Genomic DNA, 72089 nt, shown 5'->3' with positions numbered 1-72089 from the left:
CATCATTTGAAAACAGCTGAGTTATTCTATCTACGCTCAGTCTTCCAAAACTGTCATGCATTCTGCAAGGAGCACGGGGAGGGGAGGGGAGGGAGGCGGGGGGAGGACATATTTAAAAGAAAGAACTGGTATTTATATAGCGCCTTTCACAACTTCCAGATGTCCCAAAGTGTTTTACAGCCAATGAAGTACTTTTGAAATGTAGTCACTGCTGTAATGTAGGAAACATGGCAGCCAATTTACACACAGCAAGGCCCCACAAACAGCAAAGTGATAATGACCAGATCATCTGATTTAGTGATGTTGGTTGAGGGATAAATATTGTCCAGGGCACCAGGGAGATCTCCCCTGCTCTTCTTTGAAATAGTGTCATGGGATCTGTCAACCTGAGAGGGCAGACAGGGCCATGGTTTAATGTCGCACCGCCGACCGAACATATTGGGACTAATGTTTCCTTCTATAAGCCTATAAAGCCTATAATCAGAGAAGCCACCTCAATGGGGCTCCAAAGGGCCGCTCGGTTCGGCGATACACCCAACTTGCTGGACAGCTGTCAGGCAGTGGTTAGATAAGAGTCACTCGAGCAAAACCAGGGTAGAATTTCCTCTTGGGTGGCAACGCAATGCGGGCAGAATCGCTGGGCCACCTCTTCTGCTCCCCGCCCGATATTCAGTTCCATCGAAGTCATCAGTGTTGTGTATGTAACCTGTTCCACCTTAAGAGAGCTTAAGCCTGTTCCACCTTAAGAGATGTACTACTTTCTCAGGCTGCTGTAGACATAATACCGGGGGTGAACACACCGGTATATAAGCACTGTGCAGTAATCTTGTATTCAGTATAGTCCCTACCTCCAACCAGTAAAGACCTGTTTGAGTTATACGTTTAAGTCTTTGTGTTAATTGTTCAATACAATACACATACTTAACACTGGCGACGAGTCAGGTTCTTACCCTGCGGCAGTTATTCCACGGCGGTTGAAGAGAGGTTTCAAACCACACCACCCCACTGGAAGCGACAGGCATTAGGACCCTGAAGCCTCCATCAGCTTGTGAACCGGAGTAGAAGACAGGGCTGGGGAAGACAGGTACAGGGCGATAGCGATCGGCAGATAAGGGCCGGGCCGCTTTGAAGTGGGGCGCAGCCGGGCCATCGATCGCAACCACCGATAAGGGCCGCACTCGGGCTGAAAGGGCAGCGGCTGCAGAAATTGAAGGCGCGAGAGCCACGGTGAAAAGCGCGGGCGATCGGGAGATAAGGGCTTTGGAGTGCGAGGCGCAGCCGGGCCATCGATCGCAAGCACTGATAAGGGCCGGGCCGCTTTCAAGTGCGAGGCGCAGCCGGGCAATCGATCGCATCCGCTGATAAGGGCCGCACTCGGGCGATCGCGGCGAAGATAAGGGCCGCACTCGGGGGCTGAAGGGAGACGGCGTCGGGGGACGAGTGAAGACCGCCAAGCGCGGGAAAACCGCCATTTTGTGGGCGGAGGACGACGGCAAGAGCGGGAAGCCGCCATCTTTGATAACAAGTAAAGAAAAGAAAATCTGAGAAATTGCAAATCTACAATGCCTAAACACGGGAATATTAGCACCTTTGATAGTGACCTCGAAGATTGGACCATATATGTTGAAAGAGTAAAAAATTATTGTAAGGCCAATAAAATTCGTGACCAAGATAAAGCTCTAACATTATTAAATTTAATGGGTGCGAAGACATACGGGCAATTGAAACACCTGTTATCACCAGATGAACCGGCGGATAAGACGTTCGATGAGATTGTTACTGTCCTGAAAGATCATCTAAACCCCACGCCGCTGATGCTAGCGGAACGATTTAAATTTTATGACAGAAGGCAGCTACAGCATGAAAGCAATGCTGAATATTTGCTGGAATTGCGTAAATTAGCGAAATATTGCCAGTTTGGAACGGGACTGACAGATGCACTACGAGACAAATTTGTGTGTGGTTTATTTAAACAGGATACACAAAAGCGACTGCTCGAGGAGAATGAGCTGACGCTTGAGAAGGCGGTCACTATGGCAGCAGCACACGAAGCCGCAGCGAGAGGCACGGCAGTAATGCAGCTACGGTCACCGGAGCTCAGTGCACACAAATTGGGTGTGAGTTCTGGCAAATGTTATCGTTGTGGAAAGACAACGCATGATCAGAACCAGTGTTGGTTTAAAAACCAAGAATGTAGAACTTGTGGTAGGCTTGGACACATAGCTAGAGTATGCAGGTCAGGGAAGAAGACCAGCAACAAGAAGTCACCGCAAGGAAAATACGCAAAAGTACACAAGGTGGCCGAACAGGAGTCCGATTCAGATGCTAGCAGTAATGAACTGGCTGGCTTAAGCAGTATTGAACTGGCTAGCTTAAGGGTACTCAACGTTGGTAAGGGTGCAGACCTCCAGACAATTTGGGTTACTCTTCAGATAGAAGGAGTCCAAGTAAAAATGGAATTGGACACTGGATCGGCATTGTCGGTCATGAATAAGAAAGATTACAGAAGGTTATTCCAACATATTCCCCTACAGGATACGGGGATTATATTGACAACCTACACGGGGCAGAGAGTGTACCCCATCGGGACAATAAAGGTTGCAGTGGCCAACAAGGGCGAAGGAAGTCAAATAATGGACTTATATGTGCTACCGGAGGGAGGTCCACCACTACTAGGCCGGGAGTGGTTTAGAAACATAAATATGGACTGGCATTCGCTAAAAGCCATAAAGAGTGAGAACTCGGTGCAGATAATCAGCCCAGACTCTGGAACTGATGATGGTAAGACCAACCCATGTGCAAAAGACAAAGTTTCAGCACAGAATTCCACTGAGCAACAACAACATAGTTTAACAGAGAATTCTGAGTCTGTCAAGTCTACTGATATGCACATTTTTGAGGGACACTGGGCTCGAACTCAACTCCATTTCAAACTACAACAGCAATTAGAACAAATGATTCGCCGTTTTGAGCAAGAGATGAATGAAATAAAAAAGTTCTTTGTTACAGAGTGGGAGAATCTGGAAAGGCAACAGAAGCAACTGATGGAGAAAATGGAGCAGGAGCACACCAACCATCTGCGCGAGGAGGCCGAACGAATCAAAGCTGATTCAGGTTCTGAAGGTGCGTGCCATAATCTGGTGTCAGAAGAGTTAACGGTCAGCCAACTCCTTCATATGCTGAGGGACAAGACTCTGAAATGGGAAAAACTTGAACACGAGCTGCGATCTTCAAAGGAAAAGGGTTCGGAGCTCTCAAAAGTCATTGAGATGGCTGATGTGACGACACAGACTGAAACGACTGCAACAGAGCAGCCATTGGATGCCAAAAGTACGCTGACTCACGTCAATGTAGAACAACAGACCGCTGAAACAGCTGCTCCGGTAGAGGGATTGCATAGTCCGATCAATCAATCTCCAAAGGAAGTTGAAGTATTAAAATCACAAATGAGGTCACTAGTAAACGACTTGCTGAAAGCCCAGAAAAAGCTGGATGCAGAGGTACACATGAAGAAGTCTCTTCAGGAAAGATGTCTGGATTTGGAACAAGAGCTGGCTAACGTCCAGCTGGGTATGGAGGAAATAGACGACCCTCTCACTGGTCTAGCTCAGGACGACACCGAATATTACCATGACCTGGTGGACGACACCGAATATTACGATGTCCTGTCCTGCCCAGCTTGTAACTTCGACTCCCAAAGTGCAGAAATCATGGAGGAGCACCAAAAGTCTACGGAACATCGGGAGAAGCTGGCTCTACGACGGAAACAGGAGGAAGAGAAGGAGGAACTGCGCATGCAGCTGGCAGCTGTGGCAGCTGACAATGGAGCCCAGAGAGTCTCCAAGAAGCAGAAAAGGAAAAGTAAAAACAGAAGATGACCCATCTGAACCATTATCACCTCTACCAGATCACACACGTGGTCCCTCCGAACGGAGCCAAATCAGTTCGGAAGTTCAAGCTGTTAAATCCATGAAAGGACTATTGAATGAGTAACGTGAACCGACTACACCACAGAGATTGAATCTGTGAAGTGTTTTCCGCAGAGACTGAATCTGTGATATGTTACGTTAAACATGAAGTTATATATGTATATATGTTATTACGTTATGTTAAATGGGGGGGATGACTATAAAGCTAAGAAGGGAGGAGTGTTGTGTATGTAACCTGTTCCACCTTAAGAGAGCTTAAGCCTGTTCCACCTTAAGAGATGTACTACTTTCTCAGGCTGCTGTAGACGTAATACCGGGGGTGAACACACCGGTATATAAGCACTGTGCAGTAATCTTGTATTCAGTATAGTCCCTACCTCCAACCAGTAAAGACCTGTTTGAGTTATACGTTTAAGTCTTTGTGTTAATTGTTCAATACAATACACATACTTAACAATCAGGAGAGGCTTACAAGGGGCGACCCATACCGTACCGCCCATCTTCCACTACCGCCCAAGACGAATTTCAGCCACCAACATGGGAAAACAAGCATCCCTGGTCAAACAAGCTACTGTCCAGACCAGGGAGCCAGCATTTCAGAGAGGGTGCAGTAGTCAGACCAGCAGTCAAGTCTGGACTGCACCTTATTTAATAGGCCTGATATAAAGGATATAGACAAAAATGATATCGAGGCACTGGAGAAAGTGCAAAAATGGTGAATGCATTTCAGTATAGGTAGGTGTGGAGAAACTTGTATAGAACCTTGGTTAGATGTCTCCATATCACAAAAAGGTTAACGAGGCACTGGAGAAGGCACACAAAAGATTTACAAAGATGATACCAGAACTGAGAGGTTATAACTATCAGGAAAGGATGAACAGGCTGCGGCTCTTTTCTCTAGAAAAGAGAAGGCTGGAAGGTGACCTAATAGAGAGCTTTAAAATGATGCGATTTAATAGGGTAGACATAGGGAAGATGTTTCCACTTATGGGGAGTCCAAAACTAGGGGTCATAAATATAAGATAGTCAATAATAAATCCAGTAAGGAATTCAGGAGAAACTACTTTACTCAGAGAATGACGAGAATGTGGAGCTCTCTACCGTATAGGGTGGGTGAGACGAACAGCATCGACGCATTTAAGGGGAAGTTAGATAAGTACATGAGAGAGAAAGGAATAGAAGGATATGCTGATAGAGTGAGATGAAGCAGAGTGAGAGGAGGCTTGTGTGGAGCATAAACACCAGCATAGACCTGTTGGGCCAAATGGCCTGTCTCTGTGCTGTAATATTCTGTGATATAGCAGGGGTTAGGCCAGTAACCTAGTTAAAGCAGCTGTTCCCGACTGCTTGTTGTTTCATCTACATAGAATCCAGTAGAGATGCCTACTTGTGCTATGGAATGCATGTGACCTTCCAGGGTTCTGACAGCCGCCCCAATTCAATTCTTGCATGGGCTGATATTAAATTGCCAGCTTGACGCATGCAATGTTTGGCCTTCACCACCAAAAAGTGCAAAGGAATTCGTATTGGCTATTTATAGAACTTGACTGGCAATATCCTGATCTGCAGGCCAGGTGGGGTCTGATGTTGAGACTCCCACAGTATCTATTCCAAACTAAGGATGTTGGAACTAGTCTCAGTTCATCTGTTTGCACTGGCTTGATTTGAACCTCTTGCCATTTGACCAAGCTGTCTTCTCTTACCATAAAAGGTCATCAATATTATCAGGAAACACCAACTGTGCCATTTTGAAGTCTCTTATTTACAATGTCATTAATGCCACCCAAAAAAATTCCCAAAATGGATGTCACCCCTTAGAGGATTAAATTATGAGGACAGGTTGCATAAACATGGCTTGTACTCCCTTGAGTTTAAAAGATTGAGCGGGGATTTTTTTTTATTTGTTCACGGGCTGTGGGTGTCGCTGGCAAGCCAAGCATTTATCACCCACCCCTAATTACCCTCTTAAATACTTGCCCCCCCCCTCCTCCCTTCTGATCGTGTAGTTTAAAATGTTATAAGGATTCGATAGGGTAGATACAGGGAAACTATTTCCTCCGGTGGGAGAATCCAGAACAAGGGAACATAATAAGATTAGAGCTAGGCTGTTCAGGAGCGAAGTCAGGAAGCACTTTTTCTCACAAAGGGTAGTAGAAATCTGGAACTCTCTCCCCCAAAAGGCTGAGACAATTGGAGCTTTCAAGACCAAGATCGATAGATTTTTATTAGGAAAGGGTATCAAGGGATATGGAGCAAAGATGGGTAAATGGAGTTGAGGTACAGATCAGCCATGATCTAATTGGATGGCGGAACAGGCTCGAGGGGCCAAATGGCCTACTCCTGCTCCTCTATGTTCCTGTGTTCCCTGCCCCCTCCCCCGGTAGCAGAAATCAACAGAGAGAAAGAAGCATCTGAGTTTACCCAGCATTTAGCTATTATTGCTCCACGACAACCTGCTCTTAAGTTCCATAAAATGGCAGCTAGGCCCAGGGGGTCTCTGAGAAGCTGAGCGACCCTGTCTCATAGCTCTCTGCTCTGAATGAGCTGCACCTGCAGGGAGCCCTATCTGTCAGGAAGAGATAGAGATTGACTTGAGCACTAATAGGATACTGTCAAAAGCTACATTGATACCAATGAGAGATCGCAATATTGCCATTAAGGCTTAAAAAAGCCAGTTTTACAGCTGTTTCAGGTCCATTGGATAAATGAATTTAAAAACATGTCCAGTTGTATGGATGCCCATAAGTGATTCTCCATCTCCAACCATGTTTGAAGGTTGTAAAATAGGTGTTGCTCGCGCCCCCTCGTACCTCAATATTTGTTCCACCTCGACAGCAAACTCGCTGTGAGTGGGTATTCGGTGAAGTGCAAACCTCTTGGTCATTCCAACTCTTGGGAAGTTTCCTCACGGGTAGAGGGATTTATGCTAAAGGTGTCGGTGGGAGACGGAGTTCATTTGCGATGCTAAATTGTGGTTCGGGATAGGTGTTCAGGTTCACTTGGCTTTTAGCTTCAGAGGGTCTATAATTCAGATCTTTGTGAAGCTCAAAGCCAAGGCCCACATTGCCTGGTGTTGTGTGTCTGCTACACATTATCATTAGATTAGATGCACACTCAGTACTAAACTGTTACTGTAACACATAATTAGATGATCAGTGATTAGATATAATCTTCACCCCTCCCAAACACATACACACCGTGAATGGAGACATGAAAGAGAATCAAATTCGCACTTATCCAATGGGAATTAATATATCATTATTAATTACATTTATTAATACATTGATTATATCAGAACTGCTTCTGGCAATTGACCAATTCAGAGTTACAGATTGTGCGTGCAGACAGGCATAATTAAGGGCAATGTGCAGAGGCCAGAGACTGGAGGAGTGTAGGTTTGACCTCTCACTCTTCTGAGATCCTAATATCAGCCACTCTGAGAGGGGAGGGTAAATGTGATGCAGAGGCAGGTGTCAAAAACGGCATGGAGCAGCCCTAGTGCCTGCTCCATTCAGCACTGGCGTATTTCCAGGAGAGGTCCTGAAACAGGTGGTAAGATCCTCATGAACATATGCAAGGGGCCTGAAGCAAGTTTTAGACGGCTGCCAGGGACGCCTGAATATCGTCTGACCCTAACGCATCAGGTGTACTCCAGGCGCTCTTGGGGCCTGGGAGACAGCATTGGGAAATTGGCACTTTACGACCCCTGTTCTGGAACGGTTTCATTCCCTGTAGGGATTCTTTGCCCAGAGTTTGGTAGGTGTTTGAACCCTCTGGGATCCCCCTGAGGTTCAATTTCTAAACCATTTACTTTCCTTTTTACAGTGCGATGTCTGTCTGTGTTTGGGTCGATAGTTCTCCTTATAAATCAAGTTACAGCCTACAAGAGCCGATAGATTCCAGCCCTGCCCAACCCACCCCTCCCCGAGGAGAGCAGGAGCTGGTGTAGTTGTGGAAAAGGAGTCACGATTTGGGGCGGAGCCTGTCCACATCTGCTGTGGGCTGATACAAAGTGCAAAGGTAATTGATCCGGGGGGTTCCCAGAGGGATCAATTGCCTTCCAAATTCTGAGCAAAGAGTCCCTGCAGAGAATGAAACAAAATGAGTTACCTCAATCTTCGGCCCGAAAAGGGCTCAGGGCTCCTCTCTTGGAGTGGCCAGGTGCCGCGCCAAGATTCAGGTGACACATCGGCAAGGAGCCACTTTCTAGATTATTCCAATGCACCTTTATCATCATTAACTGCCACTTTCTAGATTATTCCAATGCACCTTTATCCTCGACCACTCACTACTGTACAGTATGCAGATAGAAATGAATTTGCCATGTGTACGTAATTTAAGAATACAGCTGGATAGAGTGGAATTTCCAAACGTGTCGTGCTTGTACAGTATAAACGCAGTAATGCAATCATCGTAAGTAACCGTTAAATGTTGTCTATTGTTTTCGAACCCCAGTGTGATAATCAATGATAATGAATTAAGTAATGTTTTAATTACTGTGGACTAATCCATTGCATCTGAGCTTAATATAATATTACATTACAACAGTGACTACACTTCAAAAGGATTATGGAACCAAGGCGGGTAGATGGAGTTAAGATACAGATCAGCCATGATCTAATTGAATGGCGGAACAGGCTCGAGGGGCTGAATGGCTTATTCCTGTTCCTATGTCCCTAAGTCTTTCCTTTTCTTTTTACTAATCGATTTCCTGTGAGGTTGCGCAATTTCTATTGCCTGGGGTCAACGAGGCAGTAACAGCCTCCAAATAGGGTTAACACCAATGAAGAGTCCGGTGACATTTTGAAAGGGGCCAATCGGCGGGAGTCCAAAGCGCCCAACTGTTCAGGCGGTAGTCCCCTTGGATGTCATTCAGTCCCCATTTTAAAGTCATACATTCCGTCCTCATTTTCACATTGCTGTTATAAATTCCTATGTCCACATTTATAATGCCCAGTTCTGACGAAGGGTCATCGACCTGAAACGTTAACTCTGTTTCTCGCTCCACAGATGCTGCCTGACCTGCTGAGTATTTCCAGCATTTTCTGTTTTTATTTATAATGCAAACTGCCTACGTAAACTTGTCACGCTGTAATTACACTTTCCCGTCAGTGGTGGCACAACAGCACCTCCACGTGGAGGAGGGTGCAAGTGAGAGGAAACCTTACTGCGCAAAGAATGAACAAAGCCAGGGGACATTGGCGAGTTGTTAGTCTGTAGTATTCCGATCAGATAGAGGAACTCCCAGCATTCAGTGAGAACTTTTGGACAGGCTCAATCATCAGAATGTTTGTTCTGCAGCTGAACGATATTTACAGCCACAATATTTGTGTCATTACCGTCTTATTTGTTGCAGAGCTTGGTTCATTTATATCCGCAGGGCAATTGATTTCTGCAGCCAAAAGATCTCGCCAGCAAAGTATGACAACTCAAAAGTGTGTACAATGAGAAAACAGCTTATCGATCAGCCTAGCGAGCTGTTATGATCGGGAATGCTCTGCCTGAAAGGATGGTGGAAGCATCTTCAGTAGTAACTTCCAAAAGGGAATTGGATAAATACTTGGAAAGGAAACATTTGCAGAACAATGGGGAAAAGAGCGAGAGAGTGGGACTAATTGTACAGCTTGTTGCGGTTGCAAAAGATAGCGAGAAGAAAGGATGGGGGGAAAGAGTAGAGGGAGAGAATCAACAGATACACCAATCACAGAGAGGGAGTTCAAGAGTTCAATGATCTGGCAACTGCTCAATAGAAGGCTGTTAGATGATATAGACGATCATCAGCGTGATGACAGGGAGATATAAAAAGGGCACAGGAATGTCCAAATAGTGGTAGGGCAGTGAAAGACACAAGAAAGATCCAAACAAACAACAATGCAAGAAAGTAAGGAAAATCACAGAGAATTCTGATACAGAGTGCACACCCGAAACTTCATAACTCATCTCTTTCCTTTACAGATGCTGACTGAGCTGCATTTTGTTTTTAATTTCAGATTTCCACCATTGCAGTTTTTCCTCAGACATTTATCCTTGTTACAGTCTTACCTGGCCGCATGCATTTACAGTTATTGCATTGCTACTGGTCTCCATATCACAAATAGGTTATCGAGGCATGGGAGAAGGTGCAATAAAAGATTTACAAGGATAATGCCAGAACTGAGAGGTTATAACTGTCAGGAAAGACTGAACAGAGAACTAGAAAAGAGAAGGCTGAGGAGTGACCTACTAGAGATCTTTAAAATTATGAAGGTTTTTGATAAGGTCGACGTAGAGAAGATGTTTCCACTTGTGGGGGAGTCCAAAACTAGGGGTCTTCAATATAAGATAGTCACTAAAAAATCCAATAGGGAATTCAGGAGAAACTTCTTTACCCAGAGAGTGGTTGGAATGTGGAACTCGCTACCACAGGGAATAGTTGAGGCGAATGCCACAGGTGCATTTAAGTGGAAGCTAGATAAACACATGAGGGAGAAGGAAATAGAAGGATATGCTGATACGATTAGATGAAGTAGGGTGGGAGGAGGCTCATGTGGAGCATAAACATCAGCATAGACCTGTTGGGCTGAATGGCCTGTTTCTGTGCTGTGAAATCTATATAATTCTATGTAATACACATTTAAACAGTGTTACTGCAGTATGTACTAAACCGACCATGAGCCAGAAGGAACTTTTCCAATCAGGGACAGACTGCAATTTCTATTAGCTAAGTGGCATAGGAACAAAGTCAATCAGCTAGTCAGTCAGTGAGCCCAAGAAAGGGACAGGATCTCATATGATCCATGTGAATTTATTATTCTACAGTAGCGTTGCCAACTCTGGTTGGACATATTCCTCCAACCCTACAAGCCTTCGAGATATCTGCGTTATTCCAATTCTGGCCTCTTGTGCATCCCCAATTTTAATCGCTCCACTACTGGCAGCCGTGCCTTCAGCTGCTAATGCTCTAAGCTCTGGAATTCCCTCCCTAAACCTCTCTGCCTCTCCACCTCTCTCTCCTCCTTTAAGACGCTCCTTAAAACCTTCCTCTTTGTCCAAACTTTTGGTCAACTGTCCTAATATCTCCTTATATGGCTTGGTGTCAAATAATGATAATAATGTTTTGTCTGATAATCGCTCCTGTGAAGCGGCTTGGGACACTTTACTACATTAAAGGCATTATATAAATGCAAGTTGTGTTTGTTGTGTCGGGCGAGCAATGGCAGGAGCGTGGGGGCAGGAATGTTGAAGGCGGGTGGAGGATGTTGTGTTTACGGATGATGTTGCCGAGGGGCAGCATGTAGATAAGAAATAGGAGGGGGCCAAGGATAGGTTCTTGGGGGACTCCAGAGGTAATAGTGCGGGAGCAGGAAGAGAAGCCATTGCAAGTGATTCCCTGGCTTCACGACTGGATAGATAAGCAAGGAACATGGCGAGTTCAGTCCCACCTAGCTGGATGATGGAGGAGTGACGTTGGAAGAGGTTGGTGTAGTCAACCATGTCAAAGGCTGCAGACAGATCGAAAAGGATGAGGAGGGATAGTTTACCACAGTCACAGTCACATAGGCTGTAATTTGTGACTTTGATGAGAGCTGTTTCAGTACTGTGGTGAGGCGGAAAGCCGATTAGAGTGATTCATACATGGAGTTGCGGGAAAGATGGGCACAAATTTGGGTGGCAACAACATGTTCAAGGACTTTGGAGAGGAAAGGGAGGTTGGAGATGGGGCGGTAGATTGCAAGGACAGAGAGGTCAAGGGTGGGTTGAGGAGAGGGGTCATGATGGCAGATTTGAAGGGGTGGGAACTGTTAACAATATCAGCTAACATGGGGCGAGGAAAGGAAGTTGGGTAGTCAGCAGTTTGGTGGGAATAGGGTCGAGGGAGTAGGAAGTGGATCTCATGGACAGAGAGGGCATGAGAGGAGATGGGAGAGAAACTAGAGAAAGATGTGAGTTAAGGGCTAGTGCAGTTGGGAGCCTTAGGGGGAGTTTGGCTCGGTGGGCTAGGGCGGGAGAGAAACATCAGAGGCAGCTGAATGGATGGCCTCAATCTTAGTAACAAAGAAGTCCATGAGCTCCTCGCACTTGTTGTTGGAGGTGAGGGTGGAGGAGGCAGGGGAGAGGGGTTTAAGAAGATGGTTTGTAGTGAAGAGAAGCCGGTGGTTATCTTTGCATTCCTGGAGTAGTGAGCAGTTTTGGCAGAGGAGATCAGGACCCGATAGTGCTTTATGTGGTCCAGCCAGATCTGGTGATGAATGGTTAAAGCAGTTGTTCACCATAGACATTCAAGTCTGCATCCCTTGGACTTAAGGGAGCGGAGATGGGGTCCATACCAAGGGGAATGACCAGGGTGAGAGAGAGTAATGGTTTTAATGGGGACAAGGGCATCAAAGGTGGAGGTGAGGGTGTGATTGAGCAAATTGGTAGCTGCAGAAATGTTGTGGTGAATGGAAGAAGAGTTTAGACGGTCGGTGTTAAGTCTGTGGGTTGTATTATAAATAATCACAGACTCCACTGTTAACAAAATAAAACACGTCTTTACTATTCAGAGGCTCGGGCGATTCTGCCCTAGTTAACGTATCACAACCCTTATATACTGGTGTGGTCACTATCGGTATTACAGTATACATGAGCCAATAGATAGTGCCACCCTAAAGTAGTGCTCTTAAAGGCGAACGGTTACATTCTATAGTTCCCTTAAAGGTAAACGGTTACATACACAACAGTCGGGAATTTGGAAGTGCAGTTGTAAGTGACTTGAGGGAGCGCTTTTTTCCACGGGCGGACACGGAATGTAGTGGGCTTGGGAGAGAGAAGGGGGATGTGAGTGGGGAAGGATACAAGGAAGTGATCAGAGATGGCCTTATCTGTGATTGGCACGATGGGAGTAGGGAGGCCACGTGAGATGGTGAGGTTGAGGGGGTGGCCATGAATATGGGTCGGGGAGTTTACATGGAGGGAGAGATTGAGGGGGGATAGGAGGGCAGTGAACTCCGAGCAGAGAGAGCTTGCTGAGTTGAGGTGAAGGTTGAAATCATCGATTATTACGGTGCACACTGCCTTCCCACGCCAAATGGAAAGTGAACAGACTCTTCACTACCCCAATGGATGATTCTTGACTGTCAGTCAAACAGCCTTTTCCCCCATCTGCAATATTTTTTAGAACTAATAAACAAAAGTGTTCAAAGTAACTGGAAGAAAACCCACATTTTTTTTAATGCCCCTATAACTTTTCTCCAGAGTTGCTAGAAGCAGTGGCCCAGAAATTCATCTTAAATTCCCGGAGACTCCAGGGCAATCCTGGAGGGTTGGCAACAGGACTCTAAACGGGTACGTGAATGTCTATGGCGCAGTTGTACTCTGGCCTAGTGGTTTATTCTGAATGGGCAATTAACATCAGTCAATAGATTATGGCATTTTGCCGAATGCGGTTGAATGTTTGTTCACAAAGTGACAGATCGGCAGCTCAAAGTTGCCAATATGTCCCAGTGTCGGGCAACACTTCATGCCTTCATTAAGCTGCACAGTTTCCAGTCCTTTTGCCCTGGGGACTCCATTAAAGCGATATGAAGGTTTTTAATTCCGAGAAGCCTCCTCCCTACGCTTTGGCTATATTAATTTTAATACAATTTATTAGCAGAGTCGAGTGATTAAACTTGAAAATCAATTTTAAAAATGTTAAGGGTGAACGTATAATAACAATGAATGCTTCAGCTTCACAAATTTGTAGGAGCTGAACTCTGAACAGCTTCGTTGATGGCTATCTTTCAACGAGCGAGCTTCAAGATATAATTACCATCCCTGATTCATATTCACTCAAGTTATTTTAGACCATTTGGCTTTTCTTAACAATGCTTAGCACTTTCCTTATTTAAAGTTATAATCTGGAGATCTGAGGGTTTATGCATACAGTTAAAGGGAGATTTAATAGATGTGTTCAAAATTATGAGGGGTTTTGATTAAGGAGAAGTTGTTTCCACTGGCAGGAGGGTTGGTAACCAGAGGACACAGATTTAAGATAATTGGCAAAAGAACCAGGGAGGAGATGAGAAGAATTTTTTTTACGCAGCAAATTATTATGATCCAGAATGCACTGCCTGAAAGGATGGTGGAAGCAGATTCAATAGTAACTTTCAAAAGAGAGTTGGATATACACTTGAAAAGGAAAAAAATTGCAGGGCTATGGGGAATGAGCAGGTAAGTAGGGCTAATTAGAAAGCTCTTTCAAAGAGGTGGCACAGCCACGATGGGCCAAATGGCCTCCTTCTTCTGTGCTGTATGATACTATGAGAGTAATTTTGACTTTGTCTGCTGGTGTAAAATGGGCAATATCAATTCAGTTGCCTGTTATACGCCTCTCCTGGTTGGGAGAGATGTAGAACAGGCAGGTGAATCACTCAAAGTCAAAATTACCCCCTATGATTGATAGTGTGTGTGTTGTGTCATGTTTCTTCAATCCATTCCTTTCTCCTTTATGACATTCCTTAGGCCTTTACTAATCATTAGCAAAAACTACTTTCAGGATAAGTTGTAGCGTCTATTGTCCTGTGGCTTTTAAGTCCGGTCTTGTTATCTGCGAATTATGACAGTGACCCAGTGCCTGAGATGGAAGGAGAGAAATGAATTCAAAGTAGGAGGCCAGCAACCTGTTTGAAGAGCGGTTGTGATATTCTGCTTCTATGAAAGCAAGGCAGAATTCCTGTAGCCTTTCATAAAAGCCAATATAGCAATAGCAATTAAGAGAGCCCTAGAGCCCATACATTTGTGGGAAAGAAATATAGTGCAATCCATTTTCCTCCATATTAAAAATATATCAAGAAATATTACAGCAAATTGGTTTTCCTTCTGGGCTGCTCCCTTTCCAAGCTTTAGATTTCCCAGGCCTGCATGTTCAGGAAATAGAGATTTGAACCAGAAAACCTTTCCAGTAATCTCTCCTCCCAAGTAGCAACAGAAACAGAGATAATCTTTTTTGGTTTTGTTCTGCTTCTTGTTTGTCACACTTACAACATCGATGGCGGCAGTTACTGCTGAGCAGAACTTATCTATGCTGACCAGCATTTTCTGGGTGGTATCTTAAAGCCTGATGTTGTAAAGGTAAATAGTGTATTGCAAGACTTGGCTCCTTTTGAAAGTTTTGCAAGTTGTGATCAGACATCTCGCACCCACTCCTAATGTAAAAGATTTTCGATCGCTTCTAATACAAACTAAAGTTTAAAGAAACTACATTGGGAAAACTCCCAGTGCAGGAAACATTGGTCAACAAGAGAAGTGAGAAAAGTAAGGGCTTATATGAATGCAAAGAATAGTAGAGATCCCGTGTACTGGGAGAGATATAAAGGACAGCAGAGGGATACAATGAAAGTAGTAAGAGCTGAAAAAAGGGATACAAGAAAAAGCTTGCAAGGGATAACAAGGACAACATTAAAGGTTTTTCAAAGTATATTAAGAAAAAGAGGGTGGTTAAGAGCAATGTGGGCTCCTTAAAGACGGAAGGATTGGTCGTTATGTGAGGCAAGCTTGGATTTTAAAAGCCTGAGGATTGTAGCAGGAAGGAAAGACTGGGGAGAGTTGAAGACTTCCACAATTCAGTTGGGAAACAAAGACTACAAGTAGCATTTTTTTAACCTCTGGTTTATGTAATCTACAGAATAAGTTGCTCGCTATGTATTCTCATGTCAGTCATTTCTTGGCATGCACTGAATATTCTCAGAGCTTTGCAATGTTTACTCGAGCTAAGTGTTCGCTTTCATATTTGCTGTGCAGTTGCATATTTGAAAACTGAGGCACATAAGGTTGTGAAAGGTGCTATATAAATGCAATTCTTTATTTCTCAGGACAACCCAAAGTGCTTTAGAGCCAATGAAGTATTTTTGAAGTGTAGTCACTGTTGAAATGTAGGAAACACAGCAGCCAATTTGCATACAGCAAGGCCCCACAAACAGCACTGTGATGATGACCAGATAATCGGGTTTCTTTTAAGTGATGTTGGTTGAGGGATAAATATTGACCAGGACACCAGAACTCAACAACAACAACTTGTATTTATATAGCGCCTTTAACGTAGTAAAACGTCCCAAGGCGCTTCACAGGCGCATTAAAAGACAAAAAATTTGACACCGAGCCACATAAGGAGAAATTAGGGCAGGTGACCAAAAGATTGGTCAAAGAAGTAGGTTTCAAGGAGCATCTTAAAGGAGGAAAGAGAGGTAGTGAGGTGGAAAGGTTTAGGCAGGGAATTCCAGAGCTTAAGGCCTAGGCAACAGAAGGCATGGCCACCAATGGCTGAACGATTATAATCAGGGATGCGCAAGAGGCCAGAATTGGAGTAGCGCAGATATCTTGGGGAGTTGGACTGGAGGAAATTACAGAAATAGGAAGGGGCGAGGCCATGGAGGGATTTGAAAACAAGGATGAGAATTTTGAAATCAAGGCGATGCTTAACTGGCAGCCAGTGTAGGTCAGCGAGCACAGGGGTGATGGGTGAATGGGACTTGGTGCGAGTTAGGACACGGGCAGCCGAGTTTTGGATGACCTCAAGTTTACGTAGGGTAGAATGTGGGAGGCCAGCCAGGAATGCATTGGAATAGTCAAGTCTCGAGGTAACAGAGGCATGGATGAGGGTTTCAGCAGCGGATGAGCTGAGGCAGGGGCGGAGACGGGCGATGTTACGGAGGTGGAAATAGGCGGTCTTAATTATGCTACAGATATGTGATCAGAAGCTCATTTCCGGGTCAAATATGACACCAAGGTTACGAACAGTGTGGTTCAGCCTCAGACAGATGTTAGGGAGAGGGATGGAGTCAGTGGCTAGGGAATGGAGTTTGTGATGGGGACCGAAAACAATGGCTTCGGTTTTCCCAATATTTAATTGGAGATAGTTTCTGCTCATCCAGAACTGTATGTCGGACAAGCAGTCTGACAAAATTAGAGACCGTGGAGGTGTCGAGAGAAGTGGTAGTGAGGTAGAGCTGGGTGTCGTCAGCGTACATGTGGAAACTGGCGCTGTGTTTTTGGATGATGTCGCCAAGGGGCAACATGTAGATGAGAAATAGGAGGGGGCCAAGGATAGATCCTTGGGGGACACCAGAGGTAATGATGCGGGAGCGGGAAGAGAAGCCGTTGCAGGTGATTCTCTGGCTACGATTAGATAGATAAGAATGGAACCAGGCGAGTGCAGTCCCACCCAGCTGGATGACGGCGGAGAGGCATTGGAGAAGGATGGAGTGGTCAACCATGTCAAAGGCTGCAGACAAGTCAAGAAGGGCGAAGAGGGATAATTTACCTTTGTCACAGTCACAAAGGATGTCATTTGTGACTTTGATGAGAGCCGTTTTGGTACTGTGGCAGGGACGGAAACCTGATTGGAAGGATTCAAACATGGAATTGCGGGAAAGATGGCCATGGATTTGGGAGGCGACAACACGTTCAAGGACTTTGGAGAGGAAAGGGAGGTTGGAGATGGGGCGGTAGTTTGCAAAGACGGAGGGGTCAAGGTTTGATTTTATGAGGAGAGGGGTGATAACGGCAGATTTGAGGGAGAGGGGGACAGTACCTGAAGAGAGAGAATCATTAACAATGTCAGCTAACATGGGAGCCAGAAAAGGAAGTTGGGTGGTCAGCAGTTTGGTGGGAATACGGTTGAGCGAGCAGGAAGTGGGTCTCATGGACAAGATGAGCGCGGAGAGGTCATGAGGGGAGATCGCAGAGAAACTGGAGAAGGATGTGAGTTCAGGGCTAGGGCAGGGGGAAAACCTTAGAGGAAGTTTGGCCCGGTGGGCTAGGGGAAGGGAGGGAAGTGGCAGAGGCAGCTGAACGGATGGTCTCAATCTTAGAGACAAAGAAGTCCATGAGCTCCTCACACTTGTTGTCAGAGGTGAGGGTGGAGGAGACAGGGGAGAGGAGTTTAAGAAGATGGTTAGCAGTAGAGAATAGATGCCGGGGTTTATCTTTGCATTCCAGAATGATTCTGGAATAGTGAGCAATTTTTACAGACGAGAGCTGGACCCGATAATGCTTTATGTAATCCAGCCAGATCTGGCGGTGAATGGCTAAACCAGTTATCCGCCATATCCATTCAAGTCTGCGTCCCTTGGATTTAAGGGAGTGGAGATGAGGGCCGTACCAGGGGGAGTGGCCAGGGTGAGAGAGAGTAATTGTTTTAATGCAGACTAGGGCATTAAAGGTGGCGGTGAGGGTGTGGTTGAGCAGATCGGTAGCTGCAGAAATGTCATGGTGAATGGAGGGCCAAAGGCTGGACAGTTGGGATTTCATAAGTGCAGTTGTAAGAAAGATGGGAGAGAGTTTTTTCCAGGGGCAGACACAGAAGGAAGTAAGGTTGAGGGGTGGGCAGGGGCTGGGTGGAAGGGGGATGTTGGTGGAGAGCAATACGAGGAAGTGGTCAGAGATGGTCTTATCTTCGATTGACACGATGGGAGTAGCGAGGCAACGAGAGATGGCAAGGTCGAGTGGGTGGCCGTCAATATGGGTTGGGGACTTTACATGGAGGGAGGGATTAAGGGAGAATAGGAGGCTAGTGAACTCAGAGGAGAGAGAGCATGATGAATTGAGATGGAGGTTGAAATCACCGAGGATGAGAAGTTGTTCGGTGCAGAGGCTGAGGGAGGAGAGCAGTGAAGATACCTCGGAAATAACATTTTTATGGTACTTGGGTACCCTGGTTCTTCTTTGAATTGTGCCATGGGATCTTTTTACCTCCACCTGAGAGGTCAGATGGGGCATTGGTTAAATATCTCATCGAAAAGACAGCACCTCAGACAAGGCAGCACTCTCTCAGTACTGCACTGGAGTGTCAGCCTAGATTTTGTGCTCAAGTCTCTGGAGTGGGAGTTGAACGCACAACCTTCTGACTCCGAGGCGAGAGAGCTATCAACTGATTATATGAGATTCCCTTAAAATCACAGTTTCAAACTGGGAATTATACATCAAATACTATGGTATATGCCAGTAGTATTTTTTGCTGACTTATATTCTGTTTGTGTCAAAACATTAGGAAACATAATTCCAGCTCCATCAGATCTAAATCGCCTCTTTGTAGTCTGAAAGGTTGTGTTCTAACTTGTTTGGTATGGAACGAGATAAGCTTTATCAGTTTATCTCTTTATCAGCTTTCTTTCTTTATCTGAACATAATCATTTTCATTCTAAAGACTCCCCAAAACAAGAATAACATACTTGCGAAACGGTGCGATGCTGTAAAATCAATCATAGTATAACACCTATTATGAAAGTGGTGATAGCTCCATTCATCATGTCCTTGATACATCAGAACGTGTCATTCTTAACAGCAATTCTTCTGGAGGATTTTCTTTCCTAATCTCAATACTGGCCCTGGAGCGATTCAGGGCAACAAACAAGGATGCTTGGCCACCATCTTTAACGTCATTGTAATGGCTCCTCACTCAACCGTGCTGTTGTGAGGCCTATCTCTTTGATGAGCAGATCTTTAACTTCTGATGATGCAGCTTCTTTAAGGCAACATGTTATGAAACACTGGATTTTGCGAGTTCTCTCACCCAATTGAAATGACTGCGTGCAGCTCGACATGATAAGATCACATGTACACCGGTAAACATTCTGATGTGGATTGAATCCATTTGGAGAAATAGATTGGAAGGTTTACTATAAAGATTTAGTTCACAACTTTTACATGCAATATTATTTGGTAATAGCTCTTTAAGTTTCATAGCGCTCTGTTAAATTGGCCAGACTGATTTACAGATTAATATCGACAGCTCCATGTACTGAGGACAAAGGGGGGGAAATTGGGCAACGTCGTTGGGGTGCTAATTCAGTGGTAGCGCCCCAAGCAGGAGGGGGGCCCTACTGGAAGCACTCCACCTCCTTCTGGGAGCGCTACTACTCAATGTCGCAATGCTACGTGCAGCCGTGCCACGCAGCGCGGCGTCATTGCAGGCCCCCTCCCCTGGTTAAAGGGGAGGGGGCTAGCACTGCGCGCACCAGGGCCCTGCTGGACCACCAGGGAGCGGGGTGCCGAGGAAACAGCTCAGCACTCGGAGTGCCGGGCTGAGCGATCGCGGCCGACACCCCGCATGGAAATGTTAAAGGCGGACAGGTTTTGGCAGTCGGCCAAAATAAAAATGGCTGCCCGACACCGGCCCTTTAAGTAGCGCCGCCGCCCGTTACCACCGCTGCAAAACCGCCCCCTGATCCTGTCGGTCCCATCGTCCACTGATAGTTCAGGGGGCGCAAGGGAGGTTTCCAGCCAGGGTGCCAACAGGGCACGGCGCACGGCAATGATGCCATCATCGGCAGCGGAGCGGGGCGCTACCGGCTCCCGCTGAATTTCGCAGGAGGCGTTAGCGGTGCCGCGCCCAGGCGTTAACGAGAGGCACAAAGCAACCTAATTTCTCCCCCAAAATCTTGTATATGCTGAGCCAGGCCAAATGGGGATAATTGAAATTTTTTGTGATGAAGCAGGCCATATCGGATCAGCTGCCCTTTATATCAGATGTCAGCTGTAGCTCAGTTGGTAGAACTCTTGTCTATGAGTCAGAAGGTTGTGGGTTCGCGCTCCAGGACTTGAGCGCAGAATCTAGGCTGACACTCCAGTGCAATACTGAGCAAGTGCTGCACTGTCGGAGGTGCCGTCTTTCAGGTGAAACATTAAACTGAAGCCCCATCTGCCCTCTCAGGTGGGCGTAAAAGATCCCACGGCACTATTTCGAAGAAGAGCAGGGGAGTTCTTCAAGGTGTCCTGGGCAATACTTAGCCCTCAACCAACATCACTAAAACAGATGATCTGGTCATTATCTCATTGCTGTTTGTGGAACCTTGCTGTGCACAAATTGGCTGCTGCATTTCCCTACATTACAACAGAGACTACACTTCAGACATAGTTCGTTGGTTATAAAGAGGTTTGGAATGTCCTCAAGTCATGAAAGGTTCAATATAAATGCAAGTCTATTCATTTTTGAACCAACCCATCCCACCTGTCGGCAGGTTGGAAACTGGCCCCATAACTTCCCAAGATCACAAGCTAATTACCGATGAGGAAGGCCATTCAGCAGGTCTTAATCCATTCATTCAGAAAGACCCTACAATCCCACCGCTGTCCCCCTCCCCCACCCCATTTCAGCACCTAGTTATTTCTTAATAGCCTCCGCTATTCTATCCAGATCACTTGTGTGAAAAAGTACTTCCTGATATTCATCTTTAATTTTACTTTTGTAGCGTGTACTCTTGTCCTACGAAAAGTCTTTCTCTTTTTTTACACATCTCTCCCGATATTCCTTTCCAAATGGCTGATCCCTCATAAACTGTTTTATTCTATCACCAAATGTTAAAATGACCTCTCTCTCTTGCTCTCTCTCTCTCTCTCTCTCTGCCTGTCTGTCTCTCTGTGCAAATACTATCCAGGGGTTAATGGGAGAGTTTTATTATTCACAGTCTTTGGCAGTCATTAGTACGCGTAGAATATACTAATACACTTAGGGCAATGGGATAAAATGGGCAATATCAAATTAACCGACCATTATACACCTCGCCCGATTTTATCTCCGATGGAAGGGAATGTTGATATCCCTCAAAATTAAAATGACCCCCAATTACTTCAGCTCATGTAGGCAAAGCCAAACTGATTTTTAGAGAGCTCTTAATGTGCAAGGCCAAACTGATTTACACAACATTGGGGGTGATTTTCGGCAGCGGATTCAGGCGCTAAAGATCCTCCAAGGTGGTCAAGATGGGATCTTGAGCTGAAACACTGGTTATGTCGCATTAAGTGCAATATGCAATCTTGGCAAAGGAGTTGAAAGTTCGTTAAGGGGCTGATTGCCACTTAAAATGCCTGCTAGTGCTCATTAAGGAGGCTGCATGGCATTTTGGTGGCTAGCACTTGTCCTAACGCCCTCTCTGAACAGCGACCAGCTGTTTGGGATTAAACAGGGTGTTGATGTGGATTTCAAGTGCTACTTAAAGGGATACTCACCATTTCATGTTCACTTGCTGCTGGTGCTGTGAAGAGGGCCTTTGAAACACATCAGAAGACTTTCTGGGACACTTTGTCAAGACTTCACAAACACTCTAGCAACATTTATTCTGGAAATTTTCTGAGGGCTTCACCTAAAAAGTGTAAGTGCTGTGCTATTCCACCTTATTTGACAGCTTGTTGAAGGCACCAGGAGAGAGAGGGAGGGCTTAGTCATGGCCAACTTGCTAGGGGTCCCCCTTGGTCTGGATGAGGAATGGAAGGAGGACATGAGGCCAGGCAGAGCAGCACCAGATGTTGCAGGAGAGAGGGACATGAGGATGAGGAGGGCGAGGTGGTGTCCTTCCTTGCTCCACCCCCCATCCTTCCTCTATGGGACCTCCTCCACCAGGTCCTCCAGTACTGCATCCGAGAACCTGTGCGCCCTCTCCCTCGGTCCCTGAGCCATCCTGCAACGTGCCACTGTGTGCCAGCCAGAGCACTCCACACCATCAGTGGAAGTGGGTGCGAGGAGACCACAGATACTGCTCCACGAAAATTGCGTCTAATCAGCAATTGAGTGCTAAACCTGTAGGTGCCTGGTGAACAGGCAAAATCAAATTATGGTAATGAGCAATTAGGATGAAAATTGCGTGCTAAATCCAGACTTTCAAACAGGCTAGTCTTATTAGCACTGCACCCATTTAGCTCCTGTTTTCACCCTTTGGCCACAATAAATCCCACTGTTTATGGGGCTGGGCTGTTTCAAATAACTGTGTTTGAGTCAAATTGTTAGGTATGATTTGGCACTGGTAGAGGTCAGTCACCGATTGGTCACAGGAGGTGTGTGACCCCTCATGACCTCAATCTGAGAACAAACCAAGAAAGCAGCATACCCGGAATAAAGGTGACGTCAAATGTTACCTAGCGAGAACTTTTTTTAAAACCGCTTTAATTAATTTGAGTCTTACACGCAAAACATCAAAATCTTGATTTCAGATATCGAGCAACATTCCACATCTTATTTTGTCAACTTCAGATCCTTGAGTTGTGACTATTAATTATCTGAACTTCAGAAAGCTTTGAGTTCTCTGCCAAAAGGATGACATTGAAACATCACATAATTTGCTTTGAGGGATTTCCAAATTTACACGTGTTTGAAGAATGCCTTCCTCTGCTTGCCACTGTACAATGTAGGCCCAGGGTGACTTTAAAACTGGCTGCAAGGCTCATGGGAATTGAGTCTGCATCACAATAAAAGGCCTAAGTGCCCAGATTTTATTTACCAATTCAATCTATCAAAAAACAATCAAACAGTAATGCACTCGTGCATGAGCGCTCAAACAGACAAACACACAGAAACCCACACACAAACACAAATTCCGAGGTGCATAAATGTGATTACTCAAACGCAAGCACAAGCACACACACACAAATGGGACAATGATTTTGGCTTCAAGCACTCAATGTTAATAAGAATATAAAAAATAGGAACAGGAGTAGGCCATTCGGCCCCTCGAGCCTGCTCTGCCATTCAGTAAGATCATGGCTGATCTTCTATCTCAACTCCACTTTCCTGCACTATCCCCATATCCCTTGATTCCCTTAACATCCAAAAATCTATCGATCTCTGTCTTGAATATATTCAACTGAGCCTCCCCAGCCCTCTGGGATACAGAATTCCAAAGATTCACCACCTTCTGAGTAAAGAAATTTCTCCTCATCTCAGTCCTAAATGGCCGACCCCTTATTCTGAGACTGTGACCCCGGTCCTAGATACCCCAGCCAGGGGAAACATCCTCCCAGCATCTACCCTGTCAAGCCCTGGAAGAATTTTATAAGTATCAATGAGATCACCTCTCATTTTTCTAATCTCTAGAGAATATAGGCCTAGTCTACTCAATCTCTCCTCATAGGACAATCCCCCCATCCCAGGAACCAGCCTGGTGAACCTTCGTTGCACTCCCTCTATGGCAAGTATATCCTTCCTTGGGTAAGGAGACCAAATTTTGATAGTTTAAATACTAAAACTTAATGACCTAGAAATTTGGATGTTTGGATGTGTGGGGGTAGCAGGGGCGAGGGAAGCAGGGTGATTGCCCTGTGCTTACCTGGTGAGGCCTGAAACGTCCCTGATATTGGGCTTTGGGCCTCATTCCAATGGAGCTGGTGTGCTGTGAACAGCCAACCAACAAAGAGGAGTGCAAAATTGGGCCACTGCTGCCATCGCAGTGACCCTCAGTTAAATGAAGCTAGTGGTCAGGATCAGCGGCCATGGGGGTAAGGATAGTAGGCTGGGGTAGGGGAAAGGATCGCCTGGGGGTGGTGGTGAAGGTTCAGAGGCTAGGATGGGGTAAGGATAGGAGGCCGGGGTAGGGGAAAGGATAGCCTGGGGGGGTGGTGAAGGTTCAGAGGCCAGGATGGGGTAAGGATCGTAGGCTGGGGTAGGGGAAAGGATAGCCTGGGGGGGGGGGGCGATGGTGAAGGTTCAGAGGCCAGGATGGGGTAAGAATAGTAGGCTGGGGTAGGGGAAAGGATAGCCTGGGGGGGGGTGGGGGGGTGGTGAAGGTTCAGAGGCCAGGATGGGGTAAGGATAGTAGGCTGGGGTAGGGGAAAGGATCGCCTGGGGGGGGTGGTGAAGGTTCAGAGGCCAGGATGGGGTAAGGATAGTAGGCTGGGGTAGGGGAAAGGATCGCCTGGGGGGGGGTGGTGAAGGTTCAGAGGTCAGGATGGGGCAAGGATAGTAGGCTGAGGTAGGGGAAAGGATAGCCTGGGGGGGGTGGTGAAGGTTCAGAGGCCAGGATGGGGTAAGGATAGGAGGCCGGGGGTCAGAAGTAGAGGCAGGTGGGGGGAGGCGGCAGGTAAGGATAGTCAAGGGGGTGGGAAGGATAGGAGGCCAGTGTGGGAGGGGAGGATCATAGGCTGGGGGTTGGGAGAGGAGGCCGAGGTGGAAATATGAGGCTGGGGGCGTGGGGGGAGGTTTGGAGGTGCGAGGTCAGGAGAGGAGGCCGGGGGGTGGGGGGAGGATTGGAAGCTGGGAGTCAAGAGAAGAAGCCAGGGAGGGGGAGATCGGAGGCTGGGCATCAGGAAAGGAGGCCGGGGAGGAGTCTGGAAAGGAAACAGTGAGGGTCAGGGAGGATAGAAGGCCAGGGCAGGGGGGCAGGGGTGCGGTGGAGGATTAGGTGTGGAATTTTGAGGCCGGGTGGGGGAACAGTGGCAATCGGGCGGAGGGTGGGGGGGGGGTGCGGGGGTGCAAACCAATCTTGAAGTGGGGGCCTTAAACAGCCGTGGGCCCTTTCCCAATATGGCGGCAGCGCACTTCCTACTCATTACAATGGGGGCTTAGTAGGCCAGTTAATGCCTGAAAATCGGGCACTGCGTGGCCGAATTCATAGGCCACTACTGTTTTCAAATGTATTGTCATAAAGCAATAAAGGCATATAAAAACAAGATAAAATCAGATAATATAAATTAAATAATACAGTAATGAATTTAAAGGTCAGTTCTAGAGATACATGTGTGATCATTGGGTTATCTAGCAATAGGCCGGGCCCCATTAGTACACCGCAGACATGTATCTTTTCAGGGTGTCCGCATTCTGTATATCTAATAACTGCTTTATCATCCCCTTAGTATGATTAGGTTGAAAGTGGCCATTCAGTTACAGGGAAAATTAACATCATTCCTAATGTCTGTAGTTTCACCTCTGAAAATGCACCCACCTGCCTGCAATGACTGGTGGTCATTGTGTCCTCTATAAATCAGGAAATAATTGTCTGGAATTTTTATTTGGATTTACAATGCAATTTAACTGGGCAAAAACATATAGCCCTTCTGTAAGGAACTTTTGCAAAATATCATAATTAAATATGGACAACATTAGCACATGGATCATGCTCTTGACTTATCTATACACAAGTCCCAAGTCAGGAGCCTTAAAATTAAATTGATAAGCTAAGTTTTGTTGCTATACTACTTTTAAAGGTTAATCATTTTTTTTCTCAGCAGCATAAATTGATTTTAATCGTCATCCTCAACCTTGGTCTGTAATGACCCGTAAGGCATCCAAAAAGCGATTACTCGGCTCAGAGTAACTAACGTGATCCAGTCCAGACTGGGAAAGGAAGTGGGGCTGGGGGGTGCAGACGAGCGGAGCGGAGGGGAGGGGAGTGGAGCAAGGAAGCTTGGAAAAAGACTGATAATTGAATAAAGTGATTTGGTGATTGAAAGGCCTCAAAAATAAAATGCCCACCATTGCCCCCTGCAGGAAATGCATGGTTCTGCACTCTATAGGTGTGAAATGTTTAGCATGGCTAAACCTGAGTGACCATTTCAATGTAATGCACAGCGGCAAATAAATGATTGCCAACTTATATTCAAAATGATAATCCTGAACAGTGAATCTAATCCGTGTGATGTGGGGAAGCATCTGGCGAAGCTAGAAAGCCATATGTATTCACAATACTTTTGAATTATTTCTGGTTAATTCAATCACTAGCTAATTAGTAAAGATCATTCGGGTTTTTTATAGGCTTTAACTGTACAAATTTATCAAAGATGAGAAACTGTTTCCACTGGCAGGAGGGTTGGTAACCAAAGGACACAGATTTAAAATGATTGGCAATAAAAGCCAGGGGGACGATGCGAATCTTTTTTTACTCAATGAGTTGTTATCTTCTGGAATGATCTGCCTGAAAGGGTGGTGGAAGCAGATTCAACAGTAACTTTGAAAAGGGAGTTGGGTCTCTATTTAAAAAGGGAAAAATCAGGGCTATGGGGAAAGAGCAGAGAGTAGACTAATTGGATAGCTCTTTTAGGGAGCTGGCACAGGCACGATGGGCCGAATGGCCTCCTTCTGTGCTATATGATTTATATATAAATGGAGCCCAGCAGTTGCCATCTATTTAGTGAGCCTTAAAACTGAGGGAGATTACCAAGAACTGGGCATTGAGGTCTCCTCCTACAGTATCTAATTCACCATTGCTTGAGCTCCTATCTAGAACTAAATTGCCAGAGAGTTGAATTTAGAGTGCACTAGGTTTCAGTTTTCACAGAAAAAACAAACGAAATTGTGGAATGTGGTTCCAAAACACTAATAAAAATCCTGGAAAACCAATGTAATAAAAAGGGAAATTTAACTCATTCAGTCACTGAGACAGTGGCCTCTGGTATCGGTTTTTATTCGAAACATTTTTTTCAGTTGTGCATTTTTTTTAAGTTGTCGGCTTTTTTGAAGCTGTCTCCAAGTGTTTTAGCTTGACATGTATGACCCTCGGAGTCCACTCTCTAGAACACTGACAAGATGTGACAAGGTTGTCAGTCCAGTACAAGATCATGGGGTGGATTTTAACTCGCGGGGCCGTTGGGGGTCGGGGCGAGTGCAAAATGCACCTGCAGACCCAGATTTCAGGCGGGGGGTATTTCAACTCCCCGGGCCTCTTTGTCATGCCGACTGTTAACTGCTCGCTCGAAACGGGCGGAGTGCGGCAGCTGGTCGGTGGGTGGGAGCGGAAGCTCTGGCATCAAAGGAAGCCTCGCCAGCCTGAAGTTGTAGGGAGGGTTTTTCGGAGAGTCTTGCGGGTGGGGCGGGGGTTATTTGGGGCAACGGAGGCTGTGGCAATCCCTGTGGGACCCAGAGGAAAACACCTGCTCCTCCTGGTCCCACAAAGGAATGATGTCCATTTGCCTTGGAGTGCCTCCTCGTCTTGCTGACAGCTTCTGACCTGATTTCGCCTGGCGGGAAAGCCGGGCCGACTTCCCCGCTCAGGCCTGAGTTCAAATCCAACCGGGGTCCCGTTGATGTAATGAGACCCCAATTTGCATGGCTTTAGGAGACTCCTGCCTGCTTCCGGCAGGGACCTCCGCCACCGAACTGCAGAGAGCAATTAAAGTGGTGGCCTGCAGTTGGTAAAACTGAATGCTCCCACCCAATGGGGAATTGGGTTCATATTAGCCCCAACCCTATCCCCATGACTGAAGCAGTACCATGAAAGTTACTAGGGCCTTAGACTTATGTTCATATTCAACAACTGTATGGCTGCATGCATTTCCTGTTTGTCATGTCATACTTCCTGTGTCACACTTTGACTTCATGATTAAAGAAACATTTTTACCCAGCGGAACTCGCTACCACAGGGAGTAGTTGAGGTGAATAGTATAGATGCATTTAAGGGGAAGCTAGATAAGCAAATGATGGAGAAGAGAATAAAGGGTTATGCTGATAGAGTTAGATGACAAAGGATGGGAGGAGGCTTGGGTGGAGCATAAATGCCGGCATGGACTGGTTGGGCTGAATGGCCTGTTTCTTAACTGTATATGCTGCGTAATTCTATGATTATAAGCAAAATCCTGGCAACTTTCTATTTTCCTTGAAGCTAATTGGATCATATGGAAATTTCTTCCAACTACTATTGAAAATAAAGTTTGTATCATAATATTGAAAATACATATTTTGCAATATCATGATTAAATGAACCTATAAGACTTTTTTTTTCAAGCGGCATTGGTTGCGACACTCGGGCCTAGAAATTCACCTCGGGCGGTGGCGCTAAATGGGCGGTATCTGATCGGCCGCCCTTTATACGTTATATGACTGCAATGGAACTGAATCTCGGGCGCTGCGTGTAACGGGCGGCCAATCCAATACCGCCCGTTTAGCCCCACCGCTCAAGACGAATTTCTATGCCTCAATCTTTTAGACAGGATTTGATCTTATCAGAATGTGTTTCATTATATTCCCATTTAATCAAGTGTATTAGCTTAGAGCCTACTTAGTTTAGTTCTAGATAAGCAATTGTGGAGAACCTTGGCCATTATTTAGAATTTACAGCACGGAAACAGGTCATTCGGCCCAACAGGTGGACCACAGTGGGATATGATGACGCAGAGGCAGCTTGACTGAAGGATGGGATTGCACAGTTCGTGTCTTTTCAGCCAAGTTTCCATTCCCAGTTCTCATCTACAGATCAACGACAGTAAGGACCAGTACCAAAGAGTGAGAGGTAACTAAATCCCTACAGGTTTAGCTAACTTAGGTTGGTTTGATTGAATCTGAATCATTGCCAGTAAGAGATGTGCCCACAATTGAATTTTCTGATTTGTTGTTGAGTTCAGTGTACACCCTAATGTTCTTGCCCTTTTAAGGCCATTAATTTACGTGGCAATTACTGTGATGGTCAGTATTAATATAGATTATTATTTATTTGGAAATATTGGAGCATTATAGTCAAAAGAATAAGTGCTTCAATATTTCATTCTTATCATTAAACCACTTACCTTTTCAACCCTGATTCCAGAGAAACCAGCATCCCGAGACAGATTGGATTCCACACCATTCCTTGTATAAACAGATACAGTGGGAAAAGCTGCAGCAACACGCCTATTCTTGGATGCCGTTTTTTTGCAAAGCACATGGGATCTTCGGCATATAAAGGTAGTTTAATGATCAGACTCTCTCTCTATAAAACTAAAACTTTAACCCCAATTACTCAGTAGTTTCAATGAAAACAGAATCTGAATCTGGATCTTGGCCCATCTTTGGCATGAGCAAAAAAAGCACTAAATTTGTCTGGAATGAAAAATATTTTTATTTACCATTCAAACAAAACCAAATACTTAAATAGTTCAGCTTACTAGTCCGTAGACCATTTATCCACTATTTCTATTCAATCACATCTTGCATGGCAGCACAGTAATGTAACAGATGAACAATGTATTGGGAAGCCTGGGTTAAAGTCTTGGTTGATATTCAGTGTTGGGCGTTGCCCAGATGGCAAATAATCAATCTTGCCTGGAACCTTAAGTAAAGCACCAACCCGATGGTCAAGGGCCTAGTAGATGGGAGGGAGGGTAAATCAATAAAGGTTCCATGTTAGATTGTACTTCAGTGCCCTCTACTGGCTGTTCGCACAGAGGAGTAATGCTCGAGATCATGGAGATGAAAACGTTTGGCCATCTATTCTCCAAGCTGGAGTCCAGGGAGTACAAAGATGATAGAATTAAGATAACATATTTACCTTTTTTTAGTCCACAATTCTATTCCATGTTCTAATCTTTTTGTTTTTACAAAATGTGTCACTGTTTATACAACAATTCCCTACTGGCCTTGTCTGAATCCAATGTAACACTGTATAATTATGCCATCAATAATTCAATCAATCCAAACAGTCTATTACAAATAAATTGAAAACTTCAAAACCAAGATTCCAGTATTCAAATTGGACCAAACTGGAAAGACTATCATGTAGTTGGTTATACCTGTAGTTGTATGCTGGATGTCCTTTAGGCAATAAAACCTGCTGTCCTTACCCAGTCTGGTGTATATGTGAGTCCAGTCCCACACCAACATGGTTGACTCCTAGCAAGCCACTCAGTTGTGAGGGATGGGCAATAAATGTCAGCCTGGGCAGCGACACCCACACCCCGAGAATGATTTATTTTTTAAATGGCGATGGGCGCATCAGGAGCGGGAACATGGCAGCAATTTTTGGAGCGCTACCACCCCACTTCCACCTGAAGGAGGCCATGGAAATCGCCCCCTTCGCTCCTCCCAGGTACAGCTGATCATTGACAACAGACCATTCATAATAATTCCAAAACTTTGAATCCAGCATTCACGCTCAGTATTAATTAAAATGTAAAATCGTCTCCATGCACTGGACGGACTATTCAATGACCTGGAACAGTGCTAGATTGCTTTCGAACACGCAGCAGAAGCTACAACTATTTATTTCTGTGCATCAAGCAAATTGAGTCACCCTTGACTCTCTCAAAACTAACAAAACGAGATGGACAGCAAAGCAGGAATGCCACTTAAAATAATACTGATAATAAGCTACATCATTGTCAACTCCTGTGTCGGATTTAACAGCATTGGGCAATAATAATGTCAAGAAACCAAAGGAGCTTCTGAATTCTAATTACTCCCCTTTCACCTACAAACTTGGATTTGCGCTTAATTGCTGCAAATTGGACCTTCGAAAAGTGCTGGAACACTTAGGATCAGGCTACAAGGAAAAAACCAATCCCCAGACAGAATGGTAGCGTAGTCTTTACTTTAATATTAATTCTCGGGATGTAGGCGTCGCTAGCAAGGCCAGCATTTATTGCCCAACCCTAGTTACCTTTGAGAAGGTGGTGGTGAGCCGCCTTCTTGAACCGCTGCAGTCCATGTGGTGAAGGTACTCCCACAGTACTGTTAGATAGGAAGTTCCAGGATTTTGACCCAGCGACGATGAAGGAACAGCGATAAATGTCTAAATCTGGATGGTACGTGACTTGGAGGGGAACTTGAAGGTGATGGTGTTCCCATGCATCTGCTGCCCTTGTCCTTCTAGGCGGTGGAGGTCACGGGTTTGGGAGGTGCTGTTGAAGAAGCCTTGGCGAGTTAAGAACATAAGAAATAGGAGCAGGAGTAGGCCATTCGGTCCCTCGAGCCTGCTCTGCCATTCAATAAGATCATGACTGATCTGATCTTGGCCTCAACTCCACTATCCTGCCTGTTCCCCATAACCCTTGACTCACCTGTAGTTCAAAAATCTGTCTATCTCAGCCTTGAATATATTCAATGATTCAGCTTTCACAGCTCCCTGGGGTAGAGAATTCCAAAGATTCACGACCCTCTGAGAGAAGAAATTCTTCCTCATAGTCATTGAATCATAGAGTCATAACAGCACAGAAGGAAGCCATTCGGCCCATCGAGTCCGTGCCAGCTCTCTGTAGAGCAATCCAGTCAGTCCCATTCCCCCGCTCTATCCCCGTAGCCCTGCAAGTTTATTTCCCTCAAGCGCCTATCCAGTCTCCCCTTGAAAACATTGAGTGTCTCCGCTTCCACCACTTCCGTCGGCATCGAGTTCCAGGTCATCACCACTCGCTGCGTAAAGTTTTTCCTCACGTCCCCCTCTATCTCTTGCCCAAAACCTTAAATCTATGTCCACTAGTCCTTGTACCATCAACTAGTGGGAAGAACCTTTCCCCATCTAGCCTATCCAAACCTGTCATAATCTTGTACACTTCTATCAAATCACCCCTCAACCTCCTTTGCTCTAATGAAAACAAATCCAGCTTCTCCAACCTGTCCTTGTAGCTAAGATCCCCCATCCCCAGAACCATTCTGGTAAATCTCCTCTGCACCATCTCAAGTGCCTTCACATCCTTCCTAAAGTGTGGTGACCAGAACGGGACACAATACTCCAGTTGTGGCCTAACCAGCACTTTATAAAGGTTCAGCATAACTTCTCTACTTTTGTATTCAATTCCTCTATTTATGAAGCTTAAAATCACATATGCTTTGTTAACCACTCGGATATGTCCTGCCACCTTCAGGGACCTATGCACATTAACTCCCAGGTCCCTCTGTCCCTGCACACTCTTGAAAACTGTGCCATTAAGTGTATATTGCCTCTCCCTGTTCCTTCTGCCAAAATGCATCACCTCACACTTCTCTGTATTAAATTCCATCTGCCACTTGTCTGCCCATTCTGCTAGCCTTTCTATGTCCTGTTGCAGTCGATTGGTATAATCATCACTGTTTGCCATACCCCCAAGTTTGGTGTCATTGGCAAATTTAGAAATTCTACCCTGTATTTAAATATCCAGGTCATTTTATATATTAAAAAAAGCAGTGGCCCCAGCACTGACCCTTGGGGAACACCACTGTCTACCATCCTCCAGTCTGAAGAACAGCCATTTATCACAACTTGCTGTTTTCTGTCCTTAAGCCAATTCCTTATCCAAGCTGCCACTGACCCACCTATTCCATGAGCCTCAATTTTGTTAACCAGCCTTCTATGTGGTACTTTGTCAAACGTCTTCTGAAAATTCATGTAGACAACATCCAGTGCATTCCCTTCATCAATCCTCTCTGTTACTTCATCAAAAAATTCAATTAGATTAGTCGAACAGCCTTTTATAAATCCATGTTGGCTCTCCTTAATTAGCTTAAACCTCTCCAAGTGCCCGTTAATGTTTTCCTTGATTTATTGTTTCTAAAACTTTACCCACCACTGATGTTAAACTGACCAGTCTGTAGTTACTAGGATTGTCCTTACACCCTTTCTTGAACAATGGTGCCACATTTGCCACTTTCCAATCCTCAGGCACCTCCCCCACATCTAGGGAAGATTGGAAAATTATGGCAAGCCCTTCCGCTATCTCTTCCCCCAATTCCCTTAGCAACCTGGGATGCAAGCCATCTGGACCAGGCGACTTGTCCACTCTAAGCATACCCAGCCTTTCTAGTATATCTTGTCTATCAATTTTCACCCCTTCCATTGCTTCTACCTTTTCCACTTCGACCGATATTTTGTCAGCATCCATCTCTTTAGTGAACACTGATACAAAGTACTCTGAGTATTCTAGCCTTGCCCTGCGCCTCTAAGCATATACCACCTTCTTTGTCTCTAATAGGCCCCACTCCGCCTCTTACTACCCGCTTACTGTTCACATGCCGGTAGAAGATTTTTGGATTCCCTTTTATGTTAACCGCCATTCTACTCTCATATTCTCTCTTTGCCAATCTTATTTTCATCTTCACAGCCCCTCAACTTATTGTATTCGGTCTGGTTCTCCCTTGAAGAATTCACCTGACATGCATCATACACCCTCTTTTTTTGTTTCATCTTCTCTATCTCCCTCGTCATCCAAGGAGCCCTTGCTTTGGTTCCCTTACCCTTCCCTCTTGTTGGAATGTACCTAGCCTCTACTTTGAACATCTCCTCCTTAAAGATCACCTATTGTTCCGTTACAGTTTTTCCTGTCAGTCTTTGGTTCCATTTTACCCTGGCTAGATCCTTTTGCATTCCATTGAAGTTAACCCTATTCCAGTTTAGAAGTTCCACTCTAGATTGTTCCTTGCTCCTCTCCATTGCTAATCTAAACCTTATGATTCGATGATCACTCGTACCCAAGTGTTCTCCCACAGACACTTGTCGACCTGGCCCACTTCATTCCCCAGCACCAGATCCAGCAATGCCTCCTTCCTAGTTGGGCCAAGAACATATTGTTCAAGGAAATTCTCCTGAACATATTTCAGAAATTCCTCACACTCCTTTCCCTTTACCCTAGCATTATCCCAATCGATATTTGGGTAATTAAAGTCCCCCAATATCACCATTCTATAGCTCTTGCATATCTCTGCGATTTCCCTGCAGATTTGCTCCTCTACCTCCCTCTCACTGTTTGGAGGTCTATAGAATACCCCCAATAGCATGACCATACCCTTTTTGCTCATCAACTCTAACCAAATGGATTCTGTCCTTGTCCCCTCAAGAACATCCTCCCTTTCCAACACTACAATGTCTTCCTTAATCAGCACTGCCACCCCACTTCCCTTTTTTCCTTCCCTATCTTTTCTGAACACCTTGTACCCTTGAATATTAAGTGCCCAGTCCTCACCGTTTTTAAGCCACATTTCCGTTATTGCCACAACATCATATTGCCACATGGCTAATTGTGCTTGTAGCTCACCAACTTTATTCACCACACTTTGTGCGTTTATGTACATGCATTCTAAACCCATTTTTGAATTTTTCGTAGTCTTTCTTAGTCTGCTCCTATCTAATATGGGGTACTACTACTGCCTCTAGTACTATCTTCTCTAGTACTATCCAACACAATCACTCTTTTATGCACCTTATTCCTCTTTTCTACTCCTATATGCTGGTGCCCATCCCCCTGCCAAGCTAGTTTAAACCCTCCCCAACAGCACCAGCAAACCTCCCTGCAAGAATATTGCTCCCGGCTCTGTTGAGGTGTCATCTGGCTTGTACAGGTCTCACCTTCCCCAGAAACAGTCCCAATGCCTCAGGAATCTAAAGCCCTCCCTCCTGCACCATCTCTCCAGCCACGCATTCATCTGTTCTATCCTACTATTCCTGTACTCACTAGCACATCGCACCGGGAGTAATCCGGAGATTACTACCTTTGAGGTCCTGCTTTTTAATCTCTCTCCTAGCTCCCTAAACTCTGCCTGCAGGACCTCGTCCCTCTTTCTGCCTATGTCGGTGGTACCGATATGGACAACAATCTCTGGCTGTTCACCCTCCCCCCTCAAGAGTGTCCTGCAGCTGCTCAGTGACATCCTTGACCCTGGCACCAGGGAGGCAACATATCATCCTGGAGTCACGTCTCCATCTTAAATGGGTGACCCCTTATTCTGAAATTATGCCCCCTAGTTCCAGATTCCCCCACGAGGGGAAACATCCTCTCAACATTTACCCTGTCAAGCCCCCTCAGAATCTTATATGTTTCAATAAGATCACCTCTCGTTCTTCTAAACTCCAATGAGTATAGGCCAAACCTGCTCAACCTTTCCTCATAAGACAACCCCTTCATCCCAGAAATCAACCTAATGAACCTTCTCTGAACTGCCTCCAATGCAAGTATATCCCTCTGTAAATAAGGAGACCAAAACTGTATACAGTACTCTAGGTGTGGTCTCACCAATGCCCTGTACAGTTGTAGCAAGACTTCCCTACTTTTATACTCCATCCCCCTTGCAATAAAGGCCAATATTCCATTTGCCTTCCTAATTACTTACTGTATCTGCATGCTAACTTTGTGTTTCATGTACGAGGACACCCAGATCCCTCTGCACTGCAGCATTCTGTAGTCTCTCTCCATTTAGATATTTTTTGCTTTTCTATTCTTCCTACCAAAGTGGATAACCTCACATTTTCCCACATTATACTCCATCTGCCAAATTTTTGCCCTGCAGTGCATCTTGTAGATGGTACATACTGCAGCCATCGTGCGCTGGTGGTGGAGGGAGTGGATATTTAATGGTATTCTGCTTGATTGCATACGTCAGATTGGTGTGTGATCATTTCCCTGTAGTAATGACTATGCAGAATCTATCTAGTCCCATAGTCACTTTGGAAGAGCATCAAGTCATGATGTGCAAACAGAAGAGAGGGTGAACCCCATCATCTGAATTATTACCTCAGGGTTTTTTAAGCAATGTGGCAAAAGGCAGATAGCAGTCAGTATGAAGTGGAAGGATGTTACAGTCAGAGGTGTAACCCTCGGCATAAGGCAGAGCTGCACATCCAGGCCTATTCCTACCTACTGCAATCCCCCTCTATACAGTCAACCTGCATATAAAGAGCTAGATCTTGACGTGCTAAATGTTACACGCAGGCATTCACTCAATGAAAAGTTAGTGCAAATACGTAGCACCTTAACCCCGATTTTTAGGCCAGGCAACTTCTGTTAAAATCGGGGCTCAGTTGTTTGTTTTGTACAAAGTCAGGGCACTTTTGTCAGTATTTTCCCATATTCCATTGCAGCAACAATTGCATTCTCGTTTACTGACTTAAGCCCCCTACTCCCACGCTCTCTATCTCTGGTCGAGTTGTAATGTTGTAAATGGACAATCCATTCTTGGTGTGCATAACATATTTATGTACAACAACTTCCATTTATGTAGCGTCTTTAATATAGGAAAATATTCCAAGGCGCTTCACAGGAGCGTTATCCACCAGAATTTGACACCGAGCCACATAAGGAGATATTAGGACAGGTGAAAGAGGCTGGTTTTAAGGAGTGTCTTCAAGGAGGAGAGAGAGGTGAAGAGATTTAGGGAGGAAATTCCAGAGCTAGACAACTGAAGGCATGGCCAACAATGGTGGCGTGAAGGAAGTGGGGGATGCACAAGAGGCTAGTGTTGGAGGTTACGCAGAGTACTCGGAGGGTTGCAAGGCTGGAGGAGATTACAGAGATAGGGAGAGGCGAGGCCATGGAGAGATTTGAACACAAGGATGAACATTTTTAATTCGAGGCGTTGGTGGACTGGGAGCCGATGTAAGTCGACGAGCACAGGGGTGATGGGTGAACAGGACTTGGTGCGAGTTAGGACACAGGCAGCAGAGTTTTGGATCAGCTCAAATTTACGAGAGGTGGGAGGCAGGCCAGGAGAATAATATTGCACCAAATTCTGGACATTTAAGTCTGTAATAAGTAAGGATTTATAAAGAATGGGAAGTTTGTAAGTGGAGTCATTTCTATTAACAGTTCTAACATTCATTGTATGTATGTAGCTTGTATCCTTTATCTGAAAGACATCCTAACATATGTTAGGAAGGATATCCCCATTGTACCTGTGCATCAGTACAGTAATGGTGACTCTCTCACTATTCTTCTCGTACGCACTCATCAGTCTTTATACAGATTTTAATTGCACGCAATTCCTCACATCCGTCAGATGAAACTGCTGCTGTCCTTTACCACTCTAATCATGTGAGGCCGTGCTTAAACTCTCTTCAGCTACTTGATAGTCCAAAAAGATTGTCCAAGGATGCAATGACTTCCCAGCATTTGGCTTCTCCTTAACTTTCCCTTCAATCTATACAAAGGCAAAATCAATATTTACAGTCTTTAAACCAATAGTCTATTGAAATAATGCTACAGGGAAAAGCTGGCTCCCTTAAACTGTCCGGTTGCCAACCCAGAATAGCAAGACTAATTTCTAATAGTTCTTTGACCAAAGCTTGGAATCAACGGTGGATTTCCCCGGTGGAATTGTTAAACAGCAGTTTCCTACTCGGGAGCAGACTGTTATTTAAACATAAGAATGCTCTATTGTACTCTATGGGATTATCCCTTCATTTTTCCGTCTTTCGGATGAGACGTTAAACCGAAGACCCGTCGACCCTCTCGGGTGGACGTAAAAGATTCCAGGACACTATTCAAAGAAGAGCAGGGAGTTCTCCCCGGTGTCCTGAGAAGAGCAGGGAGTTCTCCCCGGTGTCCTGAGAAGAGCAGGGAGTTCTCCCCGGTGTCCTGAGAAGAGCAGGGAGTTCTCCCCGGTGTCCTGAGAAGAGCAGGGAGTTCTCCCCGGTGTCCTGGCCAATATTTGTCCCCAAACCAACATCACTTTAAAAAAAATTATCTGGTCATTATCTCATTGCTGTTTGTGGGAGCTTGCTGTGTGCTGATTGTCTGCCACGTTTCCTACATTACAACAGTGACTACACTTCAAAAGTACTTCATTGGCTGTAAAGCACTTTGGGATGTCCTGAGGTCATGAAAGGTGCTGTATAAATGCGAGTCTTTCTTTTATTTTATCGTAGCTACAGAGAGGGATGACTTTACCTGATAAAATGTGGCTTCTTCCACGCTTGTTCAGGTCAAGTGGTGGAAAGGGAGGTGGGGTGGGGGGGCACACTGGTACCCTTCGTCCTACCAGGATGCACAGGTCTAAATAGCTTGTTTTATCTTTTCCTGGCTGGTTTTGAAAGTGAGTTCTGCTGCACATGTTGGTTCTTCGATAGTGCAGCTCATCATCTGGAATTGAACCTGTTTTTCTCTTTCTGTGTAGTTTGGCCACAGGAGTTTGCACAGTTCTCGACCATCTTTTTGGCTCAGAACAGCCTCCAGTGTGAGGCCTGTGGGCAGAACTGGATTATCATCCCCCTTAAAATGTTGGCCTGTTGTTTCTTACGGAGATTTGTGTTCCGAAAGAGGCACAACTGATGGAAGTACCTTTAGGCACAGTGGTAGTGAAAGTGTTCATTCCTGTTTGCTTAAGGAGTATTTCTGGAAATTTTCCATTGACACGGTGTGCAAATCCCAGACAGTTTGATTAGATTATTTTGAAATTAGCATTAATGCTAGGATTTATTATGGATTAGGTTTGTTTTAGAATGATTTGTCATGTCCTTTGATATACAGCTCATCTCAAACACCTACAGAGCTTTTTTTACGTTAACTACTGAGTAAAGAGCTTTTTGGCAATGTTAGTTAGGATTAAACTTCATATTCATTATGGAATTTTTTATAAAAACTCATTAGCCCTGGAATATTAAACAGGATGAAGTCTGAAATCAGTCGCATGTAAAATTAGCTTCCTTTAGCTAATGGGAATATCAGTGTGGTGAAGTATTAGGGGGAAAAATTGAGTCGCACCCCCTTTGAAACATAGAAACATAGAAGATAGGAGCAGGAGTAGGTCATTCAGCCCTTCGAGCCTGCTCTGCCATTCAATGAGATCATGGCTGATCATTCAAATTCAGTACCCTGTCCCTGCTTTCTCCCCATATCCCTTGATCCCTTTAGCCTTAAGAAATATATCCAACACTTTCTTGAATATATTTAATGAACTGGCCTCCACTGCCCTCTGTGGCAGAGAATTCCACAGGTTCACCACTCTCTGGGTGAAGAAGTTCCTCCTCGTTTCAGTCCTAAATGGCTTACCCCTTATCCTTAGACTATGACCCCTGGTTCTGGACTCCCCGGCCATCAGAAACATCCTTCCTGCATCTAGTCTGTCCAGGCCTGACAAAATTTTATAGGTTTCGATGAGACCCCCTCTCAATCTTCTAAACTGCAGTGAGTATAAGCCCAATTGACACAATCTCTCCTCATACGTCATTCCTGCCATCCCAGGTATCAGCCTGGTGAATCTTCGCTGCACTCCTTCCATGGCAAGAACGTCCTTCCTCAGGTAAGGCAACCAAAACTGCACACAATATTCAAGGTGCAGTCTCACCAAGGCCCTGTACAACTGCAGCAAGACATCCTTGTTCCTGTACTCGAACCCTCTTGCTACGAAGGCCAACATACCATTTGCTTTCTTAACCGCCTGCTGCACCTGCATGCTTACCTTCAGCGACTGGTGCACAAGAACACCCAGGTCTCTTTGCACTTCCCCTTCTCCCAATCTATTGCCATTCAAATAATAATCTGCCTTCCTGTTTTTGCCACCAAAGTGGATAACCTCACATTTATCCACATTATTGGGCAGAAACATGGCAAATGCACTATCACCCAACCTGTCCAAATCGTACTGGAGTTTCACAACATCCTCCTCACAGCATACCCTCCCACCCAGCTTTGTGTCGTCTGCAAATTTGGAGATATTACATCCAATTCCCTCGTCCAGATCATTAATATATATTGTGAACAGCTGGGGTCCTAGGACCGATCCTTGCGGTACCCCACTAGTCACTGCCTGCCACTCGGAAAACGACCCGTTTATTCCAACTCTTTGCTTTCTGTCTGCCAACCAGTTCTCTATCCAAGTCAATACCTTGCCCCCAATCCCATGTGCCTTAATTTTGCATGCTAATCTCTTATGTGGGACCTTATCGAAAGCCTTCTGAAAGTCCAAATACACCACATCCACTGGTTCTCCCTTATCTATTTTACCAGTTACATCCTCAAAAAATTCCAGTAGATTAGTCAAGCATGATTTACCTTTTGTAAATCCATGTTGACTTTGTCCGATCCTGTCACTGCTTTCCAAGTGCTCTGCTATTACAACTTTTATAATGGACTCTAGCATTTTCCCCACTACCGATGTCAGGCTTACCGGTCTATAATACCCCGCTTTTTCTCTACCACCTTTTTTGAATAGTGGGGTAACATTAGCTACCCTTCAATCCATGGGTACTGTTCCAGAGCCTATCGAGTTCCCTTTCTTAATTAATCTTTGGGGAGCTAACTTCGCCGGAGCGCTAAGTTAGTGCCCCCCACGGCCGATTTACCCAGGTAGCACCCAAGAGGGAGGAGGGGCATTACTAGAAGCGCCCCGCGTCCCTCTTGGGGTGCTGTGAGGCAATATTGCAGTGCTACGTGCCGCGGTACTGCAGGCTTTCCTCCCCTTATTAAAGGGGAGGGGCCTGGCGCAGTGTGTCCCGGTGCCCAGCTGGGCCAACAGGGATCGGAGTGCCAGCAAACGAGCCTGGCACTCGAGGAGTGCCGGGCTCACGGAGAGCAGCCGGCCCCCCACAGGGGGGCTTCACGGCAGCCAGGACAGCAACGGGGGCAGATGCTGGCAGGCGGCCAGCAACAAAAACGGCTGCCCGCCACCCCCCCTTTAACTAGCATCACCCCGGCCGCAGGTAGGCCCCCCTGACCCCGTCAGACATAGCGTCCGGCGGTAAGTCGGGGGCGCTACCAAAGATCGCGAGTGGGGCGCTACGCATGCCGATGACATCATCACCGGTGGCGCAGCACCGGGGGGCGCTAATGGTTACCGCCGCTGCTAACCTCCCGCTGAATTTCACGGAAGGCGTTGGTGGCGCCGCCCCCCCAGGCGCCAGTTGCTTTGCGCCCCATTAGCGCCCTCTTTGGGCGCTAATGGGAGGTGCAAAGCAACCAAATTTTTCTCCCTTGGTGTCTACTGCTCAGTAACGGTCGAACATTGGGTTTTATGTTTGGTGAAGTATTGGTGTCTATTGTTCAGTAACAGTTGAACATTGGGTTTTATGTGTTTTCTGAAGTTTAAGGCAGTGACTAAGAGAAAAAGAATTTGCATTTATATAGAGCCTTTCATGAGCTCAGGACTACACAAAGCACTTTACAGCCAATGAAGTACTTTTGAAGTGTAGTCACTGTTGTAGTGTAGGAAACACGGCAGCCAATTTGTGTACAGCAAGGTCTCACAAACAGCAATGAGATAATAACCAGATAATCAGTTTTTTGAGGGATAAGTATTGATACCAGGTAGAATTCCCCTGCTCTCCTTAGAATAGTGCCATGGGATATTTTATGTCTATATGAGAGGGCAGACTGGGCTTCAGTTTAATGTCTCATCTGAAAGACAGCATCTCCAATAGTGTAGCTCTCCTTCAGTACTGCACTGGAATGCCAGCTTGGATTATGTGCTCAAATCTCTGAAGTGAGACTTGAACCCACAACCTTCTGACGCAGAGGTGAGAGTGCTACCAACTGAGACATGGGTGACATTCTATATTCTATTGTACCATGAGGACCTATCTACACCACACTTAGGTCACCAGCGATTGGATTACTTCCCTACACGCCAAAACTAGACAACCAGAAAACGATTCCTCATTGGGTCACCAGGCTAATACAGAGCTAACCTCCTCTTCACTAAACCACCAGGAATAAAAAAATGAAACTCAACACTCATTAAAAAAAATACTACCAATGCTGCTGTATCTCCAACCAGATATCCAGGTGGGGATGCTACCCACCACCAGGGCATCCACCTAATCCAGGGACAGAGTAATTTGAATTTATGGGGGTGATTTTGCCAATGGGGAGCTTTTGGAGGCGGGACTCCCACTTGTTGGGTTTCAGTCCCGTCTCCATCAACTTCTGGCCAACCCACGCTATTTTCCCTTGATTGACCTTGTTAAGCTCACCCAGTGGGCTTAGCCGGCCAATTAAAGGAAAGCCGGTTACAGAGAACGTCAACGTATGATGTTTCACCTGTCATTTTGACAGATGAATTGTCATCATTTGACAGCTCCGTGAAGCTGTCAAACAGTGCCATTCCCTGTAGGTTGATGAGGTCTTGAATTCAAGACCTCAGCAAACCTCTTTCTTTTGCAGAAATGAGATGGTTGTTGCATTGGAAAATGCAACGGCCATCTGTCATCTCCACCGCGGAGGTGCGAGACTCTCCGCATACCCACCGACTGAAGCCTGCAGGAAGAAACAAAGGTAAGTACACTTTTTCTAACACTTTCCACTTACCTCACATACCCACCTCTCCACACTTGCACCCATCACTTACCTCCACAGCACACTTTTGGACCCCTCCGACCCACTACTCGCCTCACTGACCTGGCGGGGTTTGGAGCCTTCGGGAAGCCTGCACTTGTGTGGGCAAAATGGTGATAAGACTATTTTCTGCCTGTTAACTACCTGTGGCTGTAATCCCTTCCCACCTCCAAGGAGACCTGGCGCGGGACGGCTACCCGATGGCTCGGAGGCAGGTTAGGGGCAGGTTGGGCACCCGCCCCCAAATTCTGCCATTTTCCCGGCAGTCCTGCCTCCATACCCGCCTCCCCATGGCTGGCAAGATCGTGCCCTAGCAGACACTGCTGGGGAGTCCTCCTGAGAGGAGATGGTGGGGGGGAACAGAGTTTCGCTGTAGCAAGCCTCGGCGACTGCCACAGCGTAGTGTGGCTGATGGCCTCTTTACTAACTAACATGACACCTAAGCATAGGCAATCAACCTCTTTGCAATTGATCGCATGGGCTTTTTGGCCTATTACAATTAAAATGGCTCCTCCGTCGCTCATAGCAACACTAGACACTAAGGATGAACAGGCATCCCTGCATCCAGCTGTGTTGCAAATGATGGAAAATAATTCATGTGAAATAGTTTCCATCATTTGCATACTATTTCAGCCAGTGCAGATTTATTGTACATTTCCCATCACTTCCGGCAGGAACTCCCAGAAGTGGTGGGGTGGGGGAGACCGGGTAGTCAGCGGATTTCCTACCCAAATCCACTCCAGTTAAGCTTAGGAGCCAGCGTAATGAAGCGGGTCAACTTTGGGCTCTTATGAAGAGTCCTATGATGGCTTAATTTTCATGACTAGGTCCCGAGTGGTACTTCTCAATTCTGTTGTTGAATAAACTGTGAAGAACTTATAACCCACATTTTGTAAACCACAATTGTGTCATCTGACTGGATGACACTTCCCTTAGCTAAATGGAACTGAAAGGTCTTATGTTGTTCAACAGTTTGGAACTTAAATACAGTTATTCAAGTAGCTTGGCACGGCTAAGGACTTTGAATCCTTTACTGGTATAAAATGCTACTGTACAGTCATCGGACTCCTCAGAGATTGAAACTTGGTTGTAGGCCTTAGCAATGGTTGAACTTTGGCCCAAGATCAACCTGCATATCTGTGGATGTTTTGAGGCCATATTGTTATACCAAACCATGCCCGTTATCTATGAGTACCTGGGGAGCATATTCTTATAAAAGTTTGGCAATGTCAGTCACAATTGATATATTCTTATCATTATGATAATTTTTTTGAGTGACAAATTAAGTGTTGCACAATTACCATGTCTACAAATCTCATTTGAATGTGAATGTCCTCTTCTCAATTGAGTGTTCATTATGTAAAAGTGATCAGAGTAGAGACCATACATATTTGTAGACAGACCACTTCAGTGCAATCGCCACAATGCTGTAACAATAAAAGCTACACTTCTGATCACTTGCTATATATTTATTGAACAGCCTGTATGTTTTCTATTTACTTTAATGAGAAAGAATTGACAGGAGAAATTAAGCTGTCATTGCTTAAACATTTTGAGTTCAGTATTCATGCAGAGAATCACAATGATTGTGTCAGTTCGGAAGATGACCTTAGAGTCTATTTTGTTGTGTTGCCTAAAACTGTGATTAATTCTGATCTGTTATTGGGAGTTAAAGTAGGAGACATGATACATAAACACAGGCACTGTAAAACTGGAAGAAACATAGAAAAATAAAAGCAGGAGTCGGCCATTCAGCCCTTCGAGCCTTCTCCGCCATTCAATATGATCATGGCTGATCCTCTATCTCAATACCATATTCCCGCTCTCTCCCCATACCCCTTGATGCCTTTTGTGTCTAGAAAACTTGGGGGGAAAAATTGGGTGAGTAGCGCCACCGGTTAGCGCCTAAAGAGGCAGTCAGTGGCTGTAGCGCCACTGGCTGCGCCTCCCGCGATATTCAGCAGGGGCGCTAATGGTGGCATTAGCCATTTGCGCTGCGCCGCCACCGATGGCGTCATCGGTGTACGCAGCGCCCCATTCGCGCCCCATTCGCGATATTTGGTAGCGAACGGCGCAGTTGCGCCGTTCGCTACCCGCGCCCGGTTCACGGGGCCTTACTGTGCCGGCAGCAGCGCAAGTTAAGGTGGAGGTGCGGGGCAGCCGCCTTTTTTGGCGGCCGCCTGCCTGCACCTCCGTCCCCGGCCTCCTGACCACTGCCCCCCCCCCCCCCGCAGCATTGCCGGCACTCGCGAGCGTGGATCGCGCTGTTGCAGGCCCCTCCCCCTTAACAATGGGAGGAAGGCCTGCAGTACCGCAGCGTGCTGTGCCGCAGCGTGTGGCGCTGCGGCATGTTGCGCTGCGATATTCAGTTTCAGCGCCCTAAGAGGGATGCGGAGCGCCTCGAACCTCGCCCCGTCTCCCTCTAGGGGCAATGGAACTGAATATCTGATGATCGCTAAAGCCTCGAACGCTGCGCTAAATCCTGCGCTCAGGGGACTTTTGCGCCCCAACCCAATTTCTAGGCCTTGGTGTCCAGTCTGAGATGTGGGTTCTGCTAAGAATTGTTAGGTGCTTGTTATGGATTGGGTTTTCTTCTATTACTGCTGTGCTCACCGTGAAAAGGCGGTTTTTATAAGCAGACAGAATCTCCTGGACCCTTATACAAACCCTAAATGAGATGGTGTGCCCAAGGTTAACAGTTACCCCTTTATTGTGACCAGTCACTGGAGATCAGATACAATGCCCATAACATTCTCCTTACTCCTTCAAGAGAAAGTAATAATTACCCTTAGATTGGGGGAAGGTTGGGTGATGTGGAAGAGCAGATTGGGAGTTAAGGTTCACAAGACATTAAGGGCTAGAAATTTGGCTCCTTTGCGCCTGCTGTTAGCACCTCCGGGGGGCGCTAATGGGACGCAAAGGCCTTATCGCCCGGGGGTGTGGGGGAAAGCGCCTCCTGAGAAATTCGGCGGGGCGTTGCTGAGGCACTACCCGATAGCTCCGTGCCCCCGCCGATAGCGCCCTGGGCCACTGCGCCGCCAGCAATGATGTCATTGCCGTGCACCATGACACCTTTTGCGGCCCACCGCCGCCCCTTAACGCCCTGCGGCAGAAATTCGGCTGCGCCTCACGAGGCTGCCGTGGGCGATGTCAGCGCCAGCCTCGCAGGGCAGTATTTAAAGGGGAGGTGCGACTCGCGCTGGCATTTTCTTTTGGCCGTCCTCCAGGTCGGCCCTCCGTGGTGCGCTGTGGCGTGGTCCTGGCCGCCATTGCGCAGCCCAGCACCGCATCGTGGCACCATGCCGCTCTGGTGGCCTAGTGTGGGCCATCGGAGGCCCTACAGAGTGTGCAGCGGCCCTCCCCTTTAACTGAAGGGGAGGGGCGTTAAAACACGGCAGTGCTCCGCTTCCTGTGCAGGGCGGTAAACCGAATTTAGCAGCCGGGGGGGTACTTCTGCGCCGGGTGCTAAATGTCCGGCGTTAACTCGGTTATCGCCCCCAAACAGGGCGTAACTGAATTTCGCACCCTAAAAGCAGACTCCTCAAGTGAATAAGGCTATTAAAAAAGCTAATACTCTGTTTTATAACAAGGGATATAGAATGTAAAAGTCAGAATGTAATAATCAATCTTTATAAACCTTTATAAGAGCACAGTTGGAGTACTGTGTATCAGTTTTGGCCTCCACACTATAGGAAGGATGTTGAGGTATTACAAAGGGCACAGCACCGATTCACTCGGATGCTGCCTGGCATGAGGAAATAAGAAAGATTTGAAAAATTAGGGCTGTTTTTGGTAGAACAGAGGAGAGAGATTAAATGGTGGTTTGATAGAAGTGTTTAAAATTAGAAAGAGATAGGACAGATTAGATAGTAATTAAAACCGAGAAAGTTCTATAACAGGCAGGTGGTCCACTCCGTCAGTCAAGGTGAAAATTACCCACAATGTTTCCAGTGGTTGATGTGTGTAGAATGGGGGAAATAGATACAGGATTAAATGGAAGAGATTTAGGACAGCGAGCAGGAGAAACTATTTTTATACAGAGGTTTTGAGACTGTGGATTGCAATATTCGAGCTAAAGATTGAAGCAGAGATCACGTTACCTTTGAAGAATAGGTGATTGAAGGAAAGGCAGATAAAGAAAGAAATTTGCATTTATATAGTGCCTTTCATGACCTCAGGACGTCCCGAATCAGTTTACAGTCAATGAAATACTTTTTGAAGTGCGGTCGCTGTTGTAATGTTGGAATCACGGCAGCTAATTTGCACACAGCAAGATCCCACAAACAGCAATGAAATAATGACCAGATAATCTGTTTTACTGAGTTGATTGAGGGATAAATATTGGCCAGAACACCAGGGAGAACTCACTGGGGAGATAAGGGAATGGGGGGGTGGGTGGGTGGGCGCACATGGGATTAAGACTACTGCTTGTGTGGATGATTACGGCCTGTTTACGTGTTGTCATTTCTGTGTAATCCTTTGTTAAAAATGCCATGTCATCCAATCAACGTCCATAGGTAGATTTACTTACCATAGAAAATTACACAGAAGCAGAAAATCACAAGAAGTTACTGAAATTATTATAATACCTAAAGCAATAGTGAGGGAATCAGTCGACGAGAGACTAAGATAACCTTCTTTGAGTATATTTCTTACACGATTTGGTAAGTGGCACAAGCCTTGGATGAAATTCTTTTGTAGGCCTTTAGTTGACCACGGCAATGGAAGAGGTCAGTCTTGGATTGATTTTCTTTATGTCAACACCTCTATTCAGAAATTAATTAAGACACAAGTTACTCAATGGCTTAGAGTGGCTGTTTGAAATGTTAACATATGAAGATAAACAGACTGTGGATTAGATGAGTCAATTACTCTGATTGCTGAACCATTAAAGTGAGATGTTTGCAGGAAAGTGATTATACCAGATATTCACACCCCGCCTTGCAAGGTGTGATAGCTTACATCAAAGTTGTAAAATGAAAGGATTCCCATGACATAAATCTGTACTTAGCTTCAATACTATGTGCAGAAAATTTCCAATCCACAGTTCAGAACTTTAGACAGAATTTAAGCTCAGTATAGAGTTGCTTCCTTCTTTTCTCCCTATCCTCGGTGCCAATCTCTCCCCCCCGCACCCCACCCCAAGTCTCCGACCCACTCCAGACCCCATCTTTTTTTAGTTTCTCATCTACGTCCCCTGTCTTCATCAAGCTCATCAAACTTCCCCTGTCCATGAAATCTTTGGCTTCTCCCTTGATCCTCTCTCCATCCAACTCCCCTTCCTGGCTCCCATGTTAGCTGAGGTCTTCAATGGTTCCTTTTCCTCAGGCACTGTCCATTACCCCTTCAAAACCATCTTAATCAGCCCCCTCCTTAAAAAAAAAAACAGCCTCAATCTATCCATTCTCTCCAACTACTGCCCATCTCCAAGCTCTCTTTTCTCTCTAAGGTCCTCTAACTTGTCATTGCATCTCACTCCATGCACATCTCCCCCAATACTCCCTGTTTGAAACTCTCGTGTGGCTCTCTCCGTACGATAACAGCCCTAACCAAAGTTAGAAATCACATCCTCCGTGACTACAGATATAGTGTATGATCCCTCCTTGTCCTTCCTGCAGTATTCAGCATGATTGACCACACTATCCTCCACCAACACTTGGGCCGTGATTTCGCCAGCGGAGGTGGGATCATGGCAGGTCCCAGTCCTGCTTCTGGCTCCAGCCCACTCTCTCCAAGTGATTTTACGTAGATTAGGCTTGTTAAGCCCGCCCTGCGTGTTTCCCGGCCAATTAAAAGGAAGTGGGTCTGATGATGTCACTTTATAACACGTCATCAGCCGGTTTCCTTAAAGTGGCCATGTCCACATTCATTTTGACAGTTGTTCTGTCAGTGTTCTGCAGCATTCAGTGCTGCAAACACTGACAAGCACTGAACAAAGGTGGTCGGCTGCACCCAGGCTCTCGCATGACTCCCTCCAAGGGCGGAAGAGAACCCCCCAGGACACCAATGCAGCCTGGTTGCACATTATATAGGAGGGCACAAGCAGGGGTGTCATCAGGGGACCAGGCTGCAGTCATTATCACATTGCGGTTTGTGGGACCTTGCTGTGCGCAAATTGGCTACTGCGTTTCCTACATTACAACAGTGACTCCACTTCAAAAGTACTTAATTGGCTGTAAAGCGCTTTGAGACATCCGGTGGTCGTGAAAGGCGCTATATAAATGCAAGTAAGTCTTTTTCTTTTCTTTGAGCAGATCACGAAACGTTACTGCCAAGCCACACTCAACCTATTCCTGCTGTGCAACTCAACAGATCCCCATCACTCAGCCTTCCCTACCCTACTCCTGCACATCTTTACTCACACCAACTTACCTTGTACCTCCACCCATCCCCCTCTATCTACATTATCACTTCCCCATCTCACTAGCCACCCCTCACACACACCCTCATCCTAGTTCAAGCATACCAACTAACAACACACAAGGGTAGGCACCTGTGTGGTTTAGCCAATGTCCATGTGAAGTTTCTGTTAATGTGTTGTCAAACATTGAAATTTTTATTTTCAACACTTCACCTTATTGGACAGATCTGTGCTCACCTTTTAGAAGTGTCTTCGTGAGTTCCAGTGAATGTTGAGACATAACTTCACCACCCCCACCACCCACCCCCCCCCCACCTCCCTGCTATTGTGATGAATGTGAAAGGAATGGCTTGGACATTATAGGGATGCTTTATGGTGCTGGTGTGGGGTGGTGTTAACCTGGTGCATCATGTGGCAGCCAAGGTGCACAGCATCAAGCGAAGTAAATCTGGCCATGGTGATGCCATCCCTGGCATCCCGGGCAGCAATGCTGATGCCCTGTGTCCTGTGCAGCATCAGGTGATTGTGGAGAAGGTTGATGTTGTTGATGTTGTTGGTGTGCCTGGTGGTGTTGGTGTTGAGGCTGATCGTGGAGGGATTCAGTGGACCAAGGTGAGATTTTTTTCAAGGGCACCGATGTTGCTGGAATAGATGTCAGCTGCAGTTGAGATGACAGAAGCGATCTGTCAATGGTGAGAGAGCTTGCTCCAAAGAGATGACAGTGGATAGAAAGTTTACTCCAAACACTTCCTAACTGCATACAGCTCAAAAGTGTCTTCCAAGTCCTGAAGGCTCAAGCTTCTGACATTGGAAAGTGACCAGCTGTGAAATGGTAGCTTTTGCAGCTGTCCCCTATTCACAGCAATGGGGAGACATGGAGAACCCGACATACTTGCTTCACCTGGTCCTCGAGCGATGGGAACCTCGTGTAAAAAAAAAAAAAAGTGGTAAAATAGAAATAGGCTGGCAAAATTGTAGTTAACAAGCATATAACTATCTTAAATGCCAGCCCCCCCCATCCCCGCTTGGTGTCGGGTTTGTTCTGAAATCACAGACATGACACTTTGGAAACTTGCATGGAGGCGGGTTCGGAGCGGGTTCCCTACCCGCTATCAATCATTTCGATTTTGACATGCCTCCAAACCCGCCCTCTGAACGCTGGCAAATTTCAGCCCTTATGGGGCGATTTTCTGATGTCGGAGGAGGCGGGTTTGGAGGCGGGAAAATCAGACTCAATGAGGGCGGGTTCGGAACACTCCTCCAACCCGCCTCCGTGGGATTTTGCCGGTGCCGGTTTTGGAGGTCGGGAAACGGTCCATGAGCAGCTTGCACTTGTTGTTATAGGTGACAATGGAGGGGGCAGAGGAGAATGGTTAAGGAGACAATTAGTAGTGGAGAAAAGAAGCTGGGGGTTATCTTTGCTCCCCAAGATGATCTTAGAGTAGTGGACAGTTTTGACAGCGGACAGTGAGTTCGCCGTGGTCATGCCAGATCTGGCGATGAGTGGTTAAGCCAGTTGTGCACCAGATATACTCCCATTTGCACCCCTTGGACTTCAGCGAGTGAAAGTAGGGGCCGAACTAGGGAACAGCTAAAGAGGGAGACTTTGCTGGGGACAAGGACATCGAAGTTGGGGATGAAAGAATGGTTGAGTAAGAAAGTGGACAGAGATGGCCTTGTCAGTGGTCGAGACCATGGGATTAGAGAGACTACAGGAGATGGAGAGGTTGAGGTATTGGCAGTGAATATTGATAGGAGAGCTTATATGGAGGGAGAGGTTTATGGTGGACAGGAGGGCAGTGATTTCAGAGGAGGGCAAAGGAAGCGGCGGTGGAGATTGAAATCACTGAGGATGAGGAGTTGTTCAGTGCAGAGGCTGAGTTAGGAATGGTGGGAAAATATCTTGGGGAGGAACTCGGGTTGGAGTGCTGGACAGTAGACAAAGGGGGAAAAATTGGGTTGTGCCCCCTCTGGGGTGCTAACTTTGCCAGGGCGCTAAAAGTAGCGCCTTGAAGTGCCCCTGCACCCGAAGGTGAATGGAGCACCCCAAGCAGGAGGCGGTGCACTATTGGAAGCGCTCCCCCTCCCTCTTGGGGCGCTCCCATTGAATATCGTGGCGCTACGTGCAACAGCGCCACACGCGCCGGAACGTAGCACCGCGGTACTGCAGGCCTCCCTCCCCTGATTAAAGGGGAGGGCCTAGCACGGCGTGCACCGGGGCCCAACTGGACCGCCGGGGAGCGGGGTGCCAGCAAAAGAGCCCAGCACTCAAGAGGATGGCTGCCCGGCACCTGCCCTTTAATTTGTACCACCCCGGCCACACAAACGCTACCCTGACCCTGTCGGACATAGCGTCCAGCGGTAGGTCAGGGAGCGCGAGCCAAGTTTGCAGTCGGGGCGCGAGCGGGGCGTTGAATCTTGCAGGAGGCGTTAGCGGTGCCGCGCCCAGGCGCTTGGTGCTTTGTGCCCTGTTGGCGCCCCCTTGGGGAGCTAATGGGAGGCGCAAAGCAACCTAATTTTTCCCTCAAGATGTTTAAAAGAAAGGTGAGAGTGGTAGAACTAGGTGCGGTACTCGAAGGTGCTAGAGGAGTAGTGGGAGACGATAATGTGTAACTTAGTGATGAGGACAATGCTGCGACTCCAGGTGACAATTGTGCTGATGCATCTAGCAGCCTTGATCATACAGCCTTGATGTTGCACTGGCTACAGTATAACTCCAGCCCAATGCAAAGCCAATTTAAAAAAAAAAAAAGTGGCCAGGTGGTTCATTGCACCCTAACCCTGACCATGGGAACTTTTAAAACTTGGTATGAATTTTTAATTTTGGAGAGAGTGACCACAGATTCTCACATATATAATTAAGAATTGCCACCCAGTGAGTGGACAACCCTCTTCTAGGAGCAGAGATTGCAATGCACAGTGGGTGTAGCCAGTAGTGTAAATCAGGTCTGCCGACTGTGCGTTACAATATGCAGATACTGATCTCAAACAGGCACCTTTGGCAATAGGACAGCCTTTAAATCTCTCTCGGTCTTACAGGTTATCGTGCATTGATGTGTTGGGGTCTGATGATAGCACTCAGTTCCTTGCCTTCACGCTATGAACACAGTTATGAGACTGCCCTTCATACTCTGGAACTGCGACACATCAATTGAACATTTCTAGCACACAGAAGGGAGTCGAGCAAAAGCACTCACAACATGGAGGCAAGTGCTTAATACATTTTTTATAAATAGATCCTGTTTGTTAAGAAAGAGGCACCATGGGAACAGCATGCTCTCTGATTGAAAGGGCAGGCACGAGATACATCTTTACTCATTGAGCACCTACTGAGGCACGGAGCATGTCACCCTGATTGGTTAGAGGGGCCATGGCAATTTATAATCTGTGAATAGGTGACCAATTTGCCTGCTGAAATTTATATTTTGATTCCATGGTGTTGGGATCGATAGAAAACAACAGGCAGAGGCTTTTGTTTAAGCAAAGGCAAAACGAGTCTTTCTTTAATCACTCTCCACGAGGTCTCTAGGGCTCAGCCCCGTACAGGGGCTATGACATCATCACGCAACCGACGTCATGACGTCATCACGCTACCGACGCTCTTAAAGGGACCCTGCACCGATGACCCAACCCAGCATGTACATATCACAACATTGCTATACATGGTGAATTGTGTTTAGGTACATATAACAACATTGGCTATACATTGTGTTATTGTCCCTATGTGGTCTCTGCCACATACGTCCCCCCAGAATTCACTAGCACTGGCAATGTCAGTCGTTGGGGGGGCCGGATCACACGGCCGGAACGGCTCCTCAGTTCCGGGGTGGGGACCGGGGGGTTCGTCGGAGGGACCGCGGGCGCTCGGTGGTGGACTGAGGGTGTGGAAACCGGAGGTCGGCCCCGCCTCTGGGGCTGTGCCAACTCAACGGGTCGGTCCAGATCCAGGTGGGCCGGCTTAAGACGATCCACGGAAATGCAGTCCGGCTTACCGCCGACATCCACTAGGAAGGTCTTGACCCGGTTTCCAGGACGCAGAATGGTCCCTCGTAGGGTGGCTGAAGAGGTCCCCGGTGGGTGTCGTGGCAGACGAAAACGTACTCCGCCTCACGAAGGTCGAGCGGAACGTGGGACTGCGGGAGGCCGTGCTGCGATGTGGGCACCGGCACGAAAACCTTGGCCTTGTCCAGAAGGTTGGACCGCTGGCGGGTTGCGGACCAAGGTTCCGTTGCGTTGGGGACGAAATCCCCGGGAACCCGTCGCGGCTGTCCGTAGACGAGCTCGGCGGACGAGGACTGGAGGTCCTCCTTGGGAGCGGTCCTGAGTCCCAGCATGACCCACGGGAGTCTGTTGATCCAGCCATCGTCCCAGAGGCTGGCCTGGAGCGCGGCCTTCAAGGAGCGATGAAACCGTTCACATAGCCCGTTAGCCTGAGGGTGGTATGCTGTGGTGCGGTGTAGTCTCAACCCGAGGCCTCTGGCGACAGCGTTCCAGAGCTCTGACGTGAACTGGGGCCCCCCGGTCAGAGGAAATGTCAGATGGGGCGCCGAACTGGGCGACCCAAGTGCTGATGAACGCTCGAGCCACATCGGCGGCCGTTGTTGAAGACAGCGGGACGGCTTCCGGCCATCGGGTGGTTCTGTCAACCATTGTGAGGAGGTGGGTGAACCCGCAGGAGGGCGGCAGGGGCCCCACCAGGTCCACGTTAACGTGGTCGAACTGCCTCTCGGGCACCGCGAAAGGCGCCAACAGGGCCTTAGTATGGCGATGTACTTTCGAGCATTGGCATACCACGCAGTTGCTGGCCCAGTTGCGAACGTCTTTCCTGAGCCCGTGCCAGACGAACTTAGCCGCCACCAGCTTCTGTGACGGCTTCCTGCCCAGGTGGGAAAGATTATGGATGGCATCGAAAACTTGCCATCTCCACCCTTCGGGCACGACGGGACGTGGCTGCCCAACGGAGACGTCGCACAGGAGTGTGGTGCCGGCAGCGTCGAATGCGACGTCCGCTAGTTGAAGGCCCATGACCGCCGTCCTGTAGGCCTGGACGTCCGGGTCGGAGGCCTGGTCAGCCGCCATGTGGGTGTAGTCGATGCCGCGGTGTACGGCACTGGTGACGGCTCGGGAGAGACAGTCGGCGACGGGGTTGTCTTTCCCAGCCACATGCTGGATGTCCGTTGTAAACTCCGAGATGAAGGCCAACTGGCGTTGCTGACGGGCCGACCACGGCTCGGAGGTTTTGGCCATGGCGAAGGTCAATGGCTTGTGGTCCACGGCGAAGGTCAATGGCTTGTGGTCCACGAACGCCGTGAATGGGCGGGCCTCCAGCAGGAAACGGAAGTGTCGGACGGCGAGGTAGAGGCCGAGAAGCTCGCGATCAAAGGTGCCGTACTTCCGCTCGTTGGGGCGGAGCTGCCGGCTGAAGAAGGCGAGCAGCTGCCAGGTGCCGTTGACCCACTGTTCGTGGACGGCGCCGACCGCATAATCCGAGGCGCCGGTGGTGAGAGCGATCGGCGCATCAGGTAACAGATACGCCAGCATGGTCGCATTAGCCAGGGCCCTTTTCGTGTCCGTGAAAGAATTGGCCATCTCATCGGACCATTCGACGGCGAGTTTGTCGGGCTTGCCTTTGAGGGCCTCGTAAAGGGGTCGCATAAGCTGGGCTGCTCGGGGGACGAAACGATGGTAAAAGTTCACCATGCCCAAAAACTCCTGTAGGGCCTTCACGGTGAGGGGTCGCGTGAAGTCCATCACGGCCTCCACTTTCGATGGCAGTGGCACCGCTCCGTCCTTCGTGATGCGGTGCCCGAGAAAGTCGATCGAGGACAGCCCGAACTGGCACTTGGCCGGGTTGACGATTAGGCTGTGCTGGCTGAGGCGTTCAAAGAGAGTCCGAAGGTGCGACACATGCTCCGTCCTGGAGGCGCTGGCAATGAGGATGTCATCCAGGTATACGGACAGGAATGTCAGGTCCCGTAACACGGTGTCCATTAGGCATTGAAAAGCCTGAGCGGCGTTTTTGAGGCCGAATGGCATGCGGAGAAATTCGAATAGCCCGAACAGGGTGATCACCGCGGTTTTCGGGACGTCCTGCGGCCGGACAGGGACCTGGTGGTAACCCCGGACGAGGTCCACTTTCGAGAATATCACTTTCCCGGCCAGGCGGGCGGAAAAGTCCTGGATGTGTGGAATCGGATAGCGGTCGGGGGTCGTCGCGTCGTTGAGGCACCGGTAATCTCGGCACGGGCGCCACCCGCCGCCTGGTTTCAGGGCGATGTGGAGTTGCGAAGCCCACGGACTGTTCGACCGGCGGATGATGCTGAGGCGCTCCATGGTGTCGAACTTGGCTTTGGCGATGGCGAGCTTCCCCGGGTCGAGGCGCCGAGCGCGGGCGTAGACGGTCGGACCGGTGGTCGAGATGTGGTGTTCTACCCCGTGTTTGGTGGCGGCGGACAAGAACGTGGACTTCATGAGGTTCGGGAACTGGGCGAGGAGGCGGGAAAACTCGTCGGAGGCCAAGAGTGCACTGGACAACTGCGTCGTGCTGGACCCGCTGAGGGAACATGGGAATGAGCTGATGGTTTCCGCGTTGATGAGACGTCGGTTCTTGACGTCCACCAAAAGGCCATTGGCGCAGAGGAAGTCAGCGCCGAGAAGGGGGGTGGACACTTTTGCTGTGACAAAGTCCCAGGTGAACCGCTGCCTGCCAAAACAAAGCGCCACGTTCCATTTCCCGAAGGTGCGGATGGATCTGCCGTTGGCGGCTTCGAGGACGGGGCCGTGGTTCCCCCCTTGAATGTCTATGGTTGATGCGGGCAGGACGCTCACCTGGGCGCCCGTGCCGCAAAGGAAACGACGTCCGGAGTCGGTGTCTAATAAACAACAAACTGCCTGAACGGCCGACAGCCATAGCCACAGATGAGTGGTCTTAATTTGTTTCAACGCGGGAAAACTGCACGGCGGCCGGCACTTCCTGGCTTTGGGGCCGAACTGCGCATGGTAGAAGCAGAGGCTTGAGGGTTGCCGCCGTTGGGCTGTATCAGTGGGGGCAGGGCTCCGCGTGGCTGCGCGGTACTGTTGCCCGGCGGAGAAAAATTTGTCGGCCTCCTTGGCCAGGTCGCGGAAATCGGTAGTGGAAGAGTTGGCTAAATCCGACCGTACCTGACCTGGTAGCTGTTGAAGGAACAGTTCCTTGAAGAGGAAGCACGGCGTGTGTGTGCCCAGGAGGGCCAGCATGTGGTCCATCAGCTCCGAGGGCTTGGAGTCGCCAAGCCTGGGTAGAGAGCGAAGCCGGCGTGTGCGTTCGGCTTCGGTGAGTCCAAAAGTTTGTAAGAGGTGCGCTTTCAGCGTACCGTATTTGTTGAGCTCCGGGGGGGTTTCGAGCAGGTTCACGTCTCTGGCCGCGGTGGAGCTGCCAAGAGCAGAGATGATGTAGTAGTACCTCGTGTCATCCGCGGTGATGTCCCGGAGTGCAAATTGAACCTTGGCCTGGGCAAACCAAGCGGCAGCCTGTCGTTCCCAAAACTCGGGTAATTTGATGGAAACGGCGTTCGTCGCCATTTCAGATGAGGTCTTTGGAATCGTCCAAAAGAGCAGCGGGGTCACCAATGTTGGGATCAATAGAAAACAACAGGCAGAGGCTTTTGTTTAAGCAAAGGCAAAATGTGTCTTTCTTTAATCACTCTCCACGCGGTCTCTGGGGCTCAGCCCCGTGCAGGGGCTATGACGGCATCACGCAACCAACGTCATGACGGCATCACGCTACCGATGCTCTTAAAGGGACACTGCGCCGATAACCCAACCCAGCATGTACATATCACAACATTGCTATACATAGTGAATTGTGTTTAGGTACATATAACAGCATTGGCTATACATTGTGTTATCCCTATGTGGTCTCCGCCACAATGGAAAGATATTGAAATAAAAGTAATAATAATGTGGAAAATACAAAGGGACAAGTTTTCTCCTGTCTCTGATACAGACAGTAGGCATGTGTAAAAAAAAATGGTGTGACGTCGGGAGAAAGCTTTAGTGGCAACAAAAACAACAACTTGCATTTATCTGACAGCTTTAATGTAGTAAAATATCCCACAGCGCTTCTCTGGAGCGTTATCAAAACAATATTTGACACCGAGCCACATAAGGAGATATTAGGACAGGTGACCAAAAGCTTGGTTAAAGAGGTAGGTTTAAGGAGTGTCTTATAGGAAGAGAGAGAGGTAGAGAGGCAGAGACATTTAGGAAGGGAATTCCAAAGCTTAAGGCCATGGCAGCTGAAGGCACGGTTACCAGTGGTGGAGCGATGAAAATCGGGGATGCACAAGAGGCCAGAATTGGAGGAACGCAGAGTTCTGAGCTTCCAACCACATATCTGCTCCATCATCAAGACCGTCTACTTCCACCTCTGTAACATCGTCCGTCACCACCCCTGCCTCAGCCCATCTGCTGCTGAAACCCTCATCCCTGCTTCTGTTACCTCCAGACTCGACTTCCAATGCGCTCTATACCACTCTTCCACCTTGCACCCTCTGTAAATTAGAGTTCCTCCAAAACCCTGCTGCTCTTATCCTAACTCGCACCAATTGACGTTCACCAATCACCGCTGTGCTCACTGACCTACATTGGCTCCCAGTCAGGCAGCACCTTGAATTTAAAATTCTCATTCTTGTTAACAAATCCCTTCCTATCCCTCCATGGTCTCACCCCTCCCTATATCTGTTGCCTCCTTCAGCCCTATAACCTTCCTTGATCTCAGCACATAAGAAGGAGGAGGGTCTCAGTGGAGCCTTAGAACAAGGAGGGGCTTAGCAACACATTAGAAAGAGGAGAGGCTGAGCAGCACATTGGAAAGAGGAGGGTCTGAGTGACTCAATCGGAGGAGGAGGAGGGTCTGAGTGACACATTGGGAGGTGTTAAGTCTGTGAGTTGTTCAAGTAATTAATACTCAGACTTAATCAGTAACAATAAAACAGGTCTTTACTGGTTGGAGGTAGGGACTACACTGAATACAAGATTACTGCACAGTGCTTATATACCGGTGTGTTCACCCCCGGTATTACGTCTACAGCAGCCTGAGAAAGTAGTACATCTCTTAAGGTGGAACAGGCTTAAGCTCTCTTAAGGTGGAACAGGTTACATACACAACAGGAGGAAGAGAGACTGAGTGACTCATTGGGAGGAGGAACTGAGTGACTCATTGGGAGGAGGAGGAGGGACTGAGTGACTCATTGGGAGGTGGAGGAGGGGCTGAGTGACTCATTGGGGAGGAGGAGGGGCTGAGTGACTCATTGGGAGGAGGAGGAGGGACTGAGTGACTCATTGGGAGGTGGAGGAGGGACTGAGTGACTCATGAGGAGGAGGGGCTGAGTGACTCATTGGGAGGAGGAGGAGGGACTGAGTGACTCATTGGGAGGAGGAGGAGGGACTGAGTGACTCATTGGGAGGAGGAGGAGGGACTGAGTGACTCATTGGGAGAAGGAGGAGGGACTGAGTGACTCATGAGGAGGAGGGGCTGAGTGACTCATTGGGAGGTGGAGGAGGGACTGAGTGACTCATGAGGAGGAGGGGCTGAGTGACTCATTGGGAGGAGGAGGAGGGACTGAGTGACTCATTGGGAGGAGGAGGAGGGACTGAGTGACTCATTGGGAGGAGGAGGAGGGACTGAGTGACTCATTGGGAGGAGGAGGAGGGACTGAGTGACTCTGGGAGAAGGAGGAGGGACTGAGTGACTCATTGGGAGGAGGAGGAGGGACTGAGTGACTCATTGGGAGGAGGAGGAGGGACTGAGTGACTCATTGGGAGGAGGAGGAGGGACTGAGTGACTCATTGGGAGGAGGAGGAGGGAATGAGTGACTCATTGGGAGGAGTGGGGGTTGATTGACTCATTGGGAGGAGGGGTTTGAGCTACACAACAGCGGGTATATGTAAGGTAAGTGTGAGGTGGTGCATTTTATTACGAAGAATGAGGCCATATACTGCTTGGGTAATAAGAGTCAAAATGGGGTAGAGAAGCAAAGGAATCTCAGGTTACAGATACACAAACCACTAAAAGTAATGACACATGTTAATAAGGCCATAAAAAAGCAAACAAAGCACTGGGGATTATTTCTAGAGGGATAAAATTGAAACGTAGGGAAGTCATTTTAAAATTGTGTAGAACCTTGGTTAGACATGTGGAGTACTGTGCACTGTTCTGCTCTTCATATTATGAAAGGGATATAGAGACATTGGGTAAGGTGCAAAAAAGATTTACAAGGATGATACCAGAACTGAGAGGTTATAATTATTAGGGAAACTGAACAGGCTGGAGCTTTTTATCTAGAAAAGAGAAGGTTGAGTGGTGACCTGATCGAGGTCTTTAAAATGATGAAGGGATTTGATAGGATAGGTATAGAGAACAGGTTTCCACTTATAGGGGATTCAAAAACTGGGGACCATAAATATAAGATTGTCACTAATAAATCCAATAGGGAATTCAGGAGAAACTTCTTTACCCGAAGAGTGGTCAGAATGTGGAACTCGCTACCACAAGGTGTAGTTGAGGCAAATATTTTAGATGCATTTTAGGGGAAGCGAGATAAGCACATGATGGAGAAAAGAGTAGAAGGGTATTCTGATAGGGTGAGATGAAGAGGGGTGGGAGGAGGCTTATGTGGAGCATAAATGCCGGAATAGACCAGTTGGGCCAAATGAGCATTTTCGTTCTGTAGACTTGTAACTCGATATAACCCATACCTTTTTGTACGCAGTGATATTAGCACAGCATGGAAACACATGGAGAAACCAACCCTACAGAAAACTTGCAACAAAAAAGGTAGATACTTGACTCTGAATGTGGAGCCGGAAAGAGCATTAATTCACCCTCCTGATCATCACACACAAACACAAACGGGCCCAGACCAAAACCTACCCCTGTGTGGGCAGCCGTGAAGCATTGAGTTCTTCAGGGTCACTGTTACATGGAACGTGTCCAGCTACTTTTTGAACTGTTATTAACAGCGAATCTGCACATAAGCCAGTAACTTGTTCCCAGTGTTGGTAACCTTCTGTGTATAAAAAAAAAAAAAAAAAAATTCCTTCTGATATCTAAACCTAGTCCTCTGCTGGCATAACGTATACTCACGACCCCTAATATTCCCTAACCTACCTAGTTCAAATAGTCTGTCCACACAGTCACAGGCCTGCAAATCAGGCCACATAGCACCCATTTTTCAGGCGCTACCCAAGCTCTTAAATCCTCAATGACGAGCAGGAAGTGCGTGAAAACTTCCACCCAGAAGTGCGCCGCCCGCCATATTGGGTAAGGACAGATAAACAAGGGGCGTCCTTTACCCACGCCTTAAGATTGCGTTGGACCCTTTGCAAATAAGGGGCCTAACCCCTGCTTGAGGTCCCCTAGGAAAGATTGGTTTGCCCTGAAAGAGACAGTCAGCACCATCGCTGGCTGCACACGGGGAAAGCAACCCTACAGAACACTTGCAACAAAAAAAGTAGATACTTGCCTCTGATTGTGGAGCTGGAAGGAGCATTAATTCACCCTCCCGATCGTTGCTCACCAGTAGGCCCAAACCAAAACCTACCCCTGTGTGGGCAACCTTGAAGCATTCAGCGTTCTTCTGGGTCACTGTTACATATGTAGTGCACATGCGGCATAAAACTTGCCCAATAATACTAGGCTCTGCCACCCAAAGCATTAGCAGCAATTAGTGCACCTCCAATCACATTGTAGACCCCTTTAATTCTGTAATGGTCACCATTCCCTACTATCTTCTGCCTTCAGGTCACTTAACTGTCCTACTTCATTACCCAGAAGAAGATTTAGCACTGAATCCTTCCTTGGACATGCAACATACTGATTAAGGAAACAGTCCTGGGTGCATTCAACGGACCCCCTCCCCATTTTAACCGCATTTACGCCAGTTAAGTGGCTCATTTGTTGTATAACAAGTGTTCAAGGATCATTACTTACAAGTGGATATGATTGAGCACCAGTTTATCATTATCACTGATGAAACCGCATCCTTCGAACTCGTGCAAATTTAAAATGACACATTCCTGTACCTTTGCAAGTGGCCGGTCAATTAAAATGTAAAACAGGGTATTTACCCGATTTTTTGAGTGACGATGAAAATACAGCCCAGATTGTGAAAAGTGCTGGAAAGTAGGATTGTTGAGTTTGGATGGGCTGGGAAAAGAAAGTGAACAAACATGTTCTAGGATAAAAACAGAAAATGCTGGAGAGGTGGGATGTTTAATTAACATATTTAAATTGGACTCCTACAGTGCGGTTGTGATTTGAAAGTTACTGCTGCAGCACGAGTTTCCCAGGGGTCGGGAAACTCGGCAGTGAAACGGAGGTGGGAGCTGCAGCTCCATAAGGTAATTGCCTTTTTCAGAACCCACCCAGCCTGCTCAACGAAGCCTTCGGCCTTCCCCAGCCACACTCACAAGCCTCATCCCCCTCCCTCAAGCCCCAATTGTCAACCACCCCATCGCTCTCCTGATCGCAGGGCACTCCCCGCTCCTGATCGCGGGCCTCTCCGTTAAGAATGGCATCCCTGCCTTGCCACACCCTCCCGCCTCCCCGGAAATATCGGGGCCAACATTTCAGGTCGATGACTTTTCATCAGAACTGAAAGAAATGAGGGATTTAATAGTTTATAAGCAAATGGAGAGCCAGGGAAAAATGGTGGGGAAGTGGTGTAGGTGGCAGGCGGACAGAAGAAAGGGAAAGGTTCTGTGACAGGGTGGAGGGCAGGAGTGATTAAATGACGCAAAGGATTCTCGGGTCTGGCCCATCTATACCTGACTGCCCTTGGGTATTGTTATTTGCTGAATGATCAATGTAAACAGTTTTTTTTATTAGTTGACTGGCCATTATGAGCACAATAGGTGACTCTTGCTAAACTCAAAACTAGCTTGCTAAGGACTATTGTGTTTGGACAAGACTAATTCTCAGATTGCGATCTCTATGGATGTTAAAACAATGGCTAATTTACAAGGTTATCCTGTGATAAGAATTGAACGCACTATTATTGCAAAAAGAAACCTGCATTATTTTGCAGCTAACTGCGCAACAGATTTAACTTTCGATGTGTGTTTCAGTCTTTTAGTGAAATTGGTAACATTCACAGCGCTGAGCACTAGACATGCGAAGATATTACGCTTGGATGAAGATAATAGTCAGAGATGTTTTTCTTGGACTAGAAACTGCACATAATGTGAGTGAACAGTAAGTGGTTTGCTACATGGGAATTCTATGCTTGGATCAGAATTCATGAGCCAGCTTGATTTTATTAGAAGCTGCTGTCTATCGACATACAACATGATTCTAGATTAGCAATGACTGCTCAGTCAAACTAGAAACCAGCAGTGGGTCATTTTTTGCCCGTATTGGATTAAGGCGCCTATCCCTTTCAAAACTTGTTGAGAGGTAGCGTATGTAATATAATTTTCCTTGCCTCTAGCAAGTTATCTCTTATTGTGATTACCTGGCAACTGTAGCTGCAACAAAGCAATAAAAGTATTTTTTTTCATTGATCTTATATTTATTGGTCTTTTGGTGTATTGAAGTTATGGGTAATGCGTCTGATCATTGTGGGGTGGGGGCATGTGAGGTGTGGGGAGAGGTCAGGGAAGTGCTTAGCCATGACGGTTCAACCTTTTCCTGCCCGTCATTTTCATATATTCGTAAGATCCCTAATAGTCTAATTCTGGGAGGACTGTCTTAGGTTTCTAATGATGCAGTGATCACGTATGTGTACATATAAGTATGTAAGTATAAGTATGTGTCTTTGTCAGTTCAGGAATGAGAAGCTGTAGCTTTGTCCTTCTGGGATTTAGTGTTGAAAATTCACAATAATGAGGGCTGCTCAATACTGATAGTCCTGTAGAGGAATAGAAGTGTTCCATGGTGAACTAATGGTGAGTATTTGCCCAGTTTCTAGAGGTGTAATGGAGATGGATGTGTTCATATTCCTCAGCCATCTAAGAAGGCTCAATTACTTCCTTTTGTAACTACACACAGTCAAACCTTGAATGCTCCTCCTAACTAAATATTATGTTCATGTTAACCACTACCTTGTGAAAGGTATCCATTATAAACTGGTTTAACACCTAATAACTGTGGAGAAATAATAGAACTAAAATCATCTGTGGTATCTAGAATGAGCAATCTATGAAGCTGGATGGTAAGGCCTGTTGAATATGCTATCTGCATGCTGTTGCTGCTTCTTTAGCTAATCAAGTCCTTTTCTCCTCTTGCTTTCTAACTCTTCAGTTATTTGCCGTAATTGGCCTCAGAAAGTTATCTTCTATTGCTAGGCTATTATTTCTGAAATGATCCAGTCCATTATTATTATGTTACCCAATTTCCTTCAGCCCACTATCCGTTGCCTCTGCCCTAAGCTCTGGAATGCCCTCCCTAAACCTCTCCACCTCCACCTCTCTCACCTCTTTTAAGGCATTCCTTAAAACCTACCTTTTTGACCAAGCTGTTGGTCACCTGTCCTAATATCTCCTTATGTGGCTTGGTGCGAAGCACCTTGGGGTTTTTTACTGTGTTAAAGGCCCTATATAAATACAAGTTGTTGTTGTTACCACAGGGCAAGCTCTCTCATCTTGATCAGTGAAATGAATCATACGAAGTAAAGAAATATAAGGGTACCTGTCACAGTCATCTCCTTCACCAATGTTTTCCAGCTTCCCCTCTCAAGATTTGCCTCTATTGACCTGTTGAGATCCCATCAACTGCACAACCAAGGAGTCAGTAGCCAAAGGTGGAATATGAGCATTCCCTAATTGATGACCTTTCTCTGATACAACAGCAATAACAACAACTACTTGTTGAAAAACTTAGAACTTCCATTTATATAACACCTTTCGTGACCCAGGATGTCCCACAGTACTTTACAGTCCATGAAGTACTTTTGAAGTCACTGTTGTGATATAGCCAAATGCAGTAAGCAATTTGCACACAGCAAGGTCCCACGAACAGCGATGAAATAATGAACAGGTAACTTGTTTTAGTGTTGTTGGTTGAGGGTTAATGTTGGCAAAATTCTGAAATAGATGTTTAAGGATACCTGGCAGAACTCCCCTGCTCTTCAAAATAGTGCCGTGGGATATTTTATATCCAGCTGAGAGGGCAGCTGGGGCTCGGTTTAACTTCTCATCCAAAAGACAGCACTTCTGACAGTGTCAGCCTGGATTATGAGCTCGTCTCTGGAGGGGGATCTGAACCCATGACCTTCTGACTTAGAGGTGAGAGTCCTGCCATAGAGCCAAGCCTGAACCCTTAAAGCCCACCTCTTTGACCAATGGTGTATTTACTGTAGAAACTGTCCCAAGGTACCTCACAGATCCACTGGGGAAAAAAGATGCCAAACCAAAGTAGAAGAGATTTAGGAGGGGTCATAGATGTGGGCTTAAAATAGGATTTTAATGGAGAGGTGGGAGCTGGAGAGGCAGAGGGGTTTTGGGAGGGAACTCCAGAGAGTGGGACCTAGGTAACTGAAGGCACCGTCATCAACACAGTGGGGGGAGAAGGTTGCAGAGAGACTAGAGTTAGAGGAACAAAGATTTTGTGGGTAGTTTGTGTGACTTACTACTGATACTGGCAATGCAAAATTCTGAAATAGATGTTTAAATGACTTGCCTTTCAAATGTCTACCCTTACATGTCATGTTTGAAAATTGCAATTCTAGGTCACCACGAGCAGTTTATTTTTGTTCTCAGCATGTGGGCTACACTGGCAAGGCCAGATTTATTGCCAATCCCTAGATACCCTCAAAGGGTGGTGCTGGACCTTTTCCTAGAGCCCCTTGCACTCCTTGTAGTCTTGGATTTCCCACAATGCTGTTCAGTAAAGAGTTCCAAAATTTTGTCCAAATGAGGATGAAGGAATGATGGCACTGGCCAGAATTTCCACAGGGGTTCTCCCCATCTGTCGCCATAATTATGGTAGGAGATCAGCAGAAACCCTAGAGAAAAGATGTAAATCGGTGGGGTTTCCACCAAAGGTGCAGTGGGAGATCAGGAGAACTTCTACCCCGATATGACCACGTCAGGATGGTATGTGACTTGGCGTTCCCATGCTGTTGCTGTTTTTGTCCTTCTAGGTGGTGAAGGTCGGAGGACTGGAAAATGCTGTTGAAATAAGCTTGGTGAGTTGCTGTGGTGCATCATGAAGGTATTACATACTGCAGCCACAGTGCCCCATTGGTGAAAGGGGATGGATATTGTGTTCAGAGGCAAGGGTGCCCATCAAGCAGAATGTGCTGTCATAGACAGTGTTGAACTTCTTGAGTGTTGTTGCAGCTGCATCCCAGCAAATGTTGTGCCTTGTAGATGTGGCAATGAGCAGTCATGAGGCAGAGTACTCAGCCTCTGACCTGCTCTGGTAGTCATGGTATTGTGATGGCTTTGTCAATGGTGTCCCCCCTAGACATTGATGGTGAGGGACCTGGCGACAGTGATGCTGTTGAAGGTCAGGGGGATGTGCTTGGGCATTTTATTATTGGATGTAGTTATTGGGAAGACTGAAGCCATTGTTTTCGGTCCCCACCACAAACTCCATTCCCTAGCCACTGACTCCATCCCTCTCCCTAACATCTGTCTGAGGCTGAACCACAATGATTGCAACCTTGGTGTCATATTTGACCCAGAAATGAGCTTCTGACCACACATCCATGGCATAACTAAGACCGCCTATTTCCACCTCCGTAATATCACCCATCTCTGCCCTTGCCTCAGCTCATCCACTGCTGAAACCCTCATCCATGCCTTTGTTACCTCTAGACTTGACTATTCCAACAGACTCCTGGCTGGCCTCCCACATTCTACCCTACATAAACTTGAGGTGATCCAAAACTCGGCTGCCTGTGTCCTAACTCGCACCAAGTCCCGCTCGTCCATCAACCCTGTGCTCACTGACCTACATTGGGCCCCGGTTCAGCAACACCTCGATTTCAAAATTCTTATCCTTGTTTTCAAATCCCTCCATGTCCTCACCCCTCCCTATCTCTGTAATCTCCTCCAGCCCCACAACCCCCCGAGGTATCTGCGCTCCTCTAATTCTGCCCTCTTGAGCATCCCTGATTATAATCGCTCAACCATTGGTGGCCGTGCCTTCTTTTGCCTAGGCCCTAAGCTCTGGAACTCCCTGCCTAAAACTCTCCGCTTCGCTACCTCTCAATCCTCCTTTAAGACACTCCTTAAAACCTACTTCATTGGCTGTAAAGAGCTTTGAGACATCCGGTGGTCGTGAAAGGCACTATATAAATGCAAGTCTTTCTTTCTTTTCTCTTTGACCAAGCGTTTGGTCATCTGCCCTAATTTCTCTTTGTATAGCTTGGTGTCAAATTTTTTGTCTTATAATACTCCTGTGAAGCACCTTGGGATGTTTTACTACGTTAAATGCGCTATATAAATACAAGTTGTTGTTGTTGTTGTTGTTGACATTAATGTGGCACCAATGTTATCTGTCACATATCAGTACAAACCTGGAAGTTGCCCAGATTCTGCTGTAGGCTGACATGAGCTGCGCCATTGCTAGATGAGTTGTGAATGGAACTGTCGAATCATCAGTGGACAGCCCCACTCCTGACCTTACGATAGAAGAAAAGTCGTTGAAGTCATGAAGCAGCTGAAGATGGTTGGACCAAAGACTCTTCCCTGAGGAGCTCTGGCAGTAATGTCCTGGGCCTACACACCTTCATAGTCACCACCTGTACTGTAGACTTTATTGGTAGCAGTTTTGTAGACATCAGGGGTTGTACCAAGTGATTAATTTGATTTTATCATTAATACTTTTTTCAACATGAACCATTCGCAGGACCAATGTTACTGCTGTCAAGATTGATCCCATAGTCAAAGTCAACCTTTACAGTTTCTCAATGTGCAGGAGCCACTTCAGATTTCCTTGTAATATGCAGTTCTAATAAAAGGTTATGATATTTATGATCTTTATTGTATCACTCCAGTCAGTGTTACCTTATGCTGTGATTGGGTTTTTGCCTGCTGATATACCTTGATGATATTTTGTTTGCATCCCTATCCAATTCCATCCTCGGATCATTTGTCACCATTTATTAAGACTACAGAGCAACATACTTGAGCCATTTTCAAGCCATAAAGTTTTTTAATTTACCAATGGATGGCTAGCATGATTCCTCCTCTAAAGAAGATCTTTGCGTTCCCTTGTTGTTGTATATCAGACTGACCAAGAAGTTCTCCGGTTCAATCCAGGTCATGTGAGTTGGGGCAGCAGTGGGAATGCTTCAATTAACCACAGTTCCCTATTCTGAGGAGCTGATAAACCAGCCAGAGCTCTCACTTATGATCCCTATCCAGTCACCTTGCAGCAAGTTGATGTATGTGCACATTGGGTAAGCACAAGATCAGCCTTGACTGCGACGACCCATGGTTACATGGCCAACTAACATTCAATGTTCAAGTCTAGACATGAAGAATAGCACTTGGCTAAGGAACCAGAGGGTATCAGGTACCTCTAGAATTGTACCATAACTTGAGTCGCTGCATTCAGGAAATAAAGGGTAAAGAGAGAAAATTGGAAGTGGGGTAAAGAGCTCTATCAAGCAGGATTGGCTAATCCTTCTTGTTCTCCCCAACCTACCTTAGTAGGAGGTGCCAGGGGTTCTGCACACCTTGGTGGTCTTGATATTTGCCTTTCCTTCAGCTTCCTCATATTACATATTTTTAAAAACACGCTCCTGAATTATAAGATACCAAACAACAGATGGCCATTTGGGATAACTGTATGTCCCAGAGGCTAAATCAAACTTCCTTTGATGGATATCCAATCTGGGCTCTAATTTTCCATAATCCTCTCTCCCTCCTCCTCCACTGCTGTTTCTGCAGATGGATACCTCTACGGATGGTGGTGGTTATTTATTTTGCTATCCTATCTTTGAGAATTAGTCTGATCAAGTTTCATATCAACCACGTAGAACTGTTTGAAGTTTTTAAGGTTCTTTCCTCCTCCCTCCTCCACCTTGCCCTTCCCTATGCAGGAGAACACGTCCTTAAGTCAACTCACCAGTACCAGCTAATCTTTAATGCAAACAGAGATTCATGGGATGTGTTCAACAATCTCAGTCAGCAATCTATGCCTTAGAGTTGCTAAGCATTGCTCCTTTCATTCTTATTCACCACCGTTTTAGGAAAACAGAATTCAGTGGCCGGTGTCAGAAAAGGAATCCATTCTTTCCTTGTTATTTTGGTTTAATGTCTCTTTGGGGAAATAGTGTCATGATTAAAATGTTCACTTTATGTCACCCTCAAAGAAGGCATTCTCTAATTCCATATTACCATCTTGCCCTGGTTTGAGTTTATTCCTTTCTATGTGCACTCCTACATTAGAGGGTGGAATATATATATATGCACACACGCTGTGTTGTTGAGTGAAAATTCTGCCATTTACTTTGACTCCCTGACTACTAAATTTTCACTCTAGCAGGATAGAAAGGTGAGACAGGATTCACCACTAAGCCCAGTATTTGTGCCCGAACTTCACATTTTCCTTAAATGAAAGACACACCTGCTTATTTTCAAAGCGTGATCAGCCTATTGTAACTGCGCTAGTTTATGGGAGTGAGATACTGTTTTTTCCCACATCCATATTGATAGTTCCTCTCATTCCCTTTGAGGTTTAGCTCTTGTTGGCTTTGTCCTGGATAATTGTGGTTTCAGACAGTGACTGCTTCAAGACCTCACAATTGATTTTGCAGTGTTTGATTCAAGTTCCTTTTACTCGGCTCCCCCTGATTGCTCAGTCTGCACAGCGCAGTAATGAGCCATACATCTCAGGTTCAATCCCTGAACTAGCTGACCTCAGTCCGACTAATGATGGGTGTCACAAAGGGAATATTTGGTCATGGTTCCTGCTCCCGATTGTTATTCAGTGAGCTCTCCTGGATGAACACGTGCAAATATCACTTGAGAATAAGTTAGGTTCATCAGTGATGCCCCCCCACAGTCTGATGTTCACTATCCACAATCACACAAAGAATGGCCACCAGTCACTGAGCCATTTCATAGCTTAAGCCACTGACGTCATGAGAAGGAGGAGTATTCCTTCACAAAGAATGTTTGGATCTCCAAAATGTTTGCCTAGAATATTTTTGCTCCTCTCAGCTCCACATTCAGATAAGTATTTTTAATAAAATTTAGCTTTTTGGTTTGGTGGTGGCCTGCAGTGGTGCCTTTAAGAACCTCTGGTTAGGCCGCATGTTGACCTGGTTTTCTGAATGCAGCCGGTGGCGCATTTCGAGCACGCACACCTTGCCAACCATATTGGATACTTAGGCGCCCGTCCTGCGCCTGAAAAATGTGTGTGGTGCCATTGAATTTCTAGGCATTTATCTATTTTATACATCCTTTTAGGATTCCTCTATACCCAGCTCCATGTCTCAACTGATCGCAGCATTATTTTAAAAAATCTACTCACCTTACAGCACTTCAGACCAGTCTGTGCAACTAGGCCCAGGTGTCCTAGATCTTAGATAAGTCCATGCTTGCTAGTCCAAGATACAAAAAATATATGTATTCATAATGCTCATGAGAATATCAAACTATTTACTTTGGAAAGATGTGACAAGATTTCTGAGTTATAAACAAGTTCTGGTTAATTAAAAGCAGACAGTTAAAACATATGTGACTGCTGTGAGAATGTTTTAACTACCTGGTTGCCATAGAGCTGAGCAGCTCCCATTGCCCTAGCTGTCGATTCCATCCCTATCCTCGGCCATTGTCTCAGGCTGAGCCAGATTGTTCGCAACCTTGGTGTCCTATTTGACCCTGAGCTGAGCTTCCAATCCCATATCCTTTCCATCACCAAGACTGTCAACTTCTAACTCCATAATATCACCCATCTCTGCTCCGGCCTCAGCCCATCTGCTGCTGAAACCCTCATCCATGCTTTTGTTACCTCCAGACTCAACTATTTCAATGTTCTCCTGGCCGGCCTCCCAACTTCCATACTCCATAAATTTGAGTTCATCCAAAACTCTGCTGCACGTATCCTAACTTGCACCAAATCCCGTTCATCACTCACCCCTGTGCTCGCTGGCCAACATTGGCACCCAGTACGGTAAAACCCCGAATTTAAAATTCTCATCCTTGCTTTCAAATCCCTCCATGGCCTTGCCCATCACTATCTCTGTAACCTTCTCCAGCCCTACAACCCTCCGAGAACTGTGTGTTTCTCCAACTCTGGCCTCTTGTGCATTGCATACTCCCTTCGCCCCACCATTGGTGGCCGTGCCTGCAGCTGTTTAGGCTCTAAGCTCTGGAATTCCCTTCATAAACCTCTGCTTCTCCACCTCTCCGTCCTCCTTTAAGAAACTGCTTAAAACCTACCTCTTTGACCAGGCGTTTGGTCACTTCTCCTAATGTCTCCTTCTTTGACTCGGTGTTAATTTTTGTCTGTTTATGCTCCTGTGAAGCACCTTAGGATATTTTGCTACGTTAAAGACGGTATATATATATAAGTGGTTGTTGCATACAAGTGAGTCTGAGGACTGTACACTGATATTTATGAGCATTTCCTCCAACACATCCAACAAATGTTTAACTAGACACTGCAGCCCTGATATTTACAGGAGGCGGGGAGGGTGCGGGGAAGGCTGAAAACAGTCAAACCTAACGGCAGGACCGCAGTAACACTTTTTAGCTCTGTTTCCCACTCGGCAGCCGGCCAAGTGGGTAGCCTGGCCAGGGGTGGAATGAACACTAGCGGCAGGAGGCTGCATCCATGGACCATTGGGAATGGTCCCTGGCAATCAGGAGGTCGGAGAGTCTCGACAATCGGGAGGGGGGAAAGAACCTGTGAACGGGAGGAGGGAGCAGAGACCCTGATTGGGAGGGCTGCAGGTAGGGAGTTTGGTGTTCGGGGTTAGGTGAGGCTTCTTTGAGGGGCCAGTGGAGCCCATCTGCTCCTCCTGGCCCACAAGGATTGCTGGAAAAGGCATTTACCTGTGGAACCGCCAGCTCCCGCTTCTCTTTCACTGCCGGGTTTCCCAACCCCTGGGAAACCCATGCAGCAGGAGTGAATTTTAAATCGGCCTCCCAATTGCACTGTGGCAGCCCAATTTAAATAGGTTATTGAAGTGTCCCACCTCTCCATGGCCGGACACTTGGAAGCCATGATATCCACCGCCGTAAAAAAGAGTGATGGGCTTGTGCACAGTGTGTTAGGGCCGAGTTCCCTGTATTTATCTCTTTATCCACCCCCGACCCTCTCCCGCCCGTCGTGGCAGGGGTGGGGGAGGGTTCAATATCGAGGCCTGTCAATCCACGGTCCCACTCCCCATTTCTATAAAACAACATCCAATTTGAATCAAATAGATCTTCACCTCTCATTGGAAATGAAAATGCAGCCTTAATGTTGTAGAAAGTGGGCTAGAAATTGCACGATCTGAGAACCACAATTCTAGGTTACTTCCGTCAGGGATGCGATTTGCAATGGAATCCGGGTTTCTGCCTGATTGATAACACAGAACAATATTATGCTCAAAGGGTTGCGCGCATCTCATGCCCACCCTACGAACACAGCTCCAGCATGTTGGGGGCTTGTCTGGGGGGGGTGGCTGGGGGGTTGGAGGTGGTGGGATGTTCCTGGGCTAATCCAGCAACTTTGGCCCTGAAGCGCCCGTTGATAGGCCCAGTGCAATTTACATCTACTGAGAGCAGGCATCTATCCCATTCTGGGCCTTGTGAGGGCCAAGAAGATGAACAAGAAGCAAATGATAAATGATAGCAGCTGATCTTTTTCTTCACACCTCGGACTGTGTGTTCTGCTGCCTTTGGAGTCGGTGACCTCTGTTGGACAACTACAGGTATGGGTGCCCTTTCCCATTTTTTATATGACCCCTTCCCTGGGATTTAGGATGGGGTCGCGGGGTTGCGGCTGGCAAAAGTTCCGCCCCACCACACTTCTACTGGCTTAGCTATGCCACCTAACCTATACCCTTGTGATTCTTTATGCTCCTGTTTTGATTTGATTTGATTTTCTTCCTGGCTCCCATTATCTGGCCCAAGCCATGCACCAACTGGACTTGAAAGGGTAGGTGACCAGCCTCTGCCAGTGACTTACTGAGCCAGCCACAGGCAGTGAGAGTGACCTAGGAATGACTCGCCCATTAGTTTTCCCTCCCTTCTTTTGTGAAAGTCCTTGGATGGTCTCAGAACCATCACAGCAGGCCAACTGAGATCAGGAGCTCAGGATAAGACTTGGGCAAATTCTAGCTGTTATATTACTCATTTCCTATATTGACCACATTTTAAAAGTACTTCATTTTAGGATGTCCTGAGTTCGTAAAAGGCAAATGCTAGTCCTGCTATAATGAAGGAAAAGGGATGAATATGCATCTCTGAATTGCAGTGAT

The 72089-nt window shown here is 46.7% G+C and overlaps 1 long non-coding RNA gene across 1 annotated transcript; it reads left to right on the top strand.

Moving 5' to 3' along the window:
• The first annotated feature begins 63395 nt into the window (after positions 1-63395).
• LOC147117719 (uncharacterized) lies at positions 63396-66620 on the top strand. Its single transcript, XR_015078304.1, has 3 exons — positions 63396-63697; positions 64803-64847; positions 66179-66620. It is a non-coding gene; the product is annotated as an uncharacterized LOC147117719 (long non-coding RNA).
• Positions 66621-72089: the final 5469 nt, after the last annotated feature.

Source organism: Somniosus microcephalus, chromosome 5 (assembly GCF_052327205.1).
Source record: "Somniosus microcephalus isolate GS21.2 chromosome 5, FLI_Smic_1.0, whole genome shotgun sequence".
In the NCBI taxonomy this organism is placed as follows: Eukaryota; Metazoa; Chordata; class Chondrichthyes; order Squaliformes; family Somniosidae; genus Somniosus; species Somniosus microcephalus.
This window is presented reverse-complemented; position numbering and strand designations above follow the sequence as displayed.